At 40.8% G+C, this 60948-nt stretch overlaps 1 protein-coding gene across 3 annotated transcripts; it reads left to right on the top strand.

Annotated features, from left to right (window-relative positions):
• The first annotated feature begins 1823 nt into the window (after positions 1 to 1823).
• On the top strand, positions 1824 to 38742 carry HACE1 (HECT domain and ankyrin repeat containing E3 ubiquitin protein ligase 1). Of its 3 annotated transcripts, none has more exons than XM_080998802.1 (24): positions 1825 to 2061; positions 3241 to 3295; positions 4091 to 4180; positions 5279 to 5383; positions 6842 to 6917; positions 8386 to 8517; positions 9690 to 9772; positions 11090 to 11186; positions 12810 to 12911; positions 13461 to 13567; positions 14116 to 14362; positions 16232 to 16569; positions 18111 to 18179; positions 18612 to 18699; positions 19494 to 19605; positions 19693 to 19790; positions 20520 to 20607; positions 21793 to 21942; positions 22472 to 22668; positions 28012 to 28143; positions 28712 to 28810; positions 29046 to 29116; positions 36929 to 37042; positions 37584 to 38742. In XM_080998802.1, exons 1-24 carry the CDS (start codon positions 1986 to 1988, stop codon positions 37684 to 37686), a joined length of 2829 nt encoding a protein of 942 aa, XP_080854928.1. In that variant the 5' UTR covers positions 1825 to 1985; the 3' UTR covers positions 37687 to 38742. The 3 variants fall into 3 exon arrangements, with proteins under 3 accessions (XP_080854927.1, XP_080854928.1, XP_080854929.1); XM_080998803.1 differs by having other exon boundaries at positions 1826 to 2061; positions 14116 to 14266; XM_080998801.1 differs by having other exon boundaries at positions 1824 to 2061; positions 19494 to 19790.
• Positions 38743 to 60948: the final 22206 nt, after the last annotated feature.

The raw sequence follows: 60948 nt of genomic DNA, 5'->3' as shown, positions 1-60948 counted from the left end.
GAAGGAATAGATCTGCAGTCTCTGCCTGCATTTGTCTATGGTGCTGAATGGGGCATGGGCCACAAGCTGAAATAATAAGAGTGGAGGAATTTTTTTAAAAAAATTTTTAATGTAAAGTTTAGTAGTGTTACGGTAAAATCTGGGTGCGAGGCTGCTCTGCCATCCAGCTTGTCGGACTAAGTCCGCGGGTCCCTGCGGAGGAAAATGAGCTCAGCCGGAGACAGGAGCAAGCTGCAGAAGATCCGAGTTTATTGCGCAACAGGTTCAAGGCGAGATTGAACAGCGAGAAAGGGGTGACATGAACTTTTGAAACTTCCCTCCATGTCCCAGAATACAGTGCAAAATACATCCCAGTTACATCATGAATACATTAAGAAGAGGTTGGGTTACACCGGATTAACATATGGAGGAGGGAGGGGGGAATATGCAGAGCTGGAGATATGTGCAGATAAGCACATCCTGAGTACCGGTGATGGGAAGACAATGGTCCATGTATGCATAGTCTGCCACCTGGCATTGCCCAGAGGAAAGGCTTGGCAGAGCGATTTGACAGGATTAGGGTCTTGACACCTTGCTTGAGGGATTATGGAGGACAGGGGAGGTGTCATGCAGTCCTAGAGAAATTGAGCAAATTGGCACGTTGATTTTCTATGAATTTTATAGATTTTAGTCCCTTTTGACATCGACAATTGAAAATAAATGGATATATTGTAGCGAAGAAGAAGGTGAAGAAGACATGCCCCCCTTCCGTATCAAGTAGTTAATTAAAAAAATTAAGCTTTGTTTGATTAATATAAAAAAATGCCCTCTTTGATCATGCATTCAACCATTTTAAAAGAAAAAATCCCTGAGTGCACACCCTAATGAATATCAATGATGATGGTATATATTTTTAGAAATAACTGTTGAAATACAGTACAGTACCAAGAATGTGAAACAGAAGGGTGGAGGAGTAATCCAGGGGAAGGACTATCTATCTATCTATCTATCTATCTATCTATCTATCTATCTATCTATCTTGTCAAGTCCCGACCACTGTTGTGAGTCGCAAAACAGTGGAAGAATAACAAGACTGAAACAACCCGCCGCCCCCCCCAATGTATGGAAGCATGGGCTTGGCCAATGGGGAACTGCGCCCCCCATCAAGTAAAACAATAGAAATACTCAACTAACTGAGACCAATCACGTCGGTTCTGCCCCTCCCCCCACAAAAGTCCTGGGTACGTCCATGTATGCAAGTTAATATTCCAATCGCCCCCGCACACACATTCGGACCCGTTTGCAATATAAAGCCCCTTACTCTCTGAGTAGACGTGTACTGTAATAGGATTGTGCTGATAAAATACTTTTCAACCCAAAAATAGTTTTCTGTTGCATTTCATTGTTCTTTAAGGATACTGTAGAGTCTGGGCATTTTGTAAACTCCTCCATCATATACCTGAAACATAGTTGTCAACTTTTTCCCTTTTCTTGCGAGGAATCCTATTCGAAATAAGGGGATTTCCCTTAAAAAAAAAGGGAAACGTTGACAGCTATGACCTGAAAACCAGTATATAGAGGTTAAAATAAGGAAGAAGTGCCTTCAGAATGGTGCAATTGCGGGGCCGGGCAGCGGTGGTGAGGGGCAGTGTGTTGAGGCAGTCAATACGACAGCGCAATAAAAATCAAACTCAGAAAGTATTGGCAAGCGAAGGGCAGAAGCTTCCGCCGAGCGTCGTCTCCCGTCTGAGCATGCGCGCTTCCCGCGGCGCTTCATGTCCGTTTCCCCCTTCGCTCTGTGGCCTGCTTCGGGAGATTGGCGCATGCGTGCTGAAGAGGAAGCGATTCATCCCCACGGTTCCAGGAGCGGGACCCGGACCGGGTGCGGCCCCGCCGCTGGGGCGATGGGCTGAGTCTGAGCTGGGAAAGTCCGCAGTTGCCGGCGGGCAGCGGGCAGCGGGCGGCCAGGCGGCGTCGGCGTCTCCTCCTCGCCCTCCTGTCCGAGGATGGAGAGAGCCATGGAGCAGCTCAACCGCCTCACCAGGTCCCTGCGCCGCGCCCGCACCGTCGAGCTACCCGAAGGTGAGCGGAGGGGGACGGCAGGGAAGGGGGGCTTGGCGGAGGCCGGGGAGCGGGGAACAAGCCGAGGGCGGGCGCTGGGTGGAAGGCAGCGAGCAGTGACCTCGATGAGGACTGGCAGCTTGGATAGGAGGAAGCATCCCCTGGAGAGAAGAGAAAGGACGAGGGGACACTTCCACAGTCCAGGAGCCTCGCGGCTTTACGGGGCAAAAGTTGTGGCCTCCAGCCTCGGAGCCCTTTCCTCCTAATCCCGGGTGTGTAGGGAGCCTACTCTCGCCGGCGTTGCTTCTTTAGGAGGGGGATGCACTCTGTGCGTGCTCAGAGGCGCTCTGGCGACTGTTCCCGGGTTCCAGCCGGTGGCGATCTCTTGAGAGCGAGCCCAGAGCAAAGCTGGAAGCGTGTGTGTGTGCGCGCGCGTGAGATGGATCTGTTCCCAGATGGTTTCCTCTTCGAGAGCCGCCGGAGTGTCGCTCCAAGAATCAGGGTTTCAACAGGGGATGTGTTTCTGGTGCCAGGTTTCAGCGCTGGGATGTGTGAAGTAGGGCTAGTGGCACATGTGTGGTATATACAATAAGGTTTTTGGGTCCAGTCGTTGCTGTTTTTTCAGACGAGAGTGGATAGACTTCAGGCATGCCAGATCTGCTTGGTTTGTTTTTGTACTAAAAACCCAGGACCTACAAAACAGAGTTAGGCGCAGAAGACAAGCAGTTCTACATAAAGAACAGAGTGCCTCTGAGCATATTCTGAACCTAGGAATTTTCTTTCCGTATCAGAATGTGACTGAGTTTAGTCCTTTCACATAAATTCCAACCCTAGTTTGTTTTCTTCATTTCAGTAGCCTAATGAAAATGTGTTTTATTAATGCTACTGGGAAACAGTGTTGTTAAAGGGCTTCCTAATCTGCCTACAAAGTATAAGCGTCATCCTAGCAACTGTGAGCAACTGTTTTCCAGGGCATGCAGGGAATAGGTGTATGTAAGGATGCAGTCTGGGTTTCTTCTAGTAATCAATATTAAATAGTATGACTGTTGACAAAAATCTTGCTGATGTGTTCTATGAGTTACAAGCTTGAGTAATGGTATGGGATGTTAGAAGGCAAGTGAAAGGTGGAATTAAGAGTAGAATATTTTGCTAAGTTTGTTCCTCCATATGTGACATAATTATAATTTAATTTCTACACAGATAACGAAACTGCTGTTTACACTTTAATGCCAATGGTAATGGCTGACCAACATAGGTGAGTCTTCATATCTAAACAGTGGATCTACAGTAGCAACGTTTTTTAATAGTGTGGTATATATATACACACACATTTGTTTCATTTTGAAATCAGGTCAGGTTTTTTTTGCCCTAATAGTACCAGGCCTGAAACTTATTGTTTTTCATGAGCAAGCTTAAACAAGCTGGATGAAAGGCTTTTTGGCCAACTGAGTTTGGAAGAAACACACATGTTAAATCAACTGTGTTTCTCTAGTGATATTTCTCCCAAAGCAGAGCAATTCTTTCTTAGTAACTATACACATGGGGTCAGTGTATAGCCCTTGCCCAATTCCCTAGTACAGGATACAGTTTACACAAGGATGATTCGAACTCATTTCCAAATAATAAGTACCTATTCAATTTGAGGGATAAGAAAGAAATTGAAGAAGAAAGAGGAAATTAAATTAGAAATAATAATTTTCTAGTGAATACTTATGTTGTACAAATTGACTCACCTTTTTTAGGATTGATGTTTAAACTTCAGAGGCTTAACAGGTAATGCATTCAATAGTGACATGAAAATAGATTATTTTCTTTTTAGGAAGTTAATTTACCTAATTTCTATGTGCAACTATGGGAGCATAAATTCTCTTGAAGTATTTCCACTGAAGCTATTTGAATTTGGCTGGGTACCTGTGTTTATATTGTGTAGTAGGTTGGAGTTTCTGTTTTCTTCTTCAGTGAAGTGGCACACACAGCAGACATCTGCCCGCTATTACGAGTAGTTGAAAACACAGATTTTTTGCTAAATAAAATGAACTTTTTGCTTTAGATCTGTTTCAGAGTTGCTGTCAAATTCGAAGTTTGATGTCAATTATGCATTTGGACGTGTGAAGAGGAGCTTGCTTCATATTGCAGCTAAGTAAGCCAACTTTCCAAAGCCCGGTGAATGTTACAGTGTAAAAGGCAGATTTACATTAGTTTTCTAGGTTGCTGTTTCTTGCTTTCAGTTTATTACTATTTTTGCCTGTCATGTTGAATGTGCTTGGCAGTAATGGTGCATATAAAACATAAGAAAGAACCCTGTTGTTGCCATAACAAATGCTTATCTAGTACAGCACTTTGTGATCCCAGCAGCTGGTATTCAGGACTAATCCAGCTATCATTCCTAGTAGCTATAGATGGTGTTACTGTCCATGGATTTGTCTAATCCCTAAAACCACAGAGCCTAGGGCTTGCCAGTCAGAAGGTCAGCAGTTCGAATTCCCGCGATGGGGTGAGCTCCCATTGCCTGGTCCCTGCTCCTGCCAACCTAGCAGTTCGAAAGCACGTCAGTGTGCAAGTAGATAAATAGGTACTGCTCCGGCGGGAAGGTAAACGACGTTTCCGTGCGCTGCTCTGGTTTGCCAAAAGCGGCTTAGTCATGCTGGCCACATGACCCGGAAACTGTATGCCGGCTCCCTCGGCCAGTAAAGCAAGATGAGCGCCACAACACCAGAGTTGTCCTTGACTGGACCTAACAGCCAGGGTCCCTTTACCTTTAAGTTGGAGGCTACAGTGTGTGGTTCATTTTTTCCACTATATAGATTAGTTTTCCCCAACTTGGTGCTCTCCAGACAGTTTCGGACTATGGTCATTGATTAGAGATTATGGGAGTTGAGCTATAATTCCCATCATCCCTCACAATTGGCCATACTGACTGGGGTAGATGGGAATTGTAGTTTAACCTTGGCAGGGCCACAGGTTAACATTGATTCTGCTTTACATAATACTTTAAAGAAACACTAACTTCTTTAACAAATTCAGATCTTTTCACTAAATGCCACTGGGAAATAGGGATTGGTTGTAGTACAGTAAAATAAAAGGCCCATTGGCTGATGCACTCTTAGCTGCCTGTTAATTCAAAGTATTCAAACTTTGATTTGATCCATTGTCATTATGCTGTTTGTAATGGAAGTTGTCTTTTTCTAGCCAAGCTGCTTTAACCTTTTGTTAAAACCTTTCTAACCTCTTTCCACAGCTGTGGATCAGTTGAATGCCTAGTTCTGCTGTTAAAGAAAGGTGCAAACCCTAACTATCAAGACATTTCAGGGTGCACGTCACTTCATTTGGCTGCTAGAAATGGGTAAGAGGTGCAGCTTTCTACATTTAGCTTTTTATTCCTAAATTGAATAGTCTTTCAATAATAGTAGTTCTTCTGTCCTACAGAAGCTCTGTAGCCAAGCAGAAGCCACATTTGTTTCATTGCTTCTCAGACTGAATTGGGGGGGGGGGTAGCATTTTTTTAAAAAAAGCTCAGTGTTACTGATGTAAGTTCTATTGCACACACAAAAGTCTGTTGTGCAAATGGAAGCAAAGCATTGGATACAACCCCATCCCTCTCATTTTTCTTCAAAACTAGAAACTTGGGTGTATTGGCTTTTGAATGAAGCTTGAAAATTAAGTAGTGGTTGAAATCTGATTCATACACTAAGGCTGTAAATTTATGTACACTTACCTGGGTGTAAAACCTGCTAACTTCGCTGAGGCTTTCTTCTGAGTACAGATGCATATGATTGCACTGAGTTCATTTGCATGGTGGATCTGTAATTCTACATCTCTCTCTCCCATCCCACACACAGATCCATCCATTCCAGTCTGGTTTCAGGCCCTGTTTTGGCACTGAAATAGCCTTGGTTGCCTGACTGGTGACCTTGTTGGGGGAGTGTGCTGCTATTGGTTCTCCTTGACCTTTCAGCAACTTTTGGTTCAATTGACAATGGTGTCCTTCTGGAACAGCTCAGGTGGGTGGGAGCTGGAGACACAACATTATGGTTCCTCTCCTACCTGAATGTTTGCTGCCAGAGAGTAGTGGTGCAAGATTGTTGCTTGGCTCCAGGGCTTTTGAGCTGTGGGGTCCTGCAAGGGTCCATTTTGTCTCTGTGCTATTCAACATCTAGATGAAACTACTGGGAACTCATCCAATGATTTGGAGCATGGTGCCATGAGCATGCTGATGCTCTTTGCATTGGAATCATGAGAGGCTGTGAAGGTGTAGGACCAGTATCTGGAAACAGTGATGGGCTGGATAGGGGCCTTTTAAACTGTGGGTGATGGCGGTGCTATGGGTGGTTGTTTCCATGTCTGCAAATTAGGTACACGTCCTGTCGTGAAAGGGGTTGCACTCCCCCTAGGAACAGGTTTGTAGTCAGGATGTATCCCTGGGTACCAAGTGGAGTCACAAGTGGCTTTTGTGGCTACGAGTGCTTATCCCCAGCTATGGTTGGCTGTTTGGACCAGGAGAGCCTGGTCTTAGTTGTTTATGCTCTAGTTATCTTCTGCCCTGATATACATTTAATTAACAACATAAGTTCAGTTTGTGTATTTTTTTAAAAATGAAAAGAATAATGAAAGTCAGGTCTCCAGGTACACAGACCACCCTGTGGAATTTCTAGCTTGCAGAATATGTAATTTGCATTTTACGGGGACACTTGCTAATCATGCCATGTGCAATAAATTTCCAGCCGTAAGAAACTAGGGAGGAAGCTGAGGAAGTCTTGTTTTATTGGGCTTGTGGCCAATATGTAATTTGTTTTCTGCACAGCCAGAAGAAATGTATGAGCAAGCTGCTAGAGTACAGCGCTGATGTCAACATTTGTAATAATGAGGGCCTGACAGCAGTAAGTTGTGCAATTTTGTTCCTGTTACCCTTCACTTAAATATTGCCATTCTATGATCATCCCTAAACTTGCTTATTTCGCTGCTTGACCTTCTTCCGATAATCAAGAAATGTAATGAGCTGTACTTACAGTCCTTGGTAGTTAATGGAAATAATACATCTTGTGTTCTGAAAATTGTATTTCTGGCTGGTGATGCTGAATTGCTGTTTAATCTGTAAAATATGTTCATGTGCGCCGGGTTGTACTATTAAAAAATGCAGCTTAAAAAGAAGGCTGATCGCCGAAGAATTGATGCTTTTGAAATATGGTGCTGGAGGAGACTCCTGAGAGTCCCATGGACTGCAAGAAGATCAATCCTATCCATTCTGCAGGAAATCAGCCCTGAGTGCTCACTGGAAGGACACATCCTGAAGCTCCAGTACTTTGGCCACCTCATGAGAAGACTCCCCGGAAAAGACCCTGATGTTGGGAAAGATTGAGGGCACAAGGAGAAGGGGACGACAGAGGACGAGATGGATGGACAGTGTTCTCAAAGCTACCAGCATGAGTTTGACCAAACTGGGAGGCAGTGGAAGACAGGAGGGCCTGGCGTGCTCTGGTCCATGGGGTCACGAAGAGTCGGACACGACTAAACGACTAAACAACAACAACAAAGGAATAGAATAGGCATGCTGTTGAATGTTAGTTTCCTTGGGTGGGGTGGCAAGCATTGTTGGAACAGCTGGGCTAGGTAGATGTACAGCTTTACCTGGCAAGGACTCTGTATAAAGACAGACAAGGGCAAATGCAGAAGTTGGATGTCATTAAACTCTTGCTGTTCGTTCTAGATGAAAAGAGTTTGCAATGTGAGTATGGGAGTTCAAAGAGCCAGTGTGGCATACTGGTTAGAGTGTTGGACTTGGGAGAAGCTCACTTGAAGCTCACTAGGCCAGTGATCTTAGGCTAGTCACTGTGCCAGTCTAACTTAACTCATGTTACTGTTGTGTTCATGAAATATTGTGCTTGTGTAGAGAATACCATGTACAGCAGGTTTGGAGAAAGGTGGGATATAAGTTTAAGGTAATTGGGAGGGGGAAACCCTGTAGTGTTCCTGGAGCATCCCCTTTTTCATAGGGTATGTCTTAGATTGCAACCCTCTGCACTCATGTTGGAATCTGGATGTCCTGTGTTTCTAGTATATTCGTTTTCCTAAAGGAAGAGGAAAATGCGTTCCTTGCCTGCTGCAGGTTTCTGTGAGTCCCTCTTTCATGCACTGTTGGAAATTTCAAGTTATTAAGAGTGCTTGTTTATTCAATACTCATGAATATTAAGCCATTGATTGGCACCTAAATCCCTTTTATAGGATTACAAATAACATTAATACTAATATTTCCCTTTCCCTCAAATTTCATTATTTAGATTTCTTGAATTTACTTGCTGAATGTATTTCTCTCCCTGGTTGGTGTTTTGTTTTGTTTTTCGTATCCAGATCCATTGGCTTGCTGTGAATGGGCGGACAGAATTGCTTCACGATCTTGTACAACATGTTACCAATGTAGATGTTGAAGATGCGATGGGGCAGACAGCGCTTCACGTGGCTTGCCAAAATGGCCACAAGACGGTAGGCTGATGAGCAAAACTTACAATTTTAAGGGCTTGCAATGTAAGTATTTTGTGGCAAAGAGGCCCATTAACAGGAAACATCAAGTTTTTGGACTCTCAGCTGATGGTACTCCTAAGGAATTGCTTGTTCTTGTAGTTCTTTCGCTTCTGCTTAGAAACGGCTTTATAGTGCAGCTGGTTCCGTAGTAGGCTAATGAGTTACTTAGGAGATGACATATTTTTCTGCATTGTTGTTTCATGAATGCTTTTTACAAAAGTTAATTAATTGGGACCAGTCTAATAATTAGGAATACATAGTTGATTTTAATAGGCTTCGGTTGGAAACTAGATTTATACACATACTTAATGACGTATTCTACAAGGGCCCAAATTCAGTTGGGTGAAATTCAGTTGTTAATTCAGAATTGGTCCCCTTGAAATTAGTGAATAATAAATCTCTGCTGTTAAACTTGAAAATGTAGGTGGTAGAGAAATTACCGTATTTTTCGCCCCATAGGACGCACCTAGATTTTTTGGGGGGGAAATAAAGAAAAAAATATTATTTCCCCCCCAGGCGCGGGGCTGGGGCAGGGGAAGCCCGAGCTTCCCCCGACCCCAGCCCCCAGAACAGGCTGCTGCCTGCAAGCCTTGAGAGCCCGGCGGGACCTTCCGCCGGGCGCGCCAGGCTTGCGGACATCTGCCGGAAGCACGGGGCGTGCTCCGCAGCGCGCCCCGTGCTTCGGGCTGCAGGCTGCCACCCGCAAGCCTTGCGCGCCCGGTGGGACCTCCCGCCGGGTGCGCGAGGCTTGCGGATAGCTTCCTGAAGCCTGGAGAGCGAGATGGGTCGGTGCGCACCTATGCCTCTCGCCCTCCAGGCTTCAGTGAAAGCCTGCATTCGCCCCATAAGACGCACACACATTTCCCCTTCACACATTTCCCCTATGGGGCGAAAAATACGGTAAATCTGTAAGCTTAACTAGTTTTTTTAAAAATATGCCGCTGTAAATGATATATTTTCTGCTTTTTTGGGGGGGGGGTAACTTAAAGAAGTAACAGTACAATCCTAGATGTGTATACTTGGAAGTAAGTTGTAGTGAATTCCCCTAATCCTAAATAAATGGGATAGGAATGCAGTTCAGTTGTGCATATTTGTAGATTAACTTCATTCAGGTTTTTTTTCCTTCCCAAAAGACAGTTCAATGTCTTCTGGATAGTGGTGCAGATATCAACAGGCCCAACGTTTCGGGAGCAACTCCACTCTACTTTGCTTGCAGGTATGGTTTGTTTGTTTTAAAATTACTTTATTAAATGTTGGAAGTTCATAATATTTGAGGAAATCAGGGGAATGTTGCTTTAGGTTTGCAAAATCTGTTTTGCACCACGAGGATCACTGAATAACCTTGTATTAATCACTCTCTTGGCTTTCTTGAACCTGTTAATCTTGCATGGTACTGAATCAGGCTTGTGGCACACACAGCTTGGTAGTGGATGCTCTGACTGATGCAGAGGTCATTCCTGGCCTTGCTAACAGAGGTTCTTTCAAATGGAGATGCCAGGGTTTGCTGCTGGGACCTTGTGCATGCCAACCAGGTGCTCTGCCACTGAGTTAACTGAACTATGGTTCTTCTTGGCTGGAGCTTAATTTTTTATTTAATGCCATAATCAAAGTGTGATGTAGACCATGGGTAGGCAAACTAAGGTCTGCAGGCCGGATCAGGCCCAAATGCCTTCTGGATCCGGCCCATGGACGGTCCAGGGATCACCAGCGCACACATTCTTTCCCTCTCCCTCCTTCTCCCTCACATGCCGGCGCCTCCTCCCTCCCTCCTCCCGGCTTCTCTCTGTCCTGCCTAGAGGAGGAAGGGGGCTGGGCTTTGTTGGTGCCAGCAGCAGCAGCGCTCAAGCGGCTGCCATTTTAAGCAGCTCCTCTCCGGAGCCCTTTCGCAAGCCGCTCATCTTCCTGCCCCCGCTGCCAGCCCCTGCAAGACACAGGTACGCAGCCACTGGGGCTCATGGTGCTCTTGCATCATCCCCCCCCGAAAATATAGTCTGGCCCCTCACAAGGTTTGAGGGACAGTGGACCAGCCCCCTGTTGAAAAAGTTTGCTTACTCCTGATGTAGACCATTACACTGAACTGAGAATTTATAAATATTATAAACATTGAATCAGCACTCACTCAGTGTTTTTCAGTGTATTCTCATCAAATGCATTAAACTTCTTAGGGGGTGCAGGGTGGGATATGGGATCTTCTTTCCCTAAGTCCAAGGTTTAAACATCCCAAGAAAATCATATCTAGGACTTCTTGAAGTCTTATGTTTTCTTCTTTTTAAAATGTTTATTTCCCCCTCCTTTTGGTTGTAAGTACCATTTATATTTGAAAGCTAGACAGAATTTATAAACACCTTGCTTCTGTTTGCTGATCCAAACAATTCCCTTGCTGCTTCTGATTTATATTTAGAAAATCTTGAACACCCTTCAGTCAAGTGCCCTTAATACTTCTTTCATTTTTGAAATATTGCTTGGATTCAGGAAGGAAGCCTAATAGAACATGGACTGAATGAATCTTATAACTTCTTTATGATTTATTTAGCCACGGCCAAAGAGACACTGCACAGATCCTTTTGCTGAGAGGAGCCAAATATTTGCCAGACAAAAATGGGGTCACACCACTTGATCTCTGTGTACAGGTACAAATTTGCTTCAGGTTTACATATCTTGCTTAAAACTACTGTTAAGTGCCATTGTAACCTTTTCCTGTTAGTTGGAGGGTGGTGTTGGAGGGTAGTGTTGTAAGTGGCTGTTGTTTCCTGTTTCTGTGCAACGGTAAAAATTATGTCTCTTCTCTGCTTTCCCCTTTGCCCAAGCAGAATGTGTAGGTTTCTGATGCAAGAGGAGCGTATTCAGTGTACCACAGGGAGATGCATGACTTGCCCTCCATGTATTAGTTTGGGTCTGGAAACATGGAAAGAGGATTCATGAGTCACTTGTGCATCGTGTGTCAGTTCCACATCCTAATATACAAAGCCCTAATTAGATTATATGCCTCCAGTTAGAGGCTTCTGTGTTCTGTGCAGTGCCTGTGATATTACTGAATCTAAGCAGATGTTAAATTCTTATGAAGTAACTCTTAGAACTCAAATCTGAACGCCGGGAGTAATTGTGTGCAGAGTTCTGCCTTGAATGATATTTCATCTAATCCTAGTCAATGAAATAAATGATTACATGGAAATTAGGTCCCCCCCACCAATGCTGAATTCAGCCATTAATGTATTCATTAAAAAATGCCACACTGGAGTTTTAAGTCCAACATTTTATATTAATTAAGCTTTTTATTATTTTAAGGCATTTATACTGCTTTACATATACACAGTATCCAAAGTGGTGTACAGTCGTACCTTGGAAGTCGGAACAGAATCCGTTCCAGAAGTCCGTTCGACTTCCAAAACATTTGGAAATCAAAGCATGGCCTGCAAAATTAGTTCACAAACCGGAACAGTCACTTCTGGGTTTGTGGCATTCGGGAGCCAAAACGTTCTAGAACTAAGCTGTTTGAAAACCAAGGTACGACTTTATAGCACAATTAAGAAGTAGCATAATCAATAAAATCATGTAAAATCTTAGGACAATCGCAATAGTAATCACAATAAAACAAAATCTTCAGTATCCTCTAGTTGGCAAATGCCTGGATCAACAAGCATGTTTTTAGCATGTGTAGAAAACATAGACATCACCTGCCGTATCTCCTTAGGAAGGCTGCTCCACATTTTCTTGGTGTTCTGGAGATGAATTTCTAAGGGTTGTGGTATCACCAAGAGGGCCACACCTGCTTATCTCAGTGCACAAGCAGGTCTATAAGTAAGGTGTGTTTTCTTTGGGGAGCCAAGTTGTTTAGTTTTCACAATAGAAAGTTCTATAAGGTCCAGATTCAAAGCCAGTTTACACAGTAATTTGGAGTAGAAGTTCTTTATGTGGTAGGAAACAAGCACAAATTGTGCTAATGGGTCCTTGCCTCCTCTTCTCACCCTAAAATACATTATTTGATCTGAGCCTCTATATTCTCTCACACAAATGGACTTCCCTAACTTAAGAGTTGAAAAGGGAAGCTTCAATATTGAGATATGAGTTAGAACACTTGCCCTTATTTTTCACTGCTATTGGTTTTTTTAACTGATCTTGCTTCCTAGTAGCATACCCCTTTAAAATTGTATCGATGTTTGTGTTTCATTTAATACTCAATGTATTTCAGTTACGCCATTTCCTGAAGGATATGATTTCAATTATTGCTTAAATAAAAATCCTCTCTTTTTCAGGGTGGCTATGGAGAGACTTGTGAAATCCTGATACAGCACCATCCTAGACTTTTCCAAACAATTATTCAAATGACACAGAATGAAGAACTTAGAGAAAACATGGTGAATTCAGTTATCTTCTGATGTTTAGTCTCCAACCCAATGTGTTAATCAGCTAGGTTTTGCAAATTACAGCAGTTTTTTTTTATTAAAAAAAAGTTTTATTGGTTTTTAAACAAATACAAAAACAAGAACCATTAACTACTTATCCAGCATTCCATCTAATGGTGTTTGCTGTATCCATTGACTTTAGACATAAGCTTACAGATTCAGTGTTCAAACATATTACTTATCTTAACCTATCCACCAGGAAGATTGAGCAGTTGGTATAACAAGGTCTTGATTTTGGTCATTAACATAGTTAAAGAAAGAGGTCCACATTTCTTGGAAGGTGTCTCTTTTTGTTATGCGTTTAATTGCCCTCGTGTGTCTGGTGAGATGCTCAAACATTGCTGCATCCCATATAATACTTTAAAAACTATAGCGGTTTGGTGTTAGCCCTACTTGTGTTAGAAATTATTGGTTGACATTGGTTGGTAGGTTTAACATTTTAAATTACTGTCTGGTGTGATCAAAAATTTTGTGACTGTTCCCCCTCCCTCCTGTATCTAGTTACGGCAAGTCCTAGAACACTTGTCTCAGCAGAATGAAAACCAGTACCTTAAAATTTTGACTAGTCTTGCTGAGGTGGCTACAACAAATGGTCACAAACTACTCAGGTAAGTTGGGCCCTCACCACAAATAATTTATTCTCTTAGGTTTCCTCTGTGTGTGTGTGTGTGTGTGGTTATTCTCCTGCGATGGAATATTTTAACTCCCACCAAAGCACATTTACTTAAACATAGGTTGAAAGGTGCTGACTAACTTGCTTAACCTTCTTAAGTCTTTCCTGCTGTCAGCCAGAAGAAACAAAGCAGGCCTGCCAAATGTGCAACTACATTGGTGGTATTTGTGTACGTGGATACGTAAGACGTACCGTTTCTGCCTGTGTCACTCCCCCTGCCCCATGGTCATTTGGAAAGGGAAAATAGTATGGCAATTGATTGGGTGGCCTGCTCCCATGACCTAAATTCCCTGTTTATAAAATGCGGAGTTGAGGGAACAAAACAAGACGTCTAAACAATTGATAGGCTGAAGAGCAGAACTGTGGTGCTTTGCCAGTGGAGAATTGATGGGTCTGTGGCTGTAGCTACTTTGAAGATTTTGATTTGGGTCATAAGGAAGTCTCTCCGTTATATTGAAGCATTTCGTGGCTTGTGCTTTCCAGCTTGTCAAGTAATTACGAAGCTCAAATGAAGAGCCTGCTGAGAATCGTGAGGATATTTTGTCATGTCTTTCGACTTGGGCCATCCACTCCTAATAATGGAAATGACATGGGGTACAATGGAAATAAAACTCCAAGAAGCCAAGTGTTCAAGGTCAGAAAAGTAGTTGACGTTATTAGGAAGATAGACCTTAAAGAGATGAATTTCACAAAGCATGCATTCATTAATCAGGCATCTCATGAGGAGGACGTAAGTTTATTGATACCCATTTTAAGTTGGGACCACTTGCTTTTTCTTTATAATCAATGCTTAACTTAACTGATTGCCATATATTTCAAAATGTTTCTCATTTTATTTCCCTCGAGATCATCCTGTGTAGCATGAAACAGAGTGTCCTAAAAATTGCATATCCCAGTCCTAATTGTATAAACATCATTGCTTCTGCTGAAGTGTGATCGATATGATAGCCATAGCTGTCAACTTACAGATTTGAAAATAAGGGACCAGCGACCTTGAAAATAAGGGATCAGCAGCCAAAATAAGGGATTTTGCTTACCTGGCTCCTCACGGTGCACCCCTGAGGGGGAAAAGGGAGAGACGGACACGCGGCAGCTCGTGTGCACTCTCTCGCGCGCGGCGGAGGACCCCAAGCCGCTGCTTCCCTCCCGAGCCGGGCGAGCTTGAAACCCGGGAAAATTAAGGGACATCATGAATAAGGGACAGCAGCGGGACACGGCGCTGGGATAAGGGAGTTTCCCGCCAAATAAGGGACAGTTGACAGCTATGATGATAGCCTTACTTTAGGAAACACTTGGAATTTTGTGTGCTTGATTTTTCTGAAAACCCCTCATGTTGTGTTTATAGAGAGACTGAACAAGTGGGTCTACTGAGGTCGAGACCTTGTTGCTAAACTGTAGACCTTTTTAGTTATGGATCTCTTTTTCCTCTTTTCATAAAATCTAAGGTCATTTTCTTGCACATGTATGAGTGGAAGGAGAGCTGCCTCTGAGAAATGTGTGGGTACCACAACCACATGGACAATCTTTATCACAAGAGTTTTCTTACTCAAAAGGCTTCAAATACTGTCCCCATATTTGCTATGGTGGAAATCAATCCTCTTTTTGCCCTTTTCCCTGTTACATTTAGTGACACATAAGATACAAGTATGGCAACTGCAATATTTCTTCATACAACCATTAATATGGATATAATTATAGGCCTCCAAAACCTGTTGCCAAATTTGTCTTTCGGGACTACACAGTTTTTGAGCACACTCAAAACATATGAACTGCTATGTTAGTTAGTACTTCATAGGAATAAGCTTATCATTGGGTCAGCAAGACTCACGGGTAGCAGATTATCTTGTCTGCGAGTTTAAAATCTTAGGGGGGAAAGAGAAAAAACCAGCAAGGGAGGGAGAAAGTAAATGTAAAAGGCAAAAATAACTTTCTCCTAGAAACACAAATGGATAGGAATTTGATAAAAAATCTTCTTTTTACATAAAAAATTAGAATTTTGTTTAGGAGTGAATACCTAAGAAATCTGAAGTATAAAATAAGGCATGCTTATTGGAAGCTTACATTTCCCTCTAAATCTTTAAAGTAACGTTTCTGATTTTTGCTCTGGCATTCTTTCTGCAAAACCCTATTCACAGAAAAAGGGAAATATTTAAAGTGGTAGGAGTTTGTCTTGATCGCTTCTTACCTTGTGCTACCTTTAAGTTCTGGTCTGTGGTCTATTCAAAGCTATGACTGGATTCTGGTTGTCATTTGGTGCACGGTGTGGTGTTCATAAAACCAGCATAACCCATAATGAAGGCTTGATTTATACCTTTGGGGATCTCTGTAGCCCTTCTATCTGCTTAGCAATAGTCTGCGTACTAACTATTAGCAACAATATGAAATGATTTTTTTTGGCAAAACCATAATGTCAGCATGGCTTTTAATCAAATTGACTATTTTCCTTTGCAGATGCTCCATAGAGATTGAGGATATGGGAGAAAACTTGTTTCATTTTTTAAAAAATATAGCTTTACTAGAATCCTAATAGCTTCCCTATAGTAATCTGCAAATACGTCTATTGGTCTGCTTTAAATTCAGTTTCTCTTGTGCTTTGCAGCCTCTGGAATTACTCTGGCACTCATTAGATGAATGGTTAGCTCTAATATCTGCAGAGCTGATGAAAAACAAAAGAGACTCTGCCAATATCACTTCTATTTTACTGAAGCAAAAGGGACCAGATCAACAAGATGGTGCTCCTACACATATATTTGATGTTGCCGCATCAGAGAAGAGCACAGCATTACCTATGGACATGGGGGACCCTAAAATGTATGAAGTCGGCAGTACGCAAGAAGCTTATGCAGATTGCCAGGATGTTATTTCCGTGACAGCAAACCGGCTGAGTGCTGTCATTCAAGCATTTTATATGTGTTGCTCCTGTCAGATGCCTCAAGGGTAAGAAGCCTCAGACATGCACACCTTTTCTTTGACACATTCCAGATCCATAGTGCTTTCTTTCTTTCTTTAAAAAAGGCTGAAATGTCAGCTGTAAACCTGAGGTTAGAAAAGGGATGGGAAGCCATGTTCTAGATTTTGTTGGACTCCAGTCCTGGCTAGCAAGGCTGGTGTTCAGGGATTATTGTATTTATAGTCTAACAACATCTGGAAGGTCATAGCTTTCTCTTTCTTGGGGTACAATAGGCCTTCATGAAGCTTTCAGCAATCATGGTGTAGCAATAAGTCATTTTGTGCAGGTTCTAGTAGCTTCCTGCGGCTTCCTACAATTCCTAACAATTCCTAACAATTCCTAACAATTCCTACCATCCACCACAGCTTTCCAGATTCTAATTCTCCCCAAATTGGCTGAACTTCATTAAAGTTTTTCATTACACTGGACTACAGTTTTTCCAGCACAGGCACGAGACAGGACCTTTACAGAAGGTGTTGTTTAAGCTGAAACATTTGTTCCGGCTTTTTATTTGAGAAGAGAAGAAGGCACCCTCAATAAAAAGCTGGCAGTCTAGCAAGTAACAACCCTCTTTTATGGACAGCAGGTATCTTTGACAAAAGGGGTCATTGGATAACTTAAATTATAAATTGGCTTGTGTAAACTGTTACTGTTACAACAAAGAAAATGATAGTTACATAAATTAGCCTTTCTCATGTAGGACCGATCTAGACCAATTATGAGGCTAAGGAAATGCAGGCCTGACTGCATAGGAATGTGTTAGTGATTTTTCACTTTCAGTGCCTCAGGGAAAAGTATGTATCTTCCCATCTTTTCATGTATTGTGGAAAGCTGAGCAGGTATCCTTTCTGTTATCTATATCACTGGAATACAAGGTCAGGGAAAACATGTTCTGCATATCTGCTTTGTAGATGTTAGGATTCCTGTACTTCCAGGGCCCAAATTAGAACCGTCCATGTATGTTCAGTCGAATGTGATGCCAGCAGAATTCTAGAATATTGTTGGAAATAAAAACTAGCGCTCAATGCTTTTTTGTTTCATTTTTTTTAAACACCTTTCAGGGTTCAAACAATTGGCTGGGGTGGATGGGAAGCATTTTTAAATTTTAGTGGTTTAGTGAAGGAGAGTCACTAAACCACTACAATTTCTGGTCCAAATGTCTGAAGCCATAGTAACTGGAGGCTACAGGAGACATTTGCACATTGTTTTGTCTCCAAAGAACTCAGTGTGATTTATGTGGTGTTGGTTCCCATTGCATGCTCACTATAATCCTGTGTTACTGTATTAAAGTTTGAGACTCTGTCTTGTTCAGGGTCTGATGCTTGTTAAAATTATATCTTTTGTTAGATTGCTGCAGGGGGTTGAGGCCCCCCCACTATAAAAACAGCTTCTCTAATCTGAAATGAGTGATTTTAAGAAAGCTGCTCCAGACTAAATTGTTTGGATTGCCTCCTGGAAAAGATAATGCTGTGATGGGTTGTTGTCTTTAGATTTGGATACTTTGTTAATCTGATTTTTTAAATTGCAGAATGACATCTCCTCGCTTCATAGAGTTTGTCTGCAAACACGACAATGTTCTTAAATGCTTTGTAAACCGGTATGTCACCAGAAATTAACATTTTCATGAATATTTCCTATGAGATTAAAAACTTCAGTCTAATGGACTGAGTTTGTGGAACTTGGTGTGTTGTATAAAACACCATGCTTCATATTCCAGTACTACTCCATACATTCGTCTGCTGTTCTGAATGCTATAGTTCACCATAGGGTAGCACTGAATGTGAGAGTTATCATTTTCGTAATATGTTCACTACCATTAGATCTCTTATCACATTTGTTATATATTCAGGACGAAACGGAAGTCAACCACTTCCGTCTATTTCTCTGCTATTATTTCATTTGTGAGGACTTACTCTTTTGGAATCACAGGAGTGATATTTGCACACCCTCCGTAATGTGTGCATGTTTAAGAGGAATAAAAATTTCTTCAAAACTGGGCATGTTTCTTAATCTTAATATTTTTTTCCAGAAATCCCAAAATTATTTTTGATCACTTCCACTTTCTTCTTGAGTGTCCTGAACTCATGTCCAGATTCATGCACATCATAAAAGCACAAGTGAGTGTTGAAAACATATTTAATGTGTAATACAATCTGTGGCTTAATTTCTAAAACATATATATTAAAGGTACATATTTCAGTTTGCAAAAAACCATGTGGGTTAGAAGCCAGAAATGAAGCTAAATTTATAAATATGCTATTCACCTTCATTTAGGTTTATTGGTACATCTAATCCACTGATTGCAAAATTGATGACTGATACAATAGTTTAATTTTATTATTTACATCTTGTTGAGAGAGAGAGAGAGACTATTCCCATTTCACACCTCTGGGAGACTGAGCCATATTGACTTGCTGAAAAGCTAGCCATATCTATATTCTGAAGTAAATTTAATTTTTAAACCATATATACTTCAATTCAAATGAACAAAATTCTTTACGGTCCTGTCTTTCATTATAATGTTGTGTGAAAGAAAGCATTATAAGTTACATGTTTTTCCCAGATGAGGAACCTTGGTTGAGAGAGGAAGACTTGTTATTCAGTGAGTTACCCTGACCTGAGATTTTAATTGAATTAGATTCAGTGTACTGCATGCCTATGGGAGCTTTGAGCATCAGCCTGCTATACCACTAGGAAAATACCTTTGTAAACTGAGGAAGTTTTCAAAAGTATCTTTGGCCTATTGCTATCCCTAGTTGTTAAGAGAATCAGTCAAAAATTCCACTGGACTAACACAAAGAAAGGCTCTTCTGGATCCTGGCCTATTACTCGGTTTAACCCTTTAATTCCTTCCTATTTCATGATACATCTGACACACTTGATCTTGTGTGTGTGCTTTTCCTCCACTTAGCCCTTTAAAGATCGCTGTGAATGGTTTTATGAGCACTTGCATTCAGGGCAGCCAGACTCGGACATGGTTCATAGGCCAGTGAATGAAAATGATATTCTGCTGGTCCACAGAGGTAAGGAATTTCACTCGAGCCATCCTCTCTATTCAAAACCCTTCTGTGCAGACAAAAGTAAAGGAATTAATTGGTTTTCATATTTAGATTCTATTTTTAGGAGCAGCTGCGAAGTTGTATCTAAAGCAAATTGTGCAAAGCTGAAACAGGGAATTGCTGTCCGTTTCCATGGCGAAGAAGGCATGGTGAGTGTAATTGTATATAATGTGTAAAAGCATCGTTTTTATGAGATGCATTTTAAAATAGGATAGCAGTTCTGAAACTCTCATAGCAAGTCTAAGCTAAGTAGGGGGGGAAACCTACCTGGGCCTGTTTGCTCACTGATGGATATGCCAGGCTCTGATGTAGATAGATCAAGACAGGAAAATGTCTGAAAGCAAAGACCTTGCAGAGTAAATGCTTATCAGAAGAATAGTGTATCACTTTTAGGGCCTTTGCTGTTGGTTGTGAACAGCACAATTGTTCGTGATAGTAGTTTGCAGACCCTTGCGAGTATTGATTCACCATTTTCTATACCAGGCACCCCCAAACTCGGCCCTCCAGATGTCTTGGGACTACAATTCCCATCATCCCTGACCACTGGTCCTGTTAGCTATGGATGATGGGAATTGTAGTCCCAAAACAGCTGGAGGGCCGAGTTTGGGGGTGCCTGTCCTATACCAAGACATACAGAAATGTGCTGGGCAGGATAACACAGTGTAAAAATTTGAGCCATGTTTCTTAAGAAGGATCACAAGACCTGATGGGCTTTTTTTCTCTTAAAAAAATACATTATATGAATTGATATTTTTAACAGAAAAGTATAGGCCAGAAAAAATAGGACAGAAAAAAGAATATAGGACAGAAAAAATAGGACAGAAAAACGAATATACAAAACTCTATCTGAAGTATTTCACCTTGTGTTTTGCACCCAGGGTCAAGGCGTGGTACGTGAGTGGTTTGATATCTTATCCAATGAGATAGTTAACCCAGATTATGGCCTTTTTACTCAATCAGCTGATGGTAGGTTGGAATCTCCTTTCTCTTACAATAGCTCGAAGCTAATCATGAACAGCAAACCAAGACTGTGCCAGAAATAATCTAAAACTCTCAGAATTTTACATTTGGCTCTCAAAAAGTGTAAGTATGAGCCTTTTAAAAGAGTTCACTTCCTAATGTATAAAGGAGAGGGTTTTGAGATTAAACATTCATCCGTGCTAGATTTATATTTTTTAATTTTTACATGTATTCAATTATATTCCTTACTTTTTTTCTTTAAACCGCAGCCCACCACGGTTTCCCAAAAATTGCTGCTTCAACACCCTACAGTTTTAAGGTCAAATTGCCAACCTTCAGCCAAAAGCTCCATTTGGCTTATTGATCAATTTCCTGGACTATGTGTTCTCGGTCTGAAGGTGGAACAGATAGTTTTGTGTAATACCTAATAAAATAATTGTGACACTAGGATCGTTTTTGTGAAAATGGAGATGTAGGAGAAGGAATAATACGTTGGCAACAAGCAAACATTGGGTGATGTCCAACAAAGTTGTTCCATTAATGTGAGGGCTTCTGGCTAAGCAATGAAATGTCCTCTTCCTATATTTCCCCACAGTCTGTTCTGGGGTTCCCAAAATCCTCCAGTGCTAATTTGCAGAGCACATGTTGGGAGCAGATAGGGAGGAAAAGTTCTGTTGCACAAATGAAAATCATTGTACTAACATTGGATACTGCCGATTGTTTTTAATAAAAGGTATCTTCAGAGTGAAATTAAATTTACAGTAGTACCTTGGAAGTCGAACGGAATCCGTTCTGGAAGTGTTCGAAAACCAAAGCGTGGCTTCTGATTGGCTGCAGGAAGCTCCTGCGGCCAATCGGAAGCCACGGAAGCCCCAGCGGACATTCGGCTTCCAAAAGAATGTCTGGAAACTGGAAAACTTACTTCTGGGTTTTGATTGTTTGCGAGCCAAAATATTTGAGAACTAGGCTGTTTGAAAACCAAGGTATGACTGTATAATAGAAATTAAGTTTATATTTCTCAAATTTATTTTATTTAATTTTTAATTGCATTTTTTTAAAAAAGTGGAATTTTGCAGGCCACATTTTCTTTTGTACTGATGCTGAATTACAGAAAACAAATCAAATGTTAGTGTTTTAGACAGTCTGAAAGCCTGTAAGTGAAACCTAATACTTACATTTTTTTGACAATAGGAACCACTTTCCAGCCAAATAGCAACTCTTCTGTAAATCCTGATCACTTGAACTACTTCAGATTTGCTGGACAGATCTTGGGCTTAGCACTGAATCACAGACAGCTGGTCAACATTTACTTCACAAGGTCATTCTACAAGCATATTCTTGGTATGGTTCCAGCAGTCTTGAATCTTCTCGTGATGCGCAGTGTATCATGCAGTCTGGCTAAAGAGATGTCTTGCACTGTATTTAAATTTCATTCTTACCCCATTCCTGAGCTCAGCAAGAGTTAGGTTGTTATAAAGACCCTCCTGTACTAATAGGGATGCTGTGGACCTGAGCAGCAATTTGCAACGGAACTTTTTTTTTTTTTTTTTAAATGAAAACATGCTTCATGTCTGCCCCCGTCCTCCTTTTAGATTTGTTTTGGCTTTTTAATTTAACTTGCTAAACTATTGGGTCAAATTCACACCTGTTGGAATGAATGGGAAAATCAGAGCAGCTGCTAAATTAACAGTTTACTAGAAAACATTTGTTTATGGATTATATGGCTGTTATATATCTGCTATCCCTGCTGTCCTGCACTGTTTCAGTGTGTCTGTAGATGGCAGTGCTTTACCACAAATAAAACAGAACACAGCAAAAACCATTCCTGAACTAGCAGGCATGAAGGGATTTTTCTTTGCGTTTTTCCAAGGCATTCCTGTAAACTACCAAGACGTGGCATCTATTGATCCAGAGTATGGCAAGAACTTGCAGTGGATTCTAGATAATGACATCAGTGACTTGGGGCTGGAGCTGACCTTTTCTGTTGAGACGGATGTGTTTGGAGCAATGGAGGAAGTGCCTTTGAAACCAGGGGGTGCAAGTATAATTGTCACACAGGAAAACAAAGTGAGTAAGATATTTGCATTTGATGCCTCTTGACCCTTTCTAGCTGAGACCTGTGGCAGCAGGCTGGTTTTCCATGAAGTAATGTGCCCTGAGTAAAACAGTACCTATTACTGAGATTGTCCTCCTGTCCTATTTTGACCTCTCCAGAAGACTGAAGCAAAGCGACATTGGAGGCACAGGTACACAGTATGATCTGAATTTCTTGAAGCAAGCCCACTGGATGAGCCTGTAGCAGCTTGTTCAGAAACATTTCTATACCACTTGCCACATTCATTAAAATCATCATCTGAAACTCACATGCCACAGATACAATCAGAAAATATAGGACAACTGAAGGGAATCATTGGGGGAAGTCTGAGTAAAGAGAGATGTTTTTAACAAATATCAGAAGAACCCTGTGGTTTAGTTAGGGACTCTTCATGTCCTTAATGTGAATTAAGAACCTCTGAGCATGCACAGAGTATCTCTACTTCACTACTGAGTAACCATACCCAATGCACTCAATCGCTCAGAAGCAAGTCCTATTGAGTTCATGGGACTTACTCCCAGGCAAAAGGGCACCATGTTTTCTGCCTAAATATCCTTCTCAGGAAGATTTCTGTGCGTGGATATCCATTTTGGTTTTACATTTCCATGCTGAATCTTTTTAGAATACCCACCTGCCATGTTAGCCAACGGCCACTTGGTGTCACTTGGTTGTGTTTTTGGCGCTTTGGATGCTTTCATAATGCAGGACGCTAATTTCTGTTGAAACAAAAGAGAGTTTTGTGCAGGTAATACCTGTTTGTGCTATCCTGTGCCTTGATCTTTTTAACATTTTATGGTAGCCAAGTAGACTACTATTCCCCACATTGTGCATGAAGATGAATATTCCAGTCGTTGAAGAGTTAACGTTGTAGAGTACCTGGGGAAAAAGGCAAATATTGTCCTTGCTTCCAGTATTTATAAGACTGCATGTTTGTGAGGAAGGGTGAATGTGATGCATCAAACTACCACTACGAGCCGCTGCCCGTGATGTCTATGCTCTACCTCCACTGTCAGAAGTAGTCTGCTTCTGAATATTGGTTGCTGAGCATCATAGGTGTGTAGAGTGCTGTCGCGCTCAGGTCTTGCTTGCTCACTTCCCAAAGGCATCTGGTTGGCCTCTGTGAGAACAGGATGCTGGACGAGTGGGGCTATGGACTTGGCTTCTGTTCTTAACAACTGGACTTCAGTGTTGCCCTTAAATTCTAAGGGTGGAATCAGGGGCGGAGGAAGGGGGTGCGGTGGGTGCGGTTCGCCCCAGGTGTCACCACTGAGGGGGGTGACAAAATGCCAGGCGGCACTCACTGCGGCGCCTGCAGCGAGCCTGAGCCTTGTGTCTCTCCTGGGAGAGACGTGGTGGCTTGGGCGTGCTCAGGCTCTGCGCTGCCAAAACTGTTTGCCCGCTGCCTCCCCCCCAGCTATAGGGCGGCTGAGTGGGAGGAGGCAGGCAGATACTGGAGGCCCTGCAGTGTGCCCTACCCCTATGGGTCCCTGGCGCCTGAGTGGCTTCCTCCGCCACTGCACAGAATCCAGTGAACTTCTTCTCTTACTGCAAGGATTTCCACTTGGGCAGTGGGACAGTGTCTCCCCACATGCAGTCGGTGCCCTGTGCCCTCCTCAGATCTGCTCTGGAGCGTTGGGGGAGCCTCTTGAACAGATTTAGGGAATGTGTGGGTAGGGGAAAGGATGTAAATTCCTTTGTGCAAGTGGAAATTCTTGCTGGGACAGAATGCGTCTGTTGGATACCAACCTTAGGGTCTGTATAGTTGTTGGGACCTGTTAGTAATGTGACTCTCAGCACTGAAAGACTTCTGGAAATGGCCTTTATATATCCCTACAAACATCCCTTCCTGTTGAGGGAAGTTTTTAATGTTTGATGTTTTATTCTGTTTTTAATCTGTTGGGAGCCGCCCAGAGTGGCTGGGGAAACCCAGCCGGATGTGTGAGGTATAAATAATAGATTATTATTATTATTATTATTAATCTCACTGCAGATTTGAAGATTCATATCTTGCTGTTCCACATGGGTGGTGGCCTCCAGTAATAACTTTAGTGCTGTTTGGATCTGTGGTCGCTGACTATGGTGGTTGTAGGCACACCAGATTTGTATAATGTTCAGTCTGAACACAGTAAAATCCTAAGCACGCCATTTGCATTTTAGCAGTAGGAACCTCTGTACAATTTTTTGTCTCATGCTCTTTTGTAATTAGCTATTGGACCAAGCTACTGGGGGTTGTTGCTATGTCACTGCCTGATAAAGACATCGGTAGTTACATTCACAATACTTGAGAAAGCTTAAATTGCAATGACTTGTAAAACTGCAACACGAGGAAGAGAGGTGTTACGTGCATTATGCAGCAGTAGCAGAATAGATGAGGAATACTTGTCTCTGTTTCAGTATTTGCTTTCCCCTGAAGAACCTGCCTCATATATAGGTCAGATGCAGCAAAAACACAGCATTAAGTTTGGCATGGACCCCCATAGCTTTAGTTCAGCACTTTTGGCTCTGTCTTTATCCTGCCTCGTGATTCTTTTCCTTTGGAACTTATTTTGGGCATGGTAAAAAGGAGTAAAATATTTTAAAAGTATAAGCCAGAATTGTATGACTTTAGGGATTTTCATATCTTTTCAAATTAGGTCCTACATACCTTCAAATAGCTTGCCTCAGCACCTGTTAAGCTGTTCAAATATTTTTTCAAAAGTGTTCGCATTTTTAACAGGTTTGAAATACAGATGTTCTTAAAATGTGAACATCCTGTTGATTATAGAACTGGGCCTCTGGGGATCTCCACAAATGTTCAGAACATGGTATACTTTTATGACAAAACAGATAGTGGTTGAGTCTTACAAAAATGCAAATAGGTATATGTGAGCTTGCATGTACAGTACATGCACCTTTGAGCTGCCAATGCATTTATCTGGGTCTATGGATAAATGTTACATCTTACTAGAATTTTGTATGCCTTTCCTGCTGTATGTGATTAATTGGTTTGTTTGGGGGTAGGCGGGGTTGGAAGATAATTTGGCTCATCTGAAGAATAGGGTAGAAAATATGCTGCTCAAAAAAAGGAGAGAGTAATATTTGGGGTTCCATGCAGGTGTTTGTGCGGATAAATCCTTTCATGAGTTGATAGGGGAAAGGGTGAACCAATTATATGAGTGCAACTTGCCTAAATTCACATTCAGAAGATGGGCACAGAACCCTGAGACTGGTGACTGGGCCTCCAGGGCCATATAACACTGTTCCTTAAGGATATTCACTGGTTCCCAGTATGTTTCCGAGAACAATTCAAAGTGTTGGTGCTGATCTTTAAAGCCCTAAATAGCCTTGCCCCAGAATGCCTGAAGAATGTCTCCACGCCCATCGCTCAGCCCGGACACTGAGGTCCACCTCTGAGGGTCTTCTGGCAGTTCTCTCACTGCGAGAAGTGTAGTTACAGGCATTGCTTTTTCTCTTAAAAAAATGTTTAGAGGTACTCTCATTTTGACTCAAGAAAATCACCATTTTATACTGTAGTTCAAATCGGGAAAAGTAAATAAAGTAAATGGACAAAAGTACAGAGATTCACAAAATGTTTAGGGGCATGCGTACCACTGCGTACCCCCAGAAAAAAAGCACTGGTTACAGGGATCCAGGCAGAGGACCTTCTCGGCAGTAGTGCCCACCCTGTAGAACACCCTCCCATCAGATGTCAAGGAGATAAAGAACTACACAACTTTTAGAAGACATCTGAAGGCAGCCCTGTATTGGGAAGTTTTTGATGTTTGACGTTTTATTACGTTTCATATGTGCTGTAAGCTGCTCAGTGGCTTGGGAAACCCAGCCAGATGGGCCGAGTATAGATAATAAAATTAATAATAATAATAATAATAATAATAATAATAATAATAATAATAATTCTGTACTATCTGTACAATGGAATTATTTCTGAAAAGGCCAGCTTACACAGCTCTCTCCGTTATGCTTTGGTTGCCTATTCCTTCCATCTCCTCTGTTGGAGCTTGGGCAGTAAGCTCTTTTAATGCAGCTGCCTTTTAAAGCTTACGCTGCTTTGTAAGTTTCCCATACATTGCTCTTATTATTACAGTGCCGTCAGAGTTACTGTGCTTTGTTTGTGACAAGCGTAAATGTTCATGAGGGCACAGTAAACCTCCTCAAATTGATATAGTTCTGCTTGCTTCAAATCAAGTGCTTTCCAGGTTTATTAACAACAAAGACCCTTATAGAAGAAAGGGAAGAACCACCGGTTCGTTAGGCACTGGGGGCCAATCTGCCCACATCAAGCTAGGCTTGAGTGCTGGATTTCTGACTGGCCACTGAGAAACTTTCTGCTCTAAGACCCATCAAGCACTGGTGAGAGGTTTGAGCAGAGGGGAAGAGAGAATTGGGAAGTGTACAAACAGAACTTGGTAGAAAACAGTGCGAAAAACTATTTACTGGCGTCTGTGCAAGTGAAGCTCTACACATGTGCAGAGAGAGAAGTATAATAGAACCATAAGTATGCTAACAATCATAGGTATGCAATACACTCACCAACGTTTTTCCCTTCAGTATTCTGATAATTGTATCATAACTGCTATGTACAGTGGTACCTTGGTTTAAGAACAGCTTAGTTTATGAACAACTTGGATTAAGAATGCTGCAAACCTGGAAGTAGGTGTTTTGGGGTTTGTGAACTTTGCCTTGGAAGCAGAATATGTTCCACTTCCTGTTGAGTGTAAATTGAGTCCCCCGCTGCTATGGGAAAGCACGCCTTGGTTTAAGAACGCTTTGGTTTTAGAATGGACTTCCGGAACGGATTAAGTTTGTAAACCAAGGTACCACTGTAGTTCATTCTAATTGTTTCTAAATAAAATTCTAAGCAATATATATATATAACTATATAAAGTTATCAATTATGTACACAGATGAAATCCGCAAAATATAAAAGCAAAAAAACTAAATTGCATCTTGAAAGTCTTCAAATAAAAAAGGTTTTAGCAGTCATCTAAAACAGTATAATAAATATTACTGTCTAAATAGTTGCGAACCATGTTGTTAAATAAGTTAATGTTTTAATTCCAAAAAAGTTATAATTCCAAAGAAGTCTGTAAATACATGTCAAATAAATGGGCTTCACAAGACTTTGTCCCCCAGTATTTAACGGCCCTCCTTGGAAACCTTGTACCAAGCACATTCTTAATTTTCCCCTCTAACTTTTATGCCTTTCTAGATTACAGATTGACCAGAACTGGTTTCAGATGAGCGAATAAAGCACTGAAATTCTGGTCAAATTGGATTTGATTTGTATGTGTCACATAACTATATACCTTTTTCAGGCAGAATACGTTCAACTTGTTACTGAACTTCGAATGACAAGAGCCATTCAGCCTCAAATAAATGCATTTCTCCAAGGCTTCCATATGTTCATTCCACCTTCTCTGATACAGTTATTTGATGAATATGAACTGGTAAGTAAAATGGTCCATCTAAGTCGTGTCAGATAGAATTCAGTGTGATAGAGCAGCCATAATGTCTGTAATTGGATGGTATTGAAGCTATCTGGTTTCAGGATTGCATCCAGCCGCGTCGCTCAGCAAGGCTTCTGTTAGCAGAATGGGGAAGAGAGCAGTTTTAATCTATTTCCCTCTGCTCGTGCACTGCAAAGTCCCCAACCCCCTCACCTGTTAATGCAGGGGGCTGGCATCAGCTGACTGACCATTGAAGAAAAACATGGCTCAGCTTTTCACTTAATTTTGTTGGAGATGGGTACAGTGTTTTATGCAACTCGGTTTTTCTTTAAACCCTCAAGATCTGGTTTAGTTCACGTGACTCTGAACTTCTGTATCCATTAACGGAAACATTTATTTGTTTGCAGTGCCCCCTATTTTGGATCATAGTAACAATATTTGAAATAGTATTGGAGCTCTTTTTTAAGAAAACAGCTTAAAATTGTATCAGATTAACACCAGCTGTTTTCAGATTAAAATTGCCTGGCAAATTCACCATTTTGGTTTGGTTATCTTCTTTTTTTTGAAGGAACTGCTGCTTTCAGGCATGCCGGAAATTGATGTCAGTGACTGGATCAAAAATACAGAATATACAAGTGGTTATGAAAGAGATGACACTGTTATTCAGGTAAGATCTCCATGAACTGGATAGGGGCAATTAGAGAACAATTGTGCATTTCAGAGACTAACTTCTGGGTTAAAATAGTATTGTGAGAATGATGCCTAACTGAGTTATTTGAATCAAGCAGTTATTAATTTCCATAACTTAAAACATCAAATGTATTAGCATGTCCATCTTTTGGCTAGTGTACAGTTGAAAAAGAAACCAGCTTAGATTTTTTTAATATGTTTTCTTCATCTAGTGGTTTTGGGAAGTTGTAGAAGAACTGAGTCAGGAGGAGCGAGTATTGTTGTTGCAGTTCGTCACTGGGAGGTGAGTACCCTTTTATAACATTTACTGGTAACATTTCAGATAATCATTCATTGAAGGTACTTTATAATACACAGAGTTGTGTCATATAATTCATTTAGTCATATCTACTCAATGGCATATTGATTGTCAGGTCTGAAATGTCCACCATCTTACTTATATGCCAACATCATGGCTGATTAATCCTTGGTCAAGTGGTTGAAAATTTTCTGCCATCAACTTTTGTAATCCCCATGGATTAATTCTGCATCATATGCTTCTCTCTTTTTTGGAGTTATTACCAATCCTGTTTCAACAAAACCAGGTTTTAGTTTTAGTATTCTGGCAACTGAATAAATGTGCTTTGGGGCCTCTTCCCTGAGGAACAACCAAATATTTGGTTGATAACATGCTTTTCACATAGCACTGAAATCCTCACCATGTCTGCTCAGACATAACTCCTATTTACTTTAATGAGGCTTATGCCCAGGTAAGTAATATTAGCGTTGCAGCCTGTGTTACCTGCTCTTGTAGCAGTAAGAAAGGCCTTAAGAAACTTGTGAAATTTTTTCTAGATTTTGTGGCTGAAGTTGTTTCACTGCTGTTAATGGGGAAAACTGTTCTTTCAGTCTTTCCTCTTCTTGGTTTCTCTCCAACCCATAAAGCTCCATTTTTACTAATCCATATAACTCCTCTTCCTTTGGTTCAGTGGTCCATTTGCTAGCATGAAATCAAGCTTTACATTGTTGTTGTTATTATTACACAAGTTTAGACTTCCGGGGTGGCGCCATCGGTAATGGCGGACTCCCTCTGAACTGGAGGGACCAGCTCCGCATGAAACGGGTCTTTTCCGCTACGGCGAAGCGGGGACCCTTCGCGAAATCACAGGCGGATGAAGCCTGTGACCATGGGACTCGGCGGGCACCCTTAGCGCCCCCCCAACCCGCAAAGGAACCCACTAACGGGCTCCGAAGTGAAGAGGGGGAAGTGGCGCGGTGCTGTGAGTCAATTGCTTTTTCTGCGGAGTGAAGCCGCATAGCCGTTGCCGGAGAGCGCTGCCTTTTTCCTGGGACAATTTGGCATCTAAAATAACCACCCGTGAGTACTGGAACATTGAACATTTGGACTTTAAATAAGAACTGGCGAAATAGAAAGGAATTTGGACTTTAAAATTTACCTTAATTTGGTACTGAAATGGTAAGGTCTAAACAGGAAGTCAGCCTTCCGTTTCCTTGTAGCCAGAATAAAGCAAAGACAACATAAACTAGAGCTTTAAAAATCACTTTCAAAGGATTGGTTTTCATCATTTAAAATCGCTGAACCCCCCTTCGGCAGCAGGAGAAGAAGGGGGATCTTTTTTGGGCTGTTTAAACCTGCAGAAGTGAGTTTAAAGCAAAGTAATTTTCCACCGTCCTGATCCTGGAGCGGGGTGTCAGAATTGACGTTTGAAGCTCATTGACCAGAAACAAATGTCTTTGACAGATAGTTAAAAGAAGAGAAACATAGTGATTCCATTGTTTCCTTTCGCATTTTAAAAAGAACAAATATGGACAAAATACCTTAAAAAAGAAACTTTGTTGCTATTGTTTTTAAAAGAAAGAACAATCAGAAGATTTCCCCCTAGAGGGGGACTGTGAAATTGTAACTAATTCCTGGGAGCTTGCAGCTGCCACAGATTACAACTGTGGGAAAGGATTTGTGACCTTGCAGGACAATGTCTTCAGAAGCACTGTTGGGTGCTCTCTGCAAAATAAATGCCCTATTGGATCAGTTAAGCCAGAAGACGGATTTGATGACTAATGCGGCCAGAACCTTTGAACAGGTAGTGGGAAATTATATGGAGCCCACCCAGGAGCTAAAACAGGAGTGTGCCATGACGGAACAGCTGAGAGAAGAGGATGCTGCTGAATCTTGGGCGCCAGAGACGGAGGGAGCGGCGGCCCAGCAGGAACATAAATTTTTGGATTTGACAAATGAACTTGGAAAAAACCAGACTTGGAAAGATAAAGTTTGGTTTGGTTTGGAAATGGGGGGTTGGACAGACGCCCCCTATACAGGGAGATTTGGACTTTTCGAGTCTGGCAATGGGCCGTCAGATGTTTGGAGCTGTGGGGGCTCTCAATTTTGGAGGGAATCTGAAACATGTTTTTAAATACCACATGGAGTCTAGTCTGGACTATGGAAAAGAGGCTGATTTGCTGAAAAGGGTCAAAAATATTACCAAGCTGGAGTTCCCACGAATGAAAGGAAAATATGAAGAAGAGCTGCGGAAGGGACATGGGAGAGACTTGAGGGCCTCGGATATAAGATTACCAGGTTAATGTGCTAGATTAATAGGATAAAAAGGACTGACAAAACCCGGGACCAGGAGGAAGGGATGCTGGATGAAGATTGGATTGTTTATTTCTTTTTTTTTATTATCATTAGGATTGTTCTATAAAATTGATGAATGCTAGAAAAATGTTGAAATGAAATTACTTGGCTCTTGTAAAAATGTCTAAAGAATTTGGTAAGAATGTTATGGTTAGGAGAAGTTGGTAAAAATAAGATTTAAGTTTTAAACTTTAAGGTTTTCTATAAGATAAGATGAAAATAGATTAAGGTAATGTAATGACAGAATACTTTGAATTATGGAAAGGATTTGCTGCGATTATTATTAATCAGGATACAAGAAAAGGGAGGAGGAGGAGGAGGTCAAAGAAAGAAGGTATTGAAAGGGGAGAATTTGAGAATGATGGTTTTATTTTTTCTTTTTCTTTTTCTGTCTTGTCTTTTTTTTGTGTAATTAAAAAAAAAAAATTTCCCCAATAAATATCATTTAAAAAAATATATATATTATTACACAAGTTTATTCACATTTGATGGAAAAGACTACAACTGACTAAAGAGGCCAACCAGGTTTTAGCAGAGTGAGAAATCACTGGACCTTGGAGCTGCTGAATGTGAAATAACTATTAGGGTTGCTAGGTGATATTGGAATGCATTATTACATTTCTCATTTCTGGTCTCCTCCTCTCCTGTTGCTTTATTAAGGAGCAACTATGAGAGGGCCCATTTAAGATCACTTAATGCAACTTCCTTTCTGTGGAATATAGCAGCAGGGGGCTGTAATTTTGTAGGTTGTTGTTGTTTGCAGTTTTGTTGAGTGAGGGAAAAGGGTTAACCTCCCTTTCTTGCGATAGCCCTGGTTCTTATATACTTACACCCACCCCATGTAGAGTCTATTGGTGAAATCATGTATTTCACATACTGTCTTCTTGGGTCCTTGGTCTAATATAATTGCTTATAAAAAGCTATTTTTAAAACATGTTCTTTTGTTATGCATTTGGTATCTGAAATGTGTTAGGCATCTGTTTTCATTTAAGACAACAGGACCAAGAGATCAAAAAGGGGATTGTCATATTTCATGTTTCAAACATGAAATGTAGATCTGATTAATGTTGAGCAAGCTTTCTGTGAGGTCATTAATAAATTGACTGTTTATAAAGCATATTTATAAATCTACTTATGAACAGTGAGTTATGACTTCATTATTGATGAGGACTGAAGTAGCTTCCACTACGGTGAATTTGTCTGTGAAGAGGTTTGGTTTATTTTCAGTATAAGCAAAATCACATTTGTAAATCCTGTGTTTCGTGTGTGACAAATCTTTCTTGATGTTTGTCAAGCCTGTCTTCCTGTAACCCATTTAAATTGCCTTCTAAAAGCTGTGTATGTGCGTGTTTAACTATGAATTGTGTCCAGATCTGCTATTAGCTGCTTGGCTCTCTCTGTTCAGCATCTGGATCGTAAGTTTATCCTAAAACCTGAGTAAACGTTTAGTGCCACTTGACAGAGCAATCAAATTTCCTTTTGCAGCCAGAAATCATCAAATTAATTTTATTGATCTATGATAAAGCAATGATACGAATTATTTTGCAGAAGTGTCCTAAGCATATCTTGTGCTTCTTTCTTTTAATTTTTGTTACATCATGCGTAATAAGAGTTTAATTCTACTGTGGATATAATCGTATCGGGGGATGCATTTGACTTTAGTGTTTAGAAAGCTGCTCTGTTTCGTATGCATTCTGGCATAAGTTTGCTTCCTCCCTATAAATGTCAGCAGAAGATATCCAGTAGCCTTTGGTTATTTAATGCTCTTTGGGATTTTATTAGTACCAACTAATTGCCTAGTTGCAATGGTATTGTGGTTTTTTTCTTCAATATGGTGCTACAAACTCAAGTTTCCTTTTGCATAGCTACGTGTTAACAGTTGGTGCATTTAGTTATGAAGTGGAATTTTACAAAAAAAACAACACTTGATCAGTGACAGGTGAAAGAAACTGTTGTCTGTGTACCTGGCCAGGTGATTTGGCTTATGGTTTCATTCTCTCAGGCCCTCTGCCTGTTGCAACCCATCTATTAAACAACAGAAAAATCAAAACATAAGCTAATCTATATATATAGTTGCAAATTTAGACTGTCTTTCAGAAGGGGAAAAACCTTCTCTTGGGTTTACTCTGAGCTATGCTGAGTCATCGGGATTGTCTGGGCTCAGTAAACTGTGTGTGGATTGGCCCCTCAAACCAACCAGTGATGTGTTGAAAAGAATGACAGCTTATGTACAATTTAAAACTAAAACAAGTGTCTCTGGATGAATTAGAATTGCAGATGGTTGTCTTACCAGCACTGTGGTTTGTAGCATGCCTAATTATTACCCTGGTTGGTTTTTTTAAAGAAATAGTTTTACAGTGGGGAAGGGTTAGGGTTGGAGATGTGGGGCATGGAACAAAAGACCCATGGCTTAGTTTCCATAGACCATCCTCTAACAATGCCCTGCTGTTTGTATATGGCTTCTAATGTATGAAATAAGAAGCTGATAGACTATTGAACTTCTACTACTAGGTCACGATGCAATCCGGTGTGGGATGCTGCTGCTGCACCACCACCACCGTGCAAATATGTGGTAAAAAAATTAAGAAAAGGGCACCCAAATGCTTGTTTGCATTAAAAGTGAAATGCTTAAGGATTATTATAATAGACCATTGCCTAATAATGCCCCCCCCACCCAAGTGTTGGGACTCTTTCAGCATCTGTATAGCCAGCAGAGAAAAAAGAAGAAGAATAGCTTTTGGAAGGTAACTGCTTCTAGACAAAAATAGCATTAAAAGTTTGAAACAAGCAAGGCTTGCAGAACTGGGGTTGAAGAATCTTTGTCATAGTAGAAAGATTTTATTGGGTTATGCTGTAGAACAGGAATTGGAAAACTTTCCCCCTTCCATGTCAGGGCCCATATTCTCTTGAGCATATTCTGTCAAGGGCTGAAATTGGCAGTGGGATGTCTTCTACCTCTTTCTTTTATTGCTCCATCCCTTTCTTTCACTTGAGGTTCCCCCTATTTGCTTGAAATTTAGTGAGGACCACAGGTTCCCTGGGCCTGTCTTAGAAAGTGTAAGGAGGTGTTTTAGAAAAGAAGCAAATCTCTCTCTCTCTCTCTCTCTCTCTCTCTCTCTCTCTCACACACACACACACACACACCTCTTCAGCTCCTTATCATATTTCAGCATCATTCAGAACAGATAAACTTGCGGAATATATTTTTGCTGGCACTTCTCAAGAGAAGGAATGCTTGAATATGTTACTGTTTTAGAATGAATATATTATGTGGTGAATTGGAGCTGTTTATTGGGAAGGCTGTGGAGGTTATTTAAAGTGCCTGAAATAAAGGTTCAGATAAGAGAGACTTTTATCCCAATTAGGAATGCATACACACATCCATATCCGTAAAGGGATGCCAGAATGATGATGAAGCTGTAAAACCTTTTTCAAAGTGAACATCTTCCAAATGGGGATTAAACACGGCACATATGGCAACCAACTTTTTCTCAGATGCAACGTAAGCCAGGAAGGAATTGAAAAAGCAAATTCATGTGGATCATCTTTTTAAAAAACCTCATGGTTGGAAGCAAGAAACCAGACAGATAGGAAATAAAAGCTTTTTATGACAACAGGTATAAAAGGGAGTACCGAAGGAAAATGAGGAGATTGTAGGAAAGCACAGATGATGCTTGGCTTCATTCTTTACTAAAAAAAGATACTTGTAGTGTATCCACAACTGAATTGTTGCTTTCTGGTAGTATAACTAAAAGGGTAATCAAACAGGCAAAACAGGAAGTTCTGGGGCTAAATCATGTTCAGTTTGGAACTAAACTAAACCTTGCTGTATTGTTTTATTTCAGGTTTTATGTGAGTGTTTTCAAACATTTCATTTTGCTGCTGTGTTGGATTGTATGTGTGTTGCCCTGGGCTCCCTTTGGGAGGATGGAAGGACCACAAACATAACAAATAAATGTTGGTTGTGCTGTGGGTTCTCATCCTGTCATTCTGTGCATATGGGACAGTGATGAAAAATAATCCTATGTTTTATCTGTGAGCCAACATTTGAAAAAGTGGCACAGACATGTATTTAAATAAATACAAAACCCTTTGTGATGTGTCAATTAAGGTAACATCTCTAGGAGCCCTGGGCTCCTAGAGTGAATAATGTAAAAATACTGTAATTAAAAGCATCTATGAGATGCATCTGTAAAACTAAATATACAAAAGCAATACCAGCTGCTGAAATTCCAACTCTTCAAGCGTTCAGATATGAAACCGTTGCTGAACTTAACTAAAATAAGTCATAGGAGGAGAAAACTGCAGGATGCCTAATGCAACATTTTTCTTAAAAGAAGACTTTGTTGATGATTAGGGGTGAAATATTTCTAAATATTTCTTGTGAGGAAAACAAATACCCAGTTTTTATGTTTAATTCTGTATGTTCCTAAATGCATCTATGAGGTGAAAATGAAATCCATTTTAAGTCCTGCCTTGTGAACTCTCTTGCAAAGTCTATTGCTTTGCTGCGTTTTTTAAAAGCAAGCTCATGTTAACATTTAGTTTTGAAACCTGGAAATCTTGCATTCCAGTTTCTATTTCATGTGAAACCTTTGCATTGGATACTAGTTAGTACTTCACTTCGGGGGTATTTGAAGTTCTTATTTGTTTGCTTGCAGTGATATAACAGGATGCTTAGCTAACTTTCGTAGTTCCGCTGGAAGCTAAAATGTGAATTTTAGCTCTGTACAAAACCGAGGCCTTTGCATAGGAAATTATTAGGAATCTGTTGACTGGTTTTAGTATAATGAGGGAATGATAATAGGTTGACCTGCATATGATAAGGAACACAAGGTTGCCAGCAAAAAATAGCAATCTCTGTAAGGTTCCCTCTCCTGGGACATTATGTTCCCCACCCCCACATTCCTGAAGGCTACTGAGAAATATAGCTATGCATTAGTTTGACATCAGGTTGCTATTTTTGCCTCAACTAAAGATGTACTCAGGCATTTGCTCTAATTTATTGGGGATCCTAATTTCACAGAGGACTCTACTCATGTTCAAGCGCTTTGCACATCTCCTTTTTTTAAAAAAGGGGAAAGTTAGGATCTGAGTTGAGGGAGTAGGAGCCCAGTGAATGTAGGACATATGGGGCAGGGCTTCTGCATATGACCTTGCCTCCATCCTAACTTTGAGCACCCTTCTGTGCACCTTTCTGTCTAGTTCTCCTCTTAGCGGCCTTGATCCAGGCTAGCCTTCCCCAGTTTGGTGCCCTGCAGATGCTACAACTCTCTGTCTCCAGCCATTTTGGGGGGAGCAGCAGTTTGGGAAGGCCGACCCACACACTGTAACTTGTCTTGCAGAAACAGGCTGCAATTGGCAGAATTTTAATACATACTGATAGTATATCTAACATGCATACTCGTAACTGCAGTAAATAAAATTTTAACATCAATTTTAATGCCTTATTTGTGTTTCTAGTTCCAGGGTGCCCCATGGTGGCTTTGCCCACATAATGGGTGGTAGTGGATTGCAAAATTTCACAATTGCTGCTGTGCCATATACCCCAAATCTTCTACCAACATCAAGCACATGGTAGGTTAAATAGCCTCATTTAAATGCATTGAGAACATCCCTTTGTTTTTCATTTGTTTTCCTTTGGTTGAGAGGGGCAAGAATTCTTCAAGATCAGAATTATATCTTCGTATAAGCTCATCAGAGAAATGCCTCTGGTCAGTATCATTAGCCAAAGCAGATCTGGTTGTTCTAGTCATAAGCCATAGGTGTTTCAATTATTTCTTCCACACTGTTGAAGAAAGAAATCAAACTTGTTGTATAGTTTTAATGGGCAGCAGTACAATCTCACTAAAGGATACTTCATGTTAAATTGCTATATTGCTTTTCTTTTTCTTTTAAGCTAAGAGAAATGTCTTTCCCCCCACCTGGAGAACATCTGAATACTAAGGGGGACTGCAATGCAGCAGCGCGTTTTCTCCCTGTAAACTTCATTTTCAAGGCTTTGGGATCTGAATGCAGATTTGAGAGTGCGGTGTTTAGCGTTGATTATCTTGTGCAAGACAAATGTTTCCCTCCAGATTGCATATTCTTAATGGGATGCTTTCCTCTTTCGTTTTAGTATCAACATGCTCAAGTTGCCCGAGTATCCCCAAAAAGAGATCCTTAAGGACAGGCTTCTTGTGGCATTACACTGCGGAAGCTACGGTTATACAATGGCATAATGAAGTCAGACAACCCCTCTGATTACCGATGTGGAATTCAGAGTGGCAGAAGTTAATTTAACAACCTGTCAATAAGAAGATGATGTTGGTTGGAAAACAACTTGATTTCGCAGTCCGTGAGCGGGATTGACTTCCATTGGAATTCATCCAGTTTTTCCTCTTCCTGTATCTCATCCTGATCTTGAGATTGCTGTTTCATGGTATACTGAGTACATTCTCGCTTCAGTTTTTAAATGGTAGTTCTGTATTAAGCATGTCATACTTTTTCCTTTCATCTCTCAAATATGAGGTTTCCCCCATTATGATTCTGCCTGCTCTTTATCAGATCTTTCAACTTGGTGCTTTCCCTCCTACTCAAAGGCCAATTCCTCATGAGGGCTGCAATCTGGTATACACTTGGTGGGTCAGGATTTCTCAGACGTGGCCACCAGGAACTTTCAATGCTGCCACTCAGTCACTAGTTTGCGCCATAGATTTGTATTGGATATGCATTTCCTGTGGCCTTGTCTATGGGTCACAGCTAAAGGGCAGTTTGAGAGCCAATGCATTAAGCCCAATCTATTTCATTGAAATAAAAATACTAAGCACGGGGGGAACTGGTGCGAAATCTCAGCCGCTGCCTTTGACCATGCATTATCTTGCATGGAAAAAAATGCCATTTATTTATTTTTCTCTAGGGGCCATTGTACAGAAAGTTCAAACAACTATGATGCAAAATACCAAATCTGATGTATTTTTTGTTCTGCTTACCTTAATGAAACTGTCACAAAAAAGTTTTTTAGCTTTATAGTATTTTAATACCGATTTAAACATTTTTAAAAGTCTGTTCTGTTGTCAGCAAAGAAGTTTAACTTCTGGGGTAAAAAAAAAAAGATAATTTATATTCTACACTTCAGATGTACAACACTATTCAAGCACCACTGAAATGTCAGTGACTTCATGCCCCTCCAGAGTTTGTATATATTTTAAAGGAATGAATCCTTTTATTTGGACGATACATTTCTCAGGCCTGAGCTGTGTGAAAAGTATGCATTAAAGTTAAATATTTTATTGTAATTTACTACTGTTTGGTCATGTTTGTGAGTCTGTCCGTGTTCATTTAGATGCTCTTCAAAGTTTCATATCTGCTTATTTAACTAAACAGACAGGTTTTGAGTAGGTTCTATGGCAGAGCACAAAATAAGTAAAGGCCTAGGACCTAACAAGTATTTGACACCTTTTTCCTGATATCTAAAACATATTTACCAGGAAGCACATTCCCTTTGTGTCAGTGGAATTTACTTTCCAATAAATGACTTGGGGTATAAATGGTGCTGTTAAGTCAGGACTTTGGGGCAGGTGACCAAGACTGCACTTGGAAGAATGAGTAGGATGGTTCCCAAGTACAGTCGTACCTCCGTTTACGTAAACTTCGGGATGCGCGCGTGGCAAACCCAGAAGTATTTTACCAGGTTTCGCCCTGCACACATGTGCAGAAGCAGTCTGCGCATGCGCAGAAGCGGTCCTCAGGTTGCAGAAACCTCAGGATCCGAGCGGACCTCCGGAACGGATCCCATCTGCAACCGGAGATACTACTGTAAGAGGACTTTAAGATGGTTGGATGGCATCTTGTATGCCTTCTTCCTCCTGCCACCAAGCTGGTGCCAAATGTCGTGCTCTGCATTCCCTTGGACCACATCTGTGAGGCCTCCATACACACTGCCTAGGCTCGCACCCTGGGAAGGTCACTTCAGAGCTGCTTACACAGCAGTTTGACTTCACCCCCCCTCCCGAAGTCCACTCCATTGACTCTTGAGACAGACAGATGCCAGCAACAATTTGTATCATTTTCATAGAGAATTGCTGCATCTTTCTCTAAACCAGCTTTCCCTAACCTGCGTGTTCTGCAGCCTACTGAGGTTCCACTGAAATGAGCTGCTATGGAAGAAAGGTTAGCACGCCAGTTGCTGGACTTGGGTACCTAGACTTCTGGACTTTTTATTGCATGTTGACCACTGGTTTCTAATGGGCTCACTAGTGCTGTGCAGTTACAAACTGGTGGTGGTGAAACTGCTGCGGTTAGGGAAGCCTTTAACTTGTTCCTTTTCAAGAAGAATGCAGAATCTTGTTCTGTGGGAAGCCTGAGGGATGGATGACATCCACTAAGAGACCCTATTTCCAGCTCTTTGCCTGCACAGTGAATGAACTTCTCTAAGTTATTTCAGGTGAGTGGTTTTTCTTAAAAGTCATAAGATGTCATTGGTATTTTATATGTATCACAAAAAGCTTATCTGAGTACTCACTGGGGAATAGAGATACAATTAGGCAAACAAGATTTCTAATGACTTTAGAATTTCAAACCAATATGCATTTTCAAAGTGACTTTTGGTTATGTAATACCCATGCATAAAGTGGACTGTATCTAGTATATTGACACATGATTAATATAGGATTTAATTGTATTGAAAAGGGTATTTTAGAACATCTGTGTCCTATTAACAACTGAGGACAAGCTTGTTGAGAATCTATAACTTAACTATATAAGCTTATAGTTTAGAATGTTTGATAGGTTGCTATCCCTCCCACATATCATATTCTTTGCTATGTGTCTTACCTAAAAAAAGAGTCTTGTCAGACCATAGATTGTATTTATTCATGAACTACCATTGAAATGTTATCAAGACTCTTTTAGATCTGAAAGCTTTGCATCTAATTTGCAAAAGCGCTAAAGAATGACTCATGTTCTACATGCCATATCGAGAATCAATGCTTGGATAGAGCGACAATAAACTTTGGCAGGTGTTTCTTTTACAACATATCAGTTGCATTGTTACTACTGGTTGACACGTTAGTTAGGAAAAATCTAGTAAAAAAAAAAAAAAAAGAGCAAGTGTGAGAGAGAAATACCCAGTAAAGCCCTCTGGAAAGAGTTCTGAAACTGGGAGTCATTCCAGATTCTGGCTCAAGTCAGTGTGACTTGGATATCATGCAGTGCATATTCCCAAAGGAGGCAATTCCCACACACAGATCACACCCATTTTTAGGCAATACATTCAGATTCCAGTAAGGTCTCCATTGCACATTATCTTCTGAGCACAGAAGCCACCCCTGCAGCATGGTTTCTTCCTTTGCTGTGAAGGTTAAATCTGATAGCCTGGCCAGCATGAAAAAGATCTCACACTGGGTTTCCTCCCCATACGAACACACTCTGTCTTCAGGTTAAGTGATGCTGACATGGGGAAGAGCTCCAGGATAAATGATGCTGGCTTGGGTGTGCTACTCCAATGTGGCCCACAGCTTCTTGCGCAGTGTAGGAAAAAGCTGTTCTACATACGGCAGCTCACATCTGTGGTGTCAAATGCAAAAATCTACATCTTTACACCCCCAGCCTGCAAAATATATCACTCCAGCTGGAACCCCCCAAATTCTTGTTTGAAATCTAGCTGGGCTGGCCTGCTGTGGCATTTCTATAATATTTTAATGGATACCTCGTGGGCTCTGTGGGAACGAGACCTGGGCTGCTTTGCCCACCTCAGCTTTAAGTACTTGTGACATCCGGTGGCGAGAGTTCAATGGCTGAGTTTTCTAGAGAGCACAGCTATTCATCAGGATTATTAGGATTCTCTGGGGATAGCTTCAGTATACTGATTGTCTTTGACACATCAGTTTGCTTAGATTAAAAGAAAATTGCTACTGTCTGGTTGAATTTTAAACACTTCAGAGAGAGAGAAAAGAACTCTAGAACTGTTTGGGCATATAACACACCCTTCCAAATGTATCGGGAGGTGGAAAGAAAACCGATTGAACAGTAATACCTGATAACCACTCGGTGTAAATTTGTGGGTGTTCAGAGTTGTGCAAATATTTCAGCGCTGTTTATTTGTAAGAATGTATTTCAATAATCTGTTCCATATTCTGCGGCAGCTTTATTGATTTTGATATCTAATCTCTTATCACCCCAATAGTTTGATGTGGACAGAAATGTCTTAAATAAGCCTTGGATAAAAGATGTTATGCATTAGATCAGCTACTTCATATTGAAACAAACTAAAAGTAGCCCTGTTTTTGTTTTGAGCCAGCCTTGCCCCCCTAAAAAAGGCCTTGGGAGAAATATGGAGTATGGTCCTTCAAATGTTTTTGTCTACCACTCCTTACTCCTGCTTTCTGCCGATGCATTTCTAGCCCCTGAGACGCAGTTCAGACCCAGTGTAAGGTTTCTTACTCCTCTAACTCATGTTTAATGTGTCTCATTAATAGATGCAGTGTTAAGAGCCAGGGAGTGCCTGGGAAACCAGGGTTCAAATCCCCACTCAGCTATGAAGCTCCTTGGGTGACCTTGGGCCAGTCACTTCCCCACAGCCTAACCCTACCTGCCAGGCATTAAATGAGGAAGGGGAGAACCATGTATGCCACTTTTTGTGTAAAACAAAACACTTAGGAATTCAAGGCAGAATGACGCAGGTATGAATGGTTGGTCCAGAAGTACGAAGCTTCTTAAGACTGGGGTGCAGGTTAAAACACTCTTTCCCAGCCCTGAGTCCTCACAGACCACAACCCTCACCATCCTCAGCCAGCATGGCCAGTGGTCAGGGATGATGGGAGTTGTAGTCTAAGCTTCAGGAAGCCTGGGGCTTAAAGAAAGCAAGGGCTGTATGAAACTGCAGCATGAAAGTGTCCATAGCCAACAAGACAATCTCAGCAATTACTCTCAGGACTATCCATCAATGTAGAATAGGCAGCCCCTATTGACTCTATGTCCTCTCTATCATACAGAGCAACACTATTCTCGCCACATCCTTTCCTACCATTTCTATAGTTTGTATCAATGGAAGTGTATGTTGTTATGTGTGTTTCCCTATTCCATGATGAACATAATTTTCTGCTTGAAGTGGGCTTTGTGTATGTGTCAAGCAGGATGACATCACATCCCACTTTTCCATTATCACGCATTCCTCTGAAGAGGAAAAAGAACTTAATATGCAGTTTCCCATTTCCGCAGCAGCCTGTGTTGTCCACCATATCTAGCTTCACTCGAGATGTATCTTCATTCTACCATATGTATAAATATTTACAGTGAGCCTTTGTAGTAGAACAGTGTGGGGAGGGGGCTGTTAATTGGGTGATCTAATTGAGGTTCGAATTTACACATTAGAAACTCAGGGAGCAAAGTAGGCGTGAGAACCCATGGCACTCCCGTTGTTGCTGAATGCCCAGCAGCCTCCTTCAAAATGACACATGGTCTGGGATGAGTTGCAGGTTCTCCACCCTGGAGGATAAACAGGAATAGAGATCACAGACTCAAGATGGTAATTGAAATAAATCTGTTGCCTAATTGCTGTACAATGCTTCATTCAAAACATATCTATAAGAAGACTATCTTCTTACTGAAGATAAAGATATTCTGACCTTTGAAGCAAAACAGCAACAGAAAGCAATTTAAGATAGCATATAGTACCTAGAAAATGATGCGGATTAAGAATGGCATAAGGCTAGCATTATAATTGCATTGGCAAAGCAATCAAGATGGTTGGAATGACAATCTTCAGCTTACTATTTTCTTCTCTAATTGAAGATTTGGCCCCCTATCGCTCTGCAGTCCACCACGAAACACCTTTTACTGCAGGCTCATTACTTAACTAGGCAAACCCATGTAAGTTGTAGACCGTGGGGGCCCATAATCTAACTAGAGAAGAGTGTAACTGGGATCCTTGCTTACCTGGCATTTATTCAACTTTGAAACATTCCTATTTTGACAGTGTTATGGTTCCATATTTGCAAAACAATCTTGTATTCTTTTTCTGCACTTTAGCATCTTATCATGCTGATATTATGTTTTTCAAGATGCCATTATGACTGCCACCGAGAGTCAGCAAAAAGTTCCATGCTCCCTGCACAAAACAGCACAGAGCTGTATTTTTCTATCCTTGTCATCAACATTGGTCCATCATGGTGACTTGCTGAAGTTGACGGTTCCTAAGACTTAACAGGGATGGCCATGATTTGAAGGAAGGATCTATTTTGACTTCTTTAGTGTACTTCAAATTCAAAGCCCTAAGCTCAAAAACTTGGCAGTCAACAAATGTTGCTTGTTTTAATATAGTAAGTTTAAATGGATAATGGGCGTAGTTTTATTATTAAAATCTCCTTGCACAGGTTCATGTGGTACAATAAAAACAATTTGCACTGATAACCAAAAGTCACAGGTTATCATTATCAAAAGCAGCTGGAAATAATATTGGTGTATTAACTGCAACTGCCTTATAATGTGGAAATATATGACTTTATAATCAGTTGTCATATTTTGTCCCAATACTGTGATTTGAATTGGTATAACATTACATTAATTATAGCTCTTCAACTCTGCATGGTCATAAATAGTATAAAAGAGAGACTAGATTTAGTTCAGATTTATTAGCCAGGGATCCTTCTGTCACTAGACAACAAAAGGCAATAAGCTACAAAAGAGTAATAGATTTCTGAAATCTCTTACTATTACCACTATTACTGTTAATAATGATTATTAAAAATATTCTCTGAGTGGCTTACAAGAAAGGCAATGCTAAAACACAATATAGAATAATTTAAATTAATAGTAAGTAAAAAAGTATTGAGAATAAACTCATTATTAGTAGACTTGTGTCTCTGTAATGAATGACAGGGAGAACATTTACATTCATTTGCACAACCCTTTTTCAGAAGAAAAAGCAGCTTTTAAAATGTGTTTAATCCTTTTTAAACGTTCTACCTTTGAAGTACAACAATATAAACAACACCAAAACTTTAATTCCTACCCTGATCCAAAATACAGAATCATAGCATCTGTTACATTCATTCTGGGTGGTATCACGCAGTCTCTCTGATGGCAGAAGGAATTTATCGCTAGAATGAGAGGGGAATTTTTCAGTGATTCATCCTCACCCTCTCCACACAGATACCAAATCTTCTCTTGAGGGCCCTCAACAATCCAAAAACATATTTAGGGATATGTGTGGAGCTGCTTGGAGGAGAAGGAATTACCAAAAAGTGCTCTCCACCCGGCTCATTCCACTGACAAGATTCTTTCCATTGGATACCACCCTGTGAGCAAAACACAGGAATGGAACTTCACAAAACAAACACACATGCAACTATGCACACACTGTTTTTTAATTATTCCCTCTCAACTAAACAACACAATTATTTTGAAACTTGTCAGATATGCTCATGCCTTTCAGTACAATTCAAATGCTGATACATTATGCCCAGATATAGTTGGTTTTAAGGTGTTTGAAAGAAGTATTAGCCATTGAAATAAGTTTTTAAGTAGTCTCCCCTTCCCACAGAAATGGAATCCTTTAGATGTGTCAGACTCTCTTGTTAAATTTAGCATTTAACATGTAAAATACCTTTCTGGCAGAATCTATTTTCCACAGGTTTGCTAGTGTCGCCAATACTCAGGAGTATGTATCGAATAACAGTCATTCAACTGATATGCTGAACAGTTTTTGGCTTAGGGAGTCTCTCTGACTTTGAGGTGTGGAGGAGACATTGCACACTTAGCTAGGTAGCTGGAAAATGTAAAATGCTCCTTTTTTCTTCAGAGCCATCAAAAGACTGACAAGGTCAGGAAGACTTTTGCTCATTCATGGGAAAACGTACATTATAGGCAGCAGCAAATCACTTGAGAAAAGAACTCCCGCGCCTGCAGTTGGGACCTTGCAAAATCATTCAGTAGGTTGGCCAGGTGGAAATATATGCCAAACATCTGCCTCTGTTAGCTTCAGGAGAAAATGAATTCACCCCTAGGTATTCCAGATACTTGCAGCAAATGTTCACATCTGGGTCTGAAGGGCACATCAGCTAAATTTGCCAAGTGAGGAAGCTTTGATGAAGTGGTAACAAAGCCATGTTTGGAAATGTCAGCTAGGAATATCAATGACATCTAGGTGTACGACTCTGGTTTGGAAAGCGAGAAGAGTTCTCGTTCATCTTCTAGAGAAGGTCCGAATGTGGTGACTGCACTGTTTCTTTCTTGCCAAGGTTTTTGTTGGATTTTAGATTCTGAGCAGCTTAATGTTGATTTTCATGGAGACACATCACCCGAGTATCTTCCTTTGACATGCCCAAGACTCTGACCAGGTACAGTGGTAAACGTAAAGGTAAAGGGACCCCTGACCATTAGGTCCAGTCGTGACTGACTCTGGGGTTGCGGCGCTCATCTCACTTTTTTGGCCGAGGGAGCTGGCGTACAGCTTCCGGGTCATGTGGCCAGCAGGACTAAGCTGCTTCTGGCAAACCAGAGCAGCGCACGGAAATGCCATTTACCTTCTCTCTGGAGCGGTACCTATTAATCTACTTGCACTTTGACGTGTTGTCAAACTGCTAGGTTGGCAGGAGCTGGGACCGAGCAACGGAAGCTCACCCCGTCGCGGGGATTCGAACCACCAACCTTCTGATCGGCAAGTCCTAGGCTCTGTGGTTTAACCCACAGTGCCACCTGCATCCCAGGTACAATGGTACCTTGGGTTAAGAACTTAATTTGTTATGGAGGTCCGTTCTTAACCTGAAACTGTTCTTAACATGAAGCACCACTTTAGCTAATGGGGCCTCCCACGGCGGCGGTGTGATTTCTGTTCTCATCCTGAGGTAAAGTTCTTAACCTGAAGTACTATTTCTGGGTTAGTGAAGTCTGTAACCTGAAGTGTCTGTAACCCGAGGTACCACTGTATTGCCTTAGTAATCCACAGTAGTAGCCCTATTCACAGAAATCTAAAACTAAGCACCATGGAGATACTAGTGAACCTGCCCAGCTATTGTACAAAATTATATTGCAGTACTTTGTAGTGGTTGCTTTCTCATTGTGCATTACTTTGTGTAGTTTTTTTTTAAAAAAAGTCATTTGTAAATTTAATAAACATAACCCATCCTCCCTATTATGCTGGAACTCAAAGTATTCATGTGACTGGTGTAGTTTCCCCCCAGTTCAGATACTTGTGATCTCTAAGCGATTTATCTAGCTCTGACTTGTGGCCTCGTTGCCCACTCATTTCTAGTTTGTATCAGTAAATTTGGGATGGGGAACCTGTGGGAGTCTAGATCTTGTTGGGCTCCTATCAGCCCCAACCATCATCAGGGATGATGGGAGTTGTAGTCCAACAATTTATGGAGGGCCACAAGCTCCTCATTGCTGCAATAGACACGAGTAACAAACAGGCTTTCAAATGGAAGTGTAGGCCCATTTCCCTCAGTTAAGATCTTGGTTAGCCCGACTTCCTTTCATCTTGAGTTGTGAAGCAAAGTTTCACCAAGGTTGCAGTTCTCTTAACCTTCAGCAGAGCGATGGAACAGGCCAGCTGTTTCTGTTTGTTAATCTTTACTCACTCTGCAAAGCAACTGAATCCATAGCAAATGACAATAATAAAGAAACGATGCCTGACAGCTTTGTCTCTCTTCAGTGCCAGAGAGGGGAAAACAGCAATAATCAGGCTTTTCGCATGACAACCTAGAGAGGTCAGCCTTGTTGACAGCCTTTCTGCATAGCGCAGCATAATTGCAGAAGGAACCGCTTTCATGCTGCTTCATTACTATCATTTTCCATGCAATTTCTGTGCCCTTTAGCAGCTCTAGTTTTATCACACCTGTTAGTGTGAAGTTCGGCATCGGGATCTGTGTCTGAGCCTTTTAAAAGACACCTGCCAAAAGTGGCATTTCAGCACATACAACTGACAGCTGCAGTAGGCGGGCATCTGTTAAAATCCTTACAGTTAGTGCTTACTATAACATAGGGTTTTTTCAATGGGCAGGCTTCTGAAGGTTTATTATAGGATGCATATGCTTTGGGGTGGAAGCTAAACAGCTTGTGATGACTACTTATAGGAAAGATAGGTAGCATGAGGCTTTCTAGATTTGGTTGGACTGTGACCTCCATCAGCATGGCCAATGGTCAGAGATGGTGGGAGATGGATCTCTCTCTCTTAAAATTAAATTTTACTTCCCTCACGTCTAGTGTCCACTCAGAGTGGCTTACAACCATTTTAATTCACAATACAATGAAAAAATAAAATAGGAAGACCACAACAATAGCATTACATAAAATTTATTTGTAACCCAACACGAGAGGACCAGAGGCTCTCCATAAATACAGGGGAACTGATTCATAAGGCCGTCAGTGCTTTTGGGGCTTCTTTCAAGCAACTTAAAGAGGCCTACCTAAGAATAAATGCCTTTCAAAAGAATAGCCATCATGTTGGTCAGGATTATCAGCATAGAACCGGAACCTTCTATAGCAGTATGGTAAGCCATTACAGTTCCAAAAAGTCGAAAAGGTTGTCATGCCTGTAGTGAATATTGTTATAAAACTGGGGGAAAAGAAACGTTCACACAATTTTTAAAAAGCCTGTGATGAATTGATTTAGAATCTGGTCACCTTATCATATTCACATCCCTGAATCACCCCCACAACACTTCTCCCCGTTTTTTCTAGAGTTCCTTTTGGGATGGCTGATACATTTTTCAGGGCAACTTTTTCCTTTTTTTTTTTTTTTAAGTAGTGTGTTCCTTAAGGTATTTCTATGGATCCAGGCCCATATGTGAAATGATTTTGTTGCATATGTTGAGCGCATAGTATTGGAAAGTCCTTGCTGGGAAATCTGAAGATTGCCTGAAGAGCCTCAGGCACAAACAATTTTGTGGCTGTTTTCGCCTTGTACAAGAAGTAAAATACTATAATATATTTACTGTCTTAGTAAGTACTGTCTGAAATACAGAATGCTTGGTTACTGTAATAAAAAGAAATTGTTTTCCATGGTGGTGGGGAGGCTAATAACATAATCAAACAAGGGACTGCTGTCAGGGTGAAAAGTGAGGACAAAAAAAGTGGAAGGTATATTTATTTTCTAGGAGCTGAGTAGAATATCATTTGTTATTAATGCAGGGAATACTGCAGAGTTGGGAGAGCTGTGGAGATAACAATTTGCATATAAGATGTAATTTATTTACTTTCTTTCATATCTCACAGCTAGCTTTTTCCTCAAATACTCATATATAAAATAAAATATGTATGTGTGCACAAGAGAGTAAATCAGTCAGGAGTGTTACTCTGAAAACATCAAACATTTTTGAAATGTTTTAGGAATAGGCTCAAGTTTGTGAATGCTTTCGTCACCCGTTTACAACCCAGTATGGCAGATCCAAAAGGAATTGATGAAGCATGTTCTGCTGTTCATTGGATTGCTAAAGATAATCCAAAACACTATTGACAAAGGGAAGGGATAGCTCAGCTGACAGAGCATGAGACTCTTAATTTCAGGGTTGTGGGTTCGAATCCCATGTTGGGCAAAATATGCCTGCATTACACAGGATTGGACTAGCTGACCCTTGTGGTCCCTTCCAATTTTTTTCTTTTAAAAAAATTCTGATATTTAAGTTTGTTTGTTATTACACACCCTTTCCTCCAAGGAGCTCACATTTCTCCTGCTCCCTGAGGTAGATTAGGGAAAGTGGCCCAAGGTCATGCAGTGAGCTTCATGGCTGAGGACAGATCTGAGCTTTGGTCTCCCACATTCTAGCCCAGCACACGAAAAACTGAACCACACTCCCAGAGGAGGAGCTAGCTGCTCCGGCACCCGGAGCGGCGCACATGCTGGGCACCCGGAGGCGGGGTGAGCTGCCTGCAGGGGCGGGGCGAGTGGCTAGCATCCCGGGGGGGAGCGATGTCACCCCCCCTCAGGGATGACACCTGGGACGGACCGCACCCACCACACCCCCTTCCTCCGCCAGTGCACACTCCTCTTCAGGGTTAATAATAAGTTTATGGGCTTGCATACAGACTTTCCAGGGGCGTTATTTCTGAGCATTTTGTTGGAGGAAGGTGGGAGGCAAGTTCCAGCCTGCTGCCCCATGTGCACTGAAAAGCTGCCCAGAAAGGCTGGGGGAGCCTTCAGGGCAGAATGGGAGGTGACGTAGGGTTATGAGGGAATGATCAAACCTGGTTTCTCCCTTTCATCCAGTTAGAGCAGAGCTTTCCAAACTCTGTGTTGCGACACTCTTTTAAGGGGTTAGTTTAACCTCCAGTTTGCTAGTAAAACTGAAATACTGTGTCGCAAAATGATGCATGTCTCAAAAGTATGTCTCCAACATGAAAAGTTTGGAAAGCTCTGAGTCAGAGCCTCCTCCATTCATGGAAAGAAATTTATTGATCCAGCCCATCATTTCCTCATTTCTTTAGTGCTAATTCTTTGATTACAAATTCTAATGCTGCAATTCTGTGATTCTTTTTTTCTCTGTTGTGAAATGTAGACTGAAGAGTGGCAACTGAGAAAAAGGAGGAAAGCTCCTTGCTTTTCTGCTTCTTACTACAATTGCATCCTGCCTCCCCTGCCCCTATATTAGCTTGCCTTTCTATTTGGGGGAAATGTGTTCCCTGACACCCCTTCCATATCCACAGGCCTCTATTTGTGTTGCACAGCAAAGGGAATGTTCTCTCTCATCTATGCAAGCATGGCACATCCATGAACGCCTGCGCCTTGTTTACCTCCTTTATAGAAAATTAAACTGCTCATCTCTGTCATGTATAATGATCTTCCTGATGGGTTGCTATTTGCATATAGAGTGAAGCCTTCTGCGATTTCAGTTCTCTGCCCTTTCTGCCATAGAATGTGCTGCCAATGAAAAATAAAGAGGCATCTCTTAACACTGAATAATGTTTGTTTCTTGTGGATAGATTTTTTTTTTTTCCTGAGGGGGAGAGGTAAAGAGGTCAGAAGGTGTCTGCATATATAGTTAAAGATGGGGATTGATTCTGGAATCTGTTTCCAGGCTGCCATTCATTAACTGAGCTGCTCTGTTGCTAATCATGGACTATCAGTATTCCATGTATGCTTCCTCTGTGCTTAATGTTGGTATAAATTGTATTTATAATTTATCTGTTTGAAAGTGAGCCATAATCCATTCACAAGGGATCCTTCTGTTTCAGGTAAGCCTTCTCCATGTGTTTTGGGTAGCAGCTTGAGGCTGCCATCCTAGTCCCACTTAACTGGAAGTAAGTCTCATTGAACGGGGCTTGGACAGTGAGTGGGCCTCCTAAGCAGCACACCTGTTTCTGAGGTTTCCAAAGTACTTGTCTGAATTTCTAAATCTTCACTGTAACTGATAGGATCCTGGAATGTCTCATTTTTGGGTCCTGAGTTCTTGCTAGCTCATGCCAAGGCACTTGTTTTTTTGGTCTTGCACTCTGGTGTGAGTCAGCTGGTTCCCATGAGAGCTCAGGAACAAAATAAAAATTAGAGTCCCAATTTGGATCACCCAGACATTGGAGGGTATGAAATTTGTGTCTCAGCTAGTATTCCTGCATTTCAGGGGGTTGGACTAGATGACCCTTGGGGTCCCTTCCCACTCTACAATTCTATGATTCTAAGCAGTTCATCCTGAATGCCTGTTCCTTCCCAGTTAGTTCTTTTCGTTGCAGGGAAATGGAAACAAACATTGGCCATATTCCCTAAAATCCCTTCACACCCCTGAGATCTGGATATATCTTATTTTACTTCTGAGTTTATAGAGTGTGAACAACCCTGTGCTTATATTCTACTATCTTGCATAGAGTGATACGAATTGGAAGCTAATGATGCAGTAAACAAACAGCAAGTGTTTGCTTTAGAAAGATGACCATTACTATGACTTCTAGTGGGCAGTTTTTATCATGTTCTTTATTGTTCAGGATCAAGACCTGTGCAGAAAAGCACTTAGTTTAATAGCACCCTCTCTGGGTTGTGTATGAAGTAGATTCTGGCGATGTGTGACCTTTCAAAATATGAGAATGTGTATTCTTATACTTTCAGTGTGGAATTTCAGAAATATCATTGACAACTTCATTTTGTCAGCAAGTAGTGGTAGGTTTTCATGGTGACCACTACCTTTATCTAAGAGGACAGGTGCAGTGATTTACTGCTACTTATTTTTAAAATAGACCATGATTATAGGAGAGAAAAGCAATAAGTATTCTGTGAGGGGTTTTTTGGCAGTCTACTGCCTGCTGCGTATTCGCCCCCACCCCTTCAGACCCACATCCAATGCGACGCCTACATGAAATCAGTCAACAACAAGAATTTATATAATTACATTGACTTCTTGTAACTGCAATGGCTAACAACTTCATTTGGTATATTTCCTGCCTGAGATGAGGATATAAGTATCCATGCTTTCAAGCTGCGATTTTTATATGTATTCTGAAACCGTATTGTGCCTCACTGGTCTAATCTTAGGGTCTTTAGGAGACTCCAAACATTAGGCCCCTATTATATATATAGGATGATGAACTTAGAGTTCCAAAAGTTCAGCGTAGGTGTGGAAAAGACACATTGTATTTCACATGTGTCTTTTTATTTCTGTAATTATGAGGCAAAGATAAGCAGGGATATGACCCCATATTGGATTTGAGGAAAAGGCTGAATATATAGGCTCCACTTTCCTCATGTTTGCAGAAATCCTGAGATACTGATAATCAGAGCACAGGTGCCATGAAATGTACTGTCTGTTAAGAGCCATTCACAGGACCTAACTACATTGATTCCATGTACATAGGAAACTGCCTTACACCAAGCCAGAACATTGGTTCATCTAGTTCAGTATTGTCTACACTGATTGGCAGCAGCTCTCCAGGGCCAAAGACTGGGACATTTTCATTCCTACCTGGAGATGCCAGGGAAAGAACAGGGTGGGTGAGCTATGTGGTGATTTTATGAAAGGGGTGTGCAATAACCAGCAGCTCTAACCCATAATCCACTTCCCTTGCTTGCACTGAAGTGTCTGCTATCAACAGAACTGCTCTAAATCTCATTACCTGACCAGGCAAAATTGGAGGACTATTTTTTTTCAGCTCCAGGGCGGATTGTGTAATTTTTATGTCTTTAAGAGACAACCTAACCCTAACTTATACTACCCTTCTGAGAAAACCCCCACCCCACCCTCCCACTATATATAAGGGTCTGGTGACTTCTGTTTCAGTGTATCTGAAGAAGTGTGCATGCACACGAAAGCTTATACCCAGAACAAACTTAGTTGGTCTCTAAGGTGCTACTGGACAATTTTTTAATTTATTTCGACTGTGTCAGACCAACACGGCTACCTACCTGAATCTTATATGAAGTAGGTTAAACTAAACGGTAACATACGTGGGCTATGCATGGGGGAGAAAATTGATTCAGTTCACATTCACAGACAAAACTGCCTAATTCACTTTCCCAGAACTGGAACACAGCCATCCTTTGAACTGTGCACTTCTCTGAATTGCAGTGCAATTCTCCAGCCAAGTAATGTGCACAAAAATGCATGTACTAGGATAAAGCAGGCATAAAAATGCACGTATTTAGTGAAAATAACATTAAAAAATGCATTATACGTGGGGGAAATTGTTTTACAAAAATGTGTTTTAGGACAAATTTGCATGCTCTAGGCTAGAACTTTACTTCACTGTCTTCAGGTGCAGTTCAGTGGAGTCACTTCAGCTCCCATATTCGGGGCACTTGGAAGCTGAGTCCACATGAGTCTTCTACACCTCATATCTGTTGTCAAGTCTGCTGTCACTGTCCTATCTCTGCACACAGTCTCATATTGTGCATATTGCCTCTGTTTGTGAACTACCACAAGCAATTTATTTCCTTTGCTTTTGCATTCTTGACAACATATATTTTGTTCTTGCCGGCGAGAAGAGACTTTTTTTTTTTTTGTATTTAATTAAACTCCATGAATTTGCCACACATCCTAATGACTAGTTAAATCGTTAGCTTTAAAAGAAGGGGGCATTCAGTAAAAATGAAGTGCACCTGGAAAGCCATTTTCGCAAATAACACCCTAGGTATTTAAATGAGAGGGGTGGGGGAATCCATTGCCAAGCTTCATAGGAAGACAAACTTAAATCCTAACTTTGGTGATCATAATTGTTGTTTGTAATTTGGCTGTCTTGATGATGCATATTCCCACTTATCTCTATTAAGGGCTGTGATTAAATGTCAGAGGAGTATTCACGTCAGTTCCTGGCTTTGAAATCTACCTGTCAGTTTGCAGAAAGCACAAGTAATTAACTTCCAGAGGCACCTCTACCCTTGTGGTGGTGGGGGAAACAGGCGTTTAAAATTTATGCCATGCCACAGCGCCTGCCTAGAGCCCATCCGTTGTATGCATTTACAACAAGGCTTGAAGAAACAAGTTTCATTTTCCTGACAAGGGTTTGGAGCTTGCATCTCGAATGCTTACAATTTCAGTTATTTTTATAGGCAAACTCAGCAGGCCTATTCACAGTTCTTGGGGGTGGGGGTGGTGTTAGAGCGATATAGGGTGCTTTCTGATGAATCAGAATTAATTTACTTGGAACAGGCTTATTTATGCAGCTGTTATTTTATGAGGCTGTGGCTTTGTTGAACCCGACTGTGACTGTTTGAATATGTATTACCCTCTCCAAAGTAAAACTTCTCATGTCGTGGTCATAAGTTGTGGTTCAAAATGGCTCAGAGTGTTGTCCTTGTATAACTCATCAGAGAGGAGGATGGGGGACAAAACTAGAATTATTTGGTTTTGCCTGCCGTTGGTGCTGGCTTCTTGATATCCGTGCCTTTTGCTCTACTGGTCCAATGGGCACCAGTCAAAACTACTGGCATCGCTAGACTGCAGCTCAATATCACATCCTGCAAGCATTTGGAAGAACATGACTATTCCAGCACAATTTTATGCTTCCCTAGTAAACTATTATGTTTACTTGGAAGTAAGTTTTGTATCTGTGTTTGTATATATATCACCCTTCCTCCCAAAAGAGCACAGGGTGGTAAACACATTGTTATTTGTTTTTGCTGGATTCAAAAAACTGTGCTAGGAGGAGATAGTACAACACGACTTTCACTTGTGTGTGTGTGTGTGTGTGTAGAATCCCAGAACAGTGTGGGTGGAGGAGAGGGGAGATGGTTTTGTTGGGCAAGCTGAAATGTTTGTGTTGATGAAACAATTGAAAAAACGCGAAGTTGAGCTCCTCCCAACATCATTAAAAACATACTAAAAACAGTTTTCAAACTATCATGTTCTCTCAGCCAATGATTTCAGGGCTTCCAGGAACAGGATCTTTCGGTCAGCAAATGCCTCAGTAAACAGGAATGACAACAATGACCCAGACAATAATGAAGAAGATGGATGCACTTCACTAGGGAGGGCAATCCACAAATAGGAAACCACCACTGAGAAAGTCCTGCCAACCGGGCAGCCGCAAGTAAGGGAGCATACATTTTAAGAAGTAAGCTCTACTGTGTTCAATGGGGCTTATTTTCAGGTAGGTAGGCATGGGGCTGCAGTTCTACAAAGGTAAATACTAGGTCAACATCACTTTAATTACACATCCCCCAAAAGTTGAAAAATGCCAACTTGAAATCTGTTTCCACAGCTTGCTTTTAAAACCTGCCCCTTCCTCAGTAACTGTCATGCATCTCTTCTTGGTTTATTTTTTTAAACCCTATCGGCTCCCTTCCTGAAACTGATTTGTTAATCATGTTTTGGTGACTGACTTTTAGGCATATTTCCCAAGAATGTTAAGGCAGGCTTAATAAACACTAATATGTCTGCATACAAAACCAAATGATTATTATTCATGGGTGGGATTACACAGAATTAAACTTTCCCAAACTGCATCAAACACATTCAGCTAGACATGAAAGTAAGCTGAATTTCCATTTGGTTTGCTTCTAGCTGAGCCTTCAAATTATGAAGTGAAGCAAAGCCAAAAGATTAATACAATGAAAACAAAGATTGGGAAATTAAATGACACGATGCAATTTTCTGCCTCATTGGGCTGGCACCAATAATATGCAAAGGGAAGCCTGCTAAGTGTTGGTTAGCTGTTGAATAAATGCAGGACAATCAGTCTCCTTCTCAAGGGAAACTATTTCTTTGACTGATATAGCCATTGACCCTTCCAATTACTTACACTTCCCCTTGCACAGTGTGAAGCAATGGTCTATTTCCCCCCTTCTGCTGAGGGCCATGCTGCTGCCATTACTGTTTACACAGGTACATGCTTCACCACCATCACAGATACTTTAGAGTTAGCCTGGGGGCATGCCTAGGAAAACAAAGTGTTTCTGCCTCCATAATTAAATGTTAATATTGCAAGATATGGCGTTTTATGTATGCTTAGAGTTGGTGCTAATCTACATTCCCAGAACCGTTTATGTCAGTTTCTCGTGTTCGGCGTATATCCCAAATTCATGCATCACTTTTTCTTTCCTGTGCCTCAGTGCTCCAGATGCAATTGCTGATTTTTTTTTTAAAAAAAGAAATCATCTTAAAAGGAGTTGTGTATTTTAATATACACGAATTTGGGTTCCATTAGTTATCCATTCAAATAACGCCAAAGGTCCACTATACAATGAAGAATGTGGAATATTTTATTATAACAATTGTCCCTATGTTGCTGTTTAGTTGTTTAGTCGTGTCTGACTCTTCATGACCCCATGAAGTGCCAGACACTCCTGTCTTCCATTGCCTCCCGCAGATTGGTCAAACTCATGTTTGTAGCTTCAAAAACACTGTCCAACCATCTCGTCCTCTGTCGTCCCCTTCTCCTTGTGCCCTCAATCCTTCCCAACATCAGGGTCTTTCCCAGGGAGTCTTCTCTTCTCATGAGGTGGCCAAAGTATTGTCCCTATATGTGCCCTTAAACCTGATTATTACTCAATGTGGGAAAGATGCTGTAAACATCAATATAAATAAAGAAAGGACATGTAACATTATGGGCAAGGGCAGATCTATTATGAAACTAATGAAGATTAAGCTTCAGGCCCCCTAATTTTGGAGGGGCCCCAGAAGTGACTTTAGTCATGCATGTATATAACATTTCCCTAATTTTCATCCCCTTCCCTGCCAATAGCTCAAAAATTATAAGGCATTTTTATTCACACCAGTGACTTTGACATTGTGGAATTGTGCCTTGGTGTGGTCTCATCGGCATTCATCCTATGTTATAAGAAGGAATGGGAAAATGTGCCAGTTACCTGCATCTATTTCAAACTAGGGATTTCCATCCAACAATCAAACAAAATATTATAGTCATTTCAGACAGATATAAGAATATTTCAATCATTTAAAAAAATGGTATCTGAAGGAGTGTGCATGCACACGAAAGCTTATACCCAGAACAAACTTAGTTAGTCTCTAAGGTGCTATTGCATAATTTTTAAATTTTTATTTATTTATTGACTGCGTCAGACCAACACGGCTACCTACCTGGATTTAAAAAATATGTTTATGAAATAGCATAAGCAGCTATTGGAATTTCTAAATGAAGCAGGTGAGTAATGAAGCTATTTTTATCCCTTCCATGTTATTTTAAACATATCTTATGTATGGAAATCCATAAGGAAATTATTTCCCCATAAATAAGAAGAGACCCATGAGCAGCACAAAGCACCCGTAATTTATTTACAAAACTCTTGATCAGTTCTTCGGGGTATAAGCATGGTATCATGTTTCTCGACAGATGATGCTTATGTGTGTCTTGCATCTTTTATTCCTTTTTTACAGGTATTACTGTTACTATTCTTATTACCTAAATAAACAGGTAAGCCCTGTCCTGAATCTCAATGGCTTTCGAAAGAAGTAAACAATGACTTTTAATTAGAGGTTAATTTAAATTAAGATGATTCTGCAGTGATTGTCTTAGTTGTCTGCTTTACCAGATTTTAATGAAAAGGATTGATTGGTAGCATAATTAAGCACTCAAAGGGCTACTTTGCTTATTGAGGTTAGAACACCATGATTAACCGCAAAAGTGTATTTTTAAGAAATGGACTTGGAAAACAAAGTGTGCTTATGGCTTGAAGAGACGTGATCCTGCAAAGAATAGTCATGACTCATGTTGCCTTTCAGAACTTGAAATGGATTGGCCTTGAAGGCAAATGGTAAATTTGTTGATATAGCACTTCAAGTGATAGTTGGAGACAGTATTTAACTGAAGTTGTGAATTTGACTATGATCCGGCAAAGCAACTTACACAGGCAAGTGAGTCTTTTCTATTGCGGACTACGGAAAAGGTAATTGTGAGTTGCCAGAACTCTTTTTGCAACAGCACATGTGGTTGCAGGTGAAACCAAGATTTTTAATCCATTTCAATTAGGGTTTAGGACTCATTTTGGCATGGAAACTGCTTTGGTCACAATGTATGGTGAGCTTTGCTGGAAAAGAGGAGGAGGAGGAGGATTACTGATCACTCTGTGACTGTTGATACCATCAACTATGGTATTTTTCTGGAGTAGCTCTCTGAGTTGGGAGTGGGTGGCACTGCTGTGGTGGTTCCAATCCTAGTTGGGCAACCATCTTCAGAGGGTGTTGCTTGGTGACTCTTATTTGGTCTTGTGGAGCCTTTAGTTCTGCAGGGTTCAATCTCCCATTCTTCTTAACATCTTCATGAGTACAGTCATCCAGAGTTTCTCACTGCATTGTCAGTGCTAGACTGATGATATGAGGTTCTATTTCTCTTTTACATCTGTAAGTGTGGCAGAAATGTCTAGTCTCAGTAATAGACTGGATAAGAGTCAATTAACTGAAGCCTAATCCTGATAAGACTGAGGTGCTCTTAGTGTTAAGATGAGAGGTACAGAGTCTCTGAAGGACTCAAGGGAACATCTTCAGATGGAGCTGTTCGCAGTAATAGAACTGAGTTCACAGAAAAGAGATAGAAAATATAAATGTTGAATCCCACTGCTACTGAAGAGGGAAGACAAAGTTAATTATTGATATTAATCAGAGCAGGAAAAGGACAGATATTACTCTGATCAAAATTATTGTTATTGCTAAAACATCAATTAGGTCTCAGCCCTTTCATTCAAATTTATATTGACTTAGCTATTTTATAGAAACAACAAGTAAGGCAAATTAGATCAACTTATTAAATTGCCTTCCATCTAAGAATGTTTAGAACCTCCAATGCCTCTGGAAAAGCATTTGACAAAAGTGTGAGTCAATTTTATTGCTGAACTTACTCAAGCCTAAGAAAAGATTTGATCCAATCAGTAAAATAATTGGTTCTATCTCTAAATAGGGCTAGGCACATTTCCAATTCATTAACATTTTAGCTTTAACTCCAGGCAGATATTTATGTTTGCTTGACACACTTGTTAGCCATTGTGGCTTACTTTACATTTTCAGGGTTTTAAAAATCAGGAGAACTGCCAACAACTATAAAAAGATATAATATACATGTATTTTAAAAGGGCCAGATGTCGTTCTTAATTTTTTGTTTCAAAGCATTTCAACTAATGACCACCATTTTGTAAAACATTTTTTGATTATCATACTATCATCAATGCACATGTCGTAACTGCATCCCAGACTTTATGGAACACTATAGATCTATTTGCTGCTAACAAGAGAAGCATAAGCAGTTCAATAATAAAGTTGAAAATTCAGAATGTTTTACAACATAACCTAAAATAACATCAAGTGGAGTTTTATACCCCAGACATCTTGAATCCCATGTACAAAGAGGAGTAGAATTATTTTTGTAATACTAAAGGTTTTCCCTCTTATGTTTGTTTTGACTTGCTGTGAACACTTCAAGCATTTGGAAGGTGAAGGGATATAAATCTAAATAAAATAATTTGGTTTCAGGGTTACATAAAGTTTTTAAGATACATTTGAAAGGAATAGCTCCTGCATATGGTCAGTTGTGCTTCCAGGACGAATTGTGAACTTCAATGAGAGTGAGATTGACATGTGCTTATATATAGAGGGTTGGAAAAGTCATCCTGTTTACTTTTATGGATGTACCAGAGGAACCTGGTATTCATCTTTTTGAGTGGTAAGGTGAATTCTGCTCTATTTGTTTTATAATGACAGAGTACAGATATCTGTCTCTACCTCTTTCAATGTTGCTGTTAATCTCTAGAACAGCGATGGGGAACATACTAAGGAAAACAAATTTCTTAAAAAGCTGAATTCAAGCTTAAGCTGCAAAGGAACTATCTTCCTTTGCACTGTGTATTTATCCACCTACTGTCATATAACGTCAGGTGATTGGCTGGTGGGCAGCTCCTCCCACCTGTCAGAGTGGCCCATGGAGGGTTGAGTACTTCTGGACTCAGCCTGCCAGCTAGATCCAGTTCTCCATCTCAATTATAGATGGAGAGCTGTTGGACAAAATCATAATTTGTTGGACAAAATCATAATCATAATTTTTGAGACCCTCCCAAAATGCAAGTGCAGCACCTTAAGTTGCTAGCTGTTTAAACAATATTTCCAAATCTGGCTTTTCAACAGTTCCAAGATTAATTGCATACTAATAAGATTGTGAAGAAAGTATATAGACAACCTCCTCTCAATTACAGTGTATCAATGTATTGCAAATTTTAGGTTTGTGGATGGCTCCTGCTCTCGGTGTGTGGGAGAGGGAGACCACACTTGGTGCTGAATGGAAGGAAGAGGAGGCATCCTGATTTTCTGGGCAGCAATCATACTAATTATAGTCAAGGTAGAATAACTCTGATGTGCTATATCTTTGTCTTTCTCTGTTTCATTGTCATGCCATCTACTGGCAAAGCTTGTACAGTTAGTAAAGAGAATTCTGATTTGCATCTAAAAAATATCCAGCAGCAATTAACTGACTGCCGGGAGAAGTCATAAAAGATAAGCAGGCAAGCGTATCTGAATTTAGCTTTCGGTTGCCCAGTTAAACGTTCTGGGTTCCACAAAAGAAAACCACTGTGAGTGGGCCATATGTCTCCTTTGGGCAGTCAGATGTTTTTCTTTTGAATGCCATCTTTAAAGTGTGATTTCAGTAAGATCTCTACACTCTCATGCATGTAAAATATTTGTGACCCTCAGGACAGAGGACCAGTTGTTCCTCAGGGAGGGGCTTGAAAGTATGTATGCAGTTACGAAAGACATGACACCAGCTTGAGACTGAAATGGCCACAACTTTATTGATTACAGATGTAAGATTTCAGCAAAAGCATTGGGTACCTATCCTGAACTTGGGGGTCTGGGACCTCCTGGAGGGTATTCTCAGTAAAGCACCCCAGTTGTGGAATGAACTCCTTCTAATGGTCAGGCATCAACACTCTGTAATTGTAGGGGTCTTCTAAAGGCCTGTCCCTTTCAGCAGGCCTTTGAATGTTAAACTTTTGATCAATTTATTATTATTATCAATTTATTTTTGTATCAAGTGGTTTACACTAAATGATCAGTGGCGTAGCGTGGGTTGTCAGCACCCGGGGCAAGGCAAGTAATTTGCGCCCCCTAACCCGTGGATTTTAGCACTCGAGTGCGAGCGCGCCC

Source organism: Podarcis pityusensis (genome assembly GCF_964106645.2).
Source record: "Podarcis pityusensis genome assembly, chromosome: 3".
NCBI lineage: Eukaryota > Metazoa > Chordata > Lepidosauria > Squamata > Lacertidae > Podarcis > Podarcis pityusensis.
Note: the sequence above shows the minus strand (reverse complement) of the source record. Positions and strands in the feature narration are given on the sequence as shown.

Excerpts from the sequence above, each read along its gene's own strand:
- HACE1 (XM_080998801.1), top strand. The coding sequence starts at position 1,986 with ATGGAGAGAGCCATGGAGCAGCTCAACCGCCTCACCAGGTCCCTGCGC. Across the intron at positions 14,363-16,231 it reads AGGCATCTCATGAGGAGGAC|CCTCTGGAATTACTCTGGCA; the intron begins GTAAGTTTATTG and ends TGTGCTTTGCAG. Across the intron at positions 28,144-28,711 it reads TATTTGATGAATATGAACTG|GAACTGCTGCTTTCAGGCAT; the intron begins GTAAGTAAAATG and ends TTTTTTTTGAAG.